Here is a 72,089-nt window from a genome sequence, read left to right as displayed (position 1 = left end):
ATGGGCATAGTAATCTGCTTTCCTGTATTCTTATCATGCATTATAGAGGATCTATAGCTTCAGACATTTATTTGGAAACGTATACATTGGAAATAAATTTTGTGTAATTTTGTGGACATCTTCTCCTTTTTTGGGCATGGGAGAGGAGATATGACTAGAGATGAGCGGACCCGTTCAGCCAGACTTTAGATAAAGTTCAATTTGGGACCTAGACTTGACCTGAACCCCAATTGAAATCACTAATTGGGCAGGTTGGATCTCCGCCCACATGTAGCCAGTCAAAATCACTCCCGGGAGCGGGTTTAGCGGGGTTTTTCCATTTTTTATTTGTTTTGTGCACACTACATCTGATCACACTGTTATTACCCCCAGTGCGAGCTGATCAAACACTGCAAGCGGTTCACACTGGTCTGAGCACTGAACGTACCCCAGCACAGTGATGCTCATGCAAGTGATTTGCATACGTAAATCACCCAAATTCTGTTTTTTTTTTGTAAAATCTGTGTTCGGTACGAACACTGAACACCGAACCTCAGGTTTGCTCATCTCTAGATATGACTAAACATTTGAGACCCATCTGCTGATCTCTGGTCACATGCACGCAGCCACTACACGTTTTTGCACATTTCAGACTCTAGAGCTGCGTTACAGGATACACACAAGTTCACAGGTCTTCATAGAATCCATGATCCTTACAATGTGTATCAGAATGTACAGTGTAAAAGCAAGAACACATGCACAGGCATTACAGTAAAAGTGAAAGGACAAGGTACTTCAAAAAAGAAAGAACTGTATAGTTTCTTTTCTCGTGCATAAGATGGAAAACACCAAACATTTGTCAAAAACCACAAAGCAGGGAATATCCCATGACCATACAAATGAAGAATTATATTACAAACACTGTAATTTAGATCAGTTTAAATGCTCTAAACTGAAACAAAATGTTACTAATGGCATAAGCTCATTTATCCATCAGATACAGAAGGCAACATGCATTGGGGCAGATTTACAGGCTGCCAAGCACCTTATGATGTGGCAATATGCATTTGGACATACAAACTCCTTACTTCCCGAGAGTCTCTGTGATCTTATATGGTGTTTATTGGTTGCACTGATGCCATTTATTGCTTGATGTTTGAATTTGTATTAATCCTGGTTTTGATATTTCAGCTTAAATACATTATATGCACCTGGTTTGTTATATAACACAATTGTGGCACTTTGATAGTTTCTTACGCTGGACAGGGACCATTGTGTACAGGATATAGGCTTAATTCTGGCTTCTTATATTGAGCAAGTTTCATATTTGTATGTAGCACAATGGTGCTTTCATTTCAAATTTCTTTAACCATATGTGTTGTTTCGTTGTATATTGCATTACAGCTTTAATTCAATTGTATTTTCCATGACACCCACTAGTGTATACTGTTATTAATCTTATAACCCTTGCTTTTTCTTTTGGTCTTTTGTAAAAAGAACATTTGTTACAAAGAACAATGATATTTTAAGCGCATATACTGAACAAAAATATAAACACAATACATTTGTTTTTGCTCCCATTTTTTATGAGCTGAGCTTTTTCTGTGTACATAAAAGGCCTTTTTCTCTCAAATGTTGTTCACAAATTTATCTAAATCTGTATCAGTGAGCTCTTCTCCTTTTCTGAAAAAATCCATTCACCTGTCAGGTGTGGCATATCAAGCTGGTGATTAAACAGCATGATTATTGCACAGGTGTGCCTTAGGTCAGTTTCACTATTGCGTTGTTTTGACGGAACGGGAATCCAGCACAGGTGCAGTACAGTTCATTTATTTACAGTGGAAGCGCGACACCACGTGGATACATGCAGTTGTGTATGAAGGACATGGTGTGCGCTTCCACTGTAAATAAATGAACTGTACTGCATCTGTGCTGGATTCCGTTTCCGTCAAAACGACGCAAATGTGAAACCGGCCTTAGGCTGACTACAATAAAAGTCCACTATAAAATATGCTCTTTTATCACACAGCACAATGCCACAGATGTTAGAAGTTTCGAGGAAGCGTGCAATTGACATGTTGACTGAAGGATGTCAATCAGAGCTGTTAATTGTGCATTAAACGTTCATTTCGCTACCATAAACTGTGTCCAAAGGTGTTTCAGAGAATTTGGCAGTAACATGTAGCTGCATACTACATGTTACTTCATGTTATTATATATGTAGACTATGATTCCCATCTTTTCTCCTGTTTAATATCACTGCAAATTGGGTTTACTCATCTATTATTAAGCAATGATCCTATATTCTGCCCTTTTTTGTTTTATTTATGTTACTTCACCAGCCTAGGACCTCCACATCCAGCATCTTCAGCTTCAAGATCTTCTGAGACAGCAATACCAACAGCTGCTGCAACAATTGGTTTTCATAGCCAAAGAGTTTCTGCCCAAAATGTTAGAAACAGTTTCAGGGAAGCTCATCTGCTTGCACGTGATTCTCATTGGGGTATTCACCAGACTGCAGTTCATCGTCATAACTGATTTGAGTGGGCAAATTCTCACATTCGATGGCATGTGGTATGTTGGAGAGATGTTCTCTTCACGGATGAATCCCAGTTTTCATTGTACAAGACAGATGGCAGATTGTGTGTATGGTGTTGTGTGGTTAGTGGTTTGCTGAAGTCAATGTTGTGAATCGAGCCCATGATGGTTTTGAGGTTATGGTATGGACAGGTATATTTTATAGACAATGAACACAGGTGCATTATGGATGCCATTTTGAATACACAGAGATACCATGATGAGATCCTGAGGTCCATTGTGCCATTCATCCACAACCATAACCTCATGTTGCAGTATGATAACGCACAGCCCCATGTTGGAAGGATCTGTACACATTTCCTGGAAGCTTAAAACATCCCAGTTCTTGTATGGCCAGCATACTCACCAGACATGTCACCCATTGAGCATGTTTGGGATGCTCTGAAACGGCATACACGACAGCATGTTCAAGATCCTGCCAATATCCAGCAACTTCACACACAGCTATTAAAGAGGAGTAGAGCAGCAGTACACAGGCCACAATTAACAACCTGATCAACTCTATCTACACAGTGGAGGGAGATGTGTTGCACTGCGTGAGGGAAATAGTGGCTATGATAGATACTGCCTTGTTTTCTGAACCCCCCCCCACCGCACACTCCAAATACTGTAAAACTGCACATTTTAGAGTGGCCTTTTATTGTGGCCAGCCTAAAGGCCACTTTACATGCTACAATAAATCTTACGATGTGTCGGCGGGGTCACGTCGTAAGTGGCGCACCTCCGGCATCGTAAGTATGATTGTAGCGTGTAAAACCTCCGTGCAATTGCGATTGAACGAAAATCCGTTCATCGCATGCACGTTGTTCATTCCTCAAAGATTGAACGTGCGGTTGTGCAATGTTCCCGAGGCGGCACACATCGCAGTGTGTGACACCCCGGGAACATTGAACGACAGCTTACCTCCGTCCGCGGCTCCTGCCGACAATGCGGAAGGGAGGAGGTGGGCGGGATGTTTACGTCCCGCTCATCTCCGCCCCTCTGCTTCTATTGGCCGGCTGCCGTGTGACGTTGATGTGACGCCGAACGTCCCTCCCACTCCAGGAAGTGGACGTTCGCCGCCCACATCGAGGTCGTATGGACAGGTAAGTACGTGTGACAGGCGTTAATCGTTTGTGCAGCACGTTCAACAAATTGAACATGCCACACATATGATGGGGGCGTTGCAAATCACATACGATATCGTATGCGAAATTGCAACGTGTAAAGCAGGATTAAGGCACACCCATGCAATAATCATGGGTGTGCCCATGATTATTGTACTTAGCATCTTGATATGCCAAATCTGTGAGGTGGTTGGATTATCTCGGCAAAGGTGAACTGCTCACTAACACAGATTTAGATAAATTTGTGAACAATATTTGAGAGAAAAAGGTCTTTTATGTATATGGAAAAAGTCTTAAATCTTTGAGTTCAGTTTATGAAAAATGGTAGCAAAAAATAAAGTGTTGCATTTATATTTTTGTTCAGTGTAATATGTTAATACACCTTTAATCAATGCAGGGGCATAGTTACCATATGAATGTGCCCCTGGGACGCCCAGGGGGCATTTAACACCCATATTGACACTGAGGCCAAATAGGCTTTTATTATCTAACTCTAAAGAATTCAATGCGGTCTAAAAACACATGCAAATAAAACAAGAAATAATGCTACAATAATGCAGCAAATACGCAATCATTTTTAAACCTGCAATTTTATAAAATTTTCAACGGACTTAATTAAAGTCAATGGGTGAAAAAACTTCAAAAACAGCAAAATAATTGACCAAATCTGCAAGTCGCACATAAGCAACGTGTGCATGACATGTCGGGATTTTCATTGACTTTGCTAACATCAGGATTCCCTTCAGGTTTTGTGACAAATCTGCACTCAAAAACGCATTAAAAAACAAGATAAAAAAGCAACATGTGCACGCAGCCTTAAGGGTGCTTTACACGCTGCAACATCGCTAGCGATTGCTAGCGACGTCAAGCGCGATAGCACCTGCCCCCGTTGTACATGCGACATTTGGTGATCGCTGCCGTAGCGAACATTATCGCTACGGCAGCGTCACAAGCACATACCTTGTCAGCACTGTCGCTGTGACCGCCGAACAATTCCTCCTTCAAGGGGGAGGTGTGATCGGCGTCATAGCGACGTCACTGCGGCGTCACTAAGCGGCCGGCCAATAGAAGCGAAGGGGTGCAGATGAGCGGGACGTAACATCCGCCCATCTCCTTCCTTCCGCATTGGCGGTGGACGCAGGTAAGGAGATGTTCGTCGTTCCTGCGGTGTCATACGTAGCGATGTGTGATGCCGCAGGAGCGACGAACAACATCGTACCTGTGGCAGCAGCGATATTAAGGAATGGAGCGACGTGTCAACGATCACCGTTTTTGAACGATTTTGCGATCGTTGATCGTCGCACCTTGGTGTCACATGATGCGATGTCGCTACCGGTGCCGGATGTGCGTCACTAACGATGTGACCCCGACGATATATCGTTAGCGATGTCACAGTGTGTAAAACACCCTTAAGGCCATGTGCGCACTAGAAAAAGGATTTTTCTCAAGAAATGTTTCAAGAAATTTCTTGAGAGTCTGAAAGATTAGCGCACTTGCGTTTTTTTTTCATAGGTTTTGCTGGGGAATGTCTCAGAATGGTTACAACCATTTTCTCAACAAATTTCTACAGCAAAAATGCAAAAAAAGCGGGTAAATACGCAGTGTGCGCACAGGGCCTTAGAAAGTTTAAAAGCCCAGTGAAGATGTGGATATCGTGGCATCAGCGTATAATCTGAGGAGACAGGAAGGTCAGTGCTATAGTCCCATGATATATAAGGTTTGACATACATTTCCTGGTCATAAATGCATAGACATGTACTGGCAAGTCTGAAACACATATGTCAAAAGTTATAATACTATATAAGAAATAATTTACACACAGAAAAATGTTTTAAACAGCACTGAAATAAGGAACCTGTGGGTAGAATGACACAACGTGTAGAAAACCAATGTATCAATGTAAACAATGTTCGTGTGTCTATTAACTTTCACCTCCATAATACTTCACTTTTTACTGCCCCCTCTGATCCCTAAACCCAGTAATGAACTTTTCATCTCTCCCTCCATCCTCCCCACCCATCTCACCTTCCCCTCAGACATTTTCCTCAATATTACACCCAGAGTCTCCAGACACTCACGGCCACCTCACTGCTTCTCCTCACTGCTGGGGATATTGCTCAAAATCCTGGTCATCCTCACCACATCCCTATTGTCACTTCAAACCCACATTCACAACCTAACACAAATTTCCGCACCCTCTCAAACCTCATACACATTCACCCGACCCCCGCTCCCCCAGTCCCACTAACAGGAGCTCTATGGAACGCTCGCTCTGTCTGCAACAAACTATCCTACATTCATGATCTTTTCATCTCTAATAAACTCTCTTTCCTCGCCATCACTGAAACCTGGCTCACTCCCTCTGACACTGCCTCTCCTGCTGCACTTTCTTATGGCGGTTTCCAACTCTCTCACACCACCCGCCCCAGTAACAAGCATGGTGGAGGAGTTGGTTTGCTCCTGTCCGACCAATGCTGCTTTACACCAATTCCACTACCACCCTCGGTTACTCTCCCATCTTTTGAGGTGCACTCCGTTCGCATCTACGCCCCCTCCAACCTTCAACTGGCTGTCATTTACCGCCCTCCAGGGCCAGCCACTGCCTTTTTTGATCATTTCACCACCTGGCTACTACACTTCCTTTCCAACGACATCCCCACCATCATTATGGGTGATTTCAATATCCCCATTGACACTTCGCACTCATCTGTCTCCAAACTTCTAACACTCGCTGCCTCCTTCGGCCTCACCCAATGGTCTTCTGCAGCCACTTACAAAGATGGCCACACGCTGGAACTCATCTTCACTCGCCTCTGTTCCCTATCTAACCTCTCTAACTCACCTCTCCCCCTGTCTGACCACAACCTACTCACATTCTCTTCCCACTCTTCTCCAACTACACAACCCCCCTCCACAAACTCTCACACCCTCGCAGAAATATCAAACACATTGATTTACACGCCCTTTCTCAGTCCCTTCTCCCTCTCACAGACATTGCATTTCTACACGATGCAGATGCTGCTGCAACTTTATACAACACTACAATCTCTGCAGCTCTCGAATCAGCCGCCCCCCTCACACACACCAAAACCCGCACAATCAACAGGCAACCCTGGCACACCAGTCAGACTAAAGAACTGAGACGGGCTTCCAGAATTGCTGAGCGCAGATGGAAGAGGTCTCATTCCACTGAGCACTTCATTGCATATAAAGAGTCCCTCACCACTTTCAAGTCCACACTCACTGCTGCAAAACAAACCTACTTCTCATCCCTCATATCCTCTCTCTCTCACAACCCTAAACAGCTATTCAACACTTTTAACTCTCTCCTCCGTCCTCCAGCACTACCTCCCTCTCCTCTCCTCTCAGCTGAAGACTTTGCCTCTTTCTTCAAGCAGAAGGTTCACAACATCAGAGCAAGCTTTGGCCCACAATCACCACAGCCCCTCATCATAGCTACTCAGCCCTCTTCCTCCAAATCCAGCTTCTCCACCATGACAGAAAACAATCTCTCCACTCTACTCTCAAGATCACATCTAACCACCTGTGCACTGGACCCCCTCCCATCCCACCTCATCCCCAACATCACCGCAGTCCTCATCCCAGCCCTAACCCATCTCTTCAATCTATCACTAACAACTGGTGTATTCCCTTCATGCTTTAAACATGCCTCCATTACACCCATCCTCAAAAAGCCCTCCCTTGACCCATCCTCTGTGTCAAACTATCGCCCCATATCCCTTCTCCCCTATGCCTCAAAACTACTAGAACAGCATGTCCATCTTGAACTGTCCTCATACCTCTCCTCCTGCTCTCTCTTTGACCAGCTACAATCTGGCTTCCGACCACATCATTCCACTGAAACTGCCCTAACTAAAGTCACTAACGACCTACTAACCGCCAAAGCCAAGCGACACTACTCTGTCCTCCTCCTCCTGGACCTGTCCTCTGCATTCGACACAGTAGACCATTCCCTCCTACTACAGATTCTCTCATCTCTGGGCATCACAGACTTGGCCCTATCTTGGATATCCTCATACCTAACCGACCGAACTTTCAGCGTCTCCCATTCTCACACCACTTCCTCATCTCACCCCCTATCTGTCGGTGTTCCCCAAGGCTCAGTTCTTGGACCCCTGCTGTTCTCCATCTACACCTTCGGCCTGGGACAGCTCATTGAGTCCTACGGCTTCAAGTATCATCTCTATGCCGATGACACACAGATCTACCTCTCTGGACCTGACATTACCTCTCTACTAACCAGAATCCCACAATGTCTGTCTGCTATTTCATCCTTCTTCTCTGTGCGATTCCTAAAACTTAACATGGACAAAACAGAATTCATTGTCTTTCCTCCTCCTCACTCATCTCCTCCAACAAGCCTTTCCATCAAACTCGATGGTTGCTCACTCTCCCCAGTCTCACAAGCTCGTTGCCTTGGAGTGACCCTCGACTCTGCTCTATCCTTCAAGCCACACATCCAAGCCCTCTTCACCTCATGCCGATTACAACTCAAAAACATCTCCCGGATCCGTGCTTTCCTTAACCAAGAAACAGCAAAAACATTAGTGCATGCCCTCTTCATCTCCCGCCTCGACTACTGCAACCTCCTGCTCTCTGGCCTCCCTTCCAACACTCTTGCACCCCTGCAATCTATCCTAAACTCTGCGGCCCGCTTAATCCACCTCTCCCCTCGCTACTATCCAGCCTCGCCACTCTGCCAATCCCTTCACTGGCTTCCCATCACCCAACGACTCCAGTTCAAAACACTAACCATGACATACAAAGCCATGCACAACCTGTCTCCTCCCTACATCTGTGACCTAGTCTCCCGGTACCTACCTGCACGCAACCTCAGATCCTCACAAGATCTCCTTCTCTGCTGCTCCCTTATCTCCTCTTCCCACAATCGCGTACAAGATTTCTCCCGTGCATCCCCCATACTCTGGAACGCTCTACCTCAGCACATCAGACTCTCCCCTACCGTGGAAAGCTTCAAGAGGAACCTCAAGACCCACCTCTTCCAACAAGCCTACAACCTACAATAGCCCTCAGTCCAGTAGACCACTGTGCAACCAGCTCTGTCCTCACCTATTGTACCATCACCCATTCCCTGTAGACTGTAAGCCCTCGCGGGCAGGGTCCTCTCTCCTCCTGTGCCAGTCTGTTATGTACTGTTAATGATTGTTGTACGTATAGCCTTTCACTTGTAAAGCGCCATGGAATAAATGGCGCTATAATAATAAATAATAATAATAATAAAACCACTAGTGGTGAATTAGTAGGAAACAGAAAGCAAGCGATTCTCACTATCCTTGATTATCATCTATCCCTAGTGTTGTTTTTCAGCACTCTTCTTTCCATACTACTTCACTGCTTCTGATTCCTTTCCTTCCATCATCAAGATTCCTGAGATGTAAACTGGCAATAATGACAGTTTTCACTAACTGCCTCTTGCCTCTGAGAATCCTTAAACAGTGGAGGAGAGACCCTCATATGTTGGCCCTTATAATGACTGCCATGTAATTACAGCTTTGCAATCCATTGTTTTACATGGTAAATATCCATTCTGTCAACGATGGTTTCGCTCCAAAGAAGGATCAAGTCGTTTTTGCCTCTGACTTTTGCTTTGCACTTACTATAACTGAGCATCTGTGTGTGTGGTCTGTGAAATTCAGTCAGAAGTCTTCAGTATTGCCTCAAGCAAATGGAAGAAGAAATGAAATAAACAATTCAGAGTGTGGCAAATGCCTCTAGTTAATGTATTATGCAAGTTGTATAACGCAATTCACAAGACTCATTATGTTCAATCACTTCTAATATTCATGGTGTTTTCAAGCACAAAGACTGGATTACTACAGAATAAATAGTTCTTCACTATTACCTTTCAATTTAATCAAAAAGTACTAAAGAATAAACATGTTTTCAATGAAGGGGTTCGGCATTAAGACCTAATTCACAAATGTGATATAAAATGAATTCAAAATTAATACAGCAGGTGAAATTAGTATTGAACATGTCATCAATTTAAGTAAATATATTTCTAAAGGTGCTATTGACTTGAATTTCTTACCAAATGTTGATAACAACCCATCTAATCCACACAGGCAAAGAAATCAAACCATATATGTCCATAAATTAAGTTATGTATAAAAATAAGAAAGGACACACGGAATAAGCATTAAACATATGCAGAAAGAAAAGTGAAAAAAGCCATGGAGAGTCATGACTCCAGCTGACATCTCTCAGTAATTAGAAAGCAATCCTGTCACTTAGTAAAAATGAATATCAGGTAGGTCAACTGATGTCCTATAAACAGGTGTCTTATTACTAAGGTGCCACACAAGAAACATCTCACATTGGATAAAACCAGTGAGCTGTCTCAAGAATTTCACAATCTTATTATGCCAAAACATATTGATGGCATTGGTACAGAAGAATTTTAAATTACAAAAGGCTTCAGTGAGCACTGTTGGGGCCATAATACAGAAGTGGAAAAAACATCATTTCACCATAAACTGGCCATGACTAGGTTCTTTACACAAGATTTCAAACAAAGGAGTAAAGAGAATTATCAGAAGAGTTGTCAAAGAGCCAAGGACCACCTGTGGAGAGCTACAGAAAGACCTGGAATCAGCAGGTACAATTGTCTCAAAGAAAACAATAAAGGTCCAGTCACACTAAGCAACTTACCAGTGATCCCAACAACGATAGGGATCGCTGGTAAGTTGCTAGGAGGTTGCTGGTGAGATGTCACACTGCGACGCTCCAGCGATCCCACCAGCAACCTGACCTGGCAGGGATCGCTGGAGCATTGCTACACGAGTTGCTGGTGAGCTCACCAGCAACCAGTGACCAGCCCCCAGCGCCGCGTGGAAGATGCTGCGCTTGGTAACTAAGGTAAATATCGGGTAACCAACCCGATATTTACCTTGGTTACCAGCGCACGCAGCTACACGTGCAGAGAGCAGGGAGCAGCGCACACTGAGCGCTGGCTCCCTGCTCTCCTAGTTACAGCACACATCGGGTTAATTACCCGATGTGTGCTGCAGCTAAATGTGCACAGAGCAGGGAGCAGCGCACACTGCTTAGCGCTGGCTCCCTGCTCTCCTAGCTACAGCACACATCGGGTTAATTAACCCGATGTGTCCTGCAGCTACATGTGCACAGAGCAGGAGCCGGCACTGACAGTGAGAGCGGCGGAGGCTGGTAACAAAGGTAAATATCGGGTAACCAAGGACAGGGCTTTTTGGTTACCCGATGTTTACATTGGTTACCAGCCTCCGCAGAAGCCGGCTCCTGCTGCCTGCACATTTAGTTGTTGCTGTCTCGCTGTCACACATAGCGATCTGTGCTTCACAGCGGGACAGCAACAACTAAAAAATGGCCCAGGACATTCAGCAACAACCAACGACCTCACAGCAGAGGCCAGGTTGTTGCTGGATGTCACACACAGCGACATCGCTAGCAACGTCACAAAAGTTGTTCGTTAGCAGCGATGTTGCTAGCGATGTTGCTAGCGATGTTGCTTAGTGTGACGGGGCCTTTAGTAATGCACTCAACCTCCATGGCCTGTATGCACACTCACTACTTAAGGCTCCATTGCTGAACAAAAAGCATGTTCAAGTGCATTTAAGGTTTGCTCAACAACATTTAGACAAGCCTGTGAAATATTGGGAAAGTATAGTCTTGACAGATGAGAGAAAAATTGAACATTTTGGATGACAAGGAGTTCCACCCCCAAAACACCATACCAACAGTGAAGTTTGGAGGTGGGAACATAATTGTGTTGGGCTGTTTTTGAGCATATAGCACTTGTAAACTTCATATAATTGAAGCAAGGATTAATGGACAAATATACATAGACATTCATGATAAAAATATGCTGCCATTTACCAGGATGATGAAGATGAAACAAGGGTACGAGCGTGGACATGTTAGCAAGACAATTATCCCAAATACATAGCTAAGCAAATTCTCAATTGGTTTCAGAGAAAGAAAATAAAGCTGCTAGAAATGCCAAGCCAATCACCTGATCTGAATCAAATAGAAATTTATGGAAGAAACTAAAGCTCAAAGTTTATAGAAGTAGCTCATATTTAGCCTGCACTTAGATTGGAGTTTCCATGTAAATCTCTAAAATACGTGATTCAGACAGAACCCTTAAAGAAACATTTACTATAATGAGGCAGATGAAGTCACTTTGGACTCTCTTTGGCTTATGATCCAGCAGTGCCCATCTTTTTAGACGTGCATAAAAGTGCAGACGACCACCTTTGTACGGGAACATCTTAAAAACTGGGCAACGCCGAACAAAAGCCCCACAGAGTACAGAGTATAGTGGGCTTTACACGCTGAAACATCGCTAGTGATGTCGCGAGTGATAGCACCCACCCACGTCGGTGGCGCGTCACGGGCTGATTGCTGCCGTAGCGAACAATATCGCTACGGCAGCGTCACACACAATTATTTCTTCACCGACGTCGCTGTGGCCGAAGAACAATCTCTCCTTTAAGGGGAGGTTCGTTCGGCGTCACAGTGGCGTCACTAAGCGGCCGCCCCATAGAAGTGGAGGGAAGGAGATGAGCGGCCGGAACATCCCGCCCACCTCCTTCCTTCCTCATTGCCGGCGGGCGCAGGTACGGTGTTGTTCCTCATTCCTGCGGTGTCACACAGAGCGATGTGTGCTGCCTCAGGAACGAGGAACAACCTGCGTCCTGCAACAGCAACGATATTTGGGATTAGAACGACGTGTCAACGATCAACGATTAGGTGAGTAATTTTGATCGTTAACGGTCGTTCGTGCGTTTCACACGCAACAACGTCGCTAATGAGGCCGGATGTGTGTCACGAATTCCGTGACCCCAACGACATCTTAATAGCGATGTCGTTGGGTGTAAAGCCCCCTTATCTCTCCTTCCTCGTTAGTAAAATGATCTCTTGAAGGTTTCACTGAATCACGTATTTTGTAGATTTAGATGGAAACTCAGATGTAAGTGCTGAGCAAAGAGCACAAGATGAATGTGAACTAATCTAAAATGTTCTGTACCCAAAATGCTCTAAAAAAAAAAGCTTCTAATCAACCAACAAAAAGCAAGTTACAACTCAGGATTGTCATCTGTTAACAGAAGTATAGGGGTTTCCACATTACTGGTAACACAAAGGCTCTGGAAATACACTATGAGTTCTCATCCCCTAAATGAAATCAATAAAAAGCTGTACTCCAAAATCCAAATGTTCCCCTCTTTTCTGAACCCTACAGCGTGCCAAAACCGGAGTTGGTATCCACATTTGGCATTTCTGTAGAGAGGGGAGCTTGCTAAATTTACAGGATGCAGGTCTAGAGGAGCTCAAGCTCGGCACTATGTATAAGCAGTACAATGTACTGGGCATTACAATGGCAGATATCCATTTTCACTCTGCAACATCCATTAGCACCTATGCTGCATTCTAAAAATGGGTATATTATGTCCTGATCCCCCTGATAATCCTCAAAAAAAACCTTTTGAGTAGCTTCCACGCTGTATGCAAATGCACCAGTCCGGTTTGATGGGTGTCTTTGTCGCAGCTCGTGTTCCTCCTCCCACTGGTAATTGCTGTTCTCCCGATGTGATTGGTGTGGATGCCTTGCCCTGCGTCATCCACATAGCCGGAAAAAATATTGCGCCTGCACAGGGAGATTGCAGTTCATGCAGGCACACTTTACTCTGCACTGCTGCGGGTTGCTGCCGACGCATGCGCAGTTAGCTTTAAGACACTGCCCACAGCAGGGCAAAGCAAAGCGCACTTGCGCAAACCACGATCTCCCTGCACAGGCACAAGATTTTGTTCAGCTATGTGGATGGCGCAAGGCGCATCATCCACATCAATCACATCAGGAGGACGGCGATTACAAGTGGGGAGGAGAGACAGGAATCACAGCAAAGACACCTGTGAAGCCCCGCCGGTGTTGTGTCGGTGCATTACCTTCAGGGACTTCACGTGGCGGGACGGTCTGGTCACAGGTAGGGAATCTTCTCTTAGGATTGTCGTGACGCCGCTCTCGGAATTGCGGTCAGTGGGGACCGCCACTGCAGATTAAGGGGTACCTGGGGCTGATGGTGGGTGCAGTCAGTTGAAGTGGCCTCCCGAGAGTGAGGCAAGCCCCAGGGCCCTGTGTAAGTGTGTGGAACCACAAGTCGCAGAATGACACGCACAAGCAGAATGTCTTTCAGGGGTTTTACTCACAGATGATGGCAGGGTGAGTAACCCGGGCGTAGCTGGGATGAACCAGGCTGGAACCAGGAATCCTTCCGGCTGGCTGATGAGGGTGACTACCAACTCGCCTTCCTTAGCCCTTTTGTGTTTGTGGTGACCCTGACTTGAAGTTCCTACGGGGGTCACCCAGGGAAGTTGCTGCTGCCTGTTCTCCCCTCGTTTTGGCCCGTTTGCTTGTAGCCTTGACCAGGTCACTCCAGCTGCTTGCCTACTGTGAACTATGGGCCCTCTGTTTGCTACGTGGCTGCGGACTCTGCGGTGGTATGGTGTGGGCTTTAAGGGCCCCACACCGGCAGGTTTGGCAGAAGAAAGGTAAATCTATCTCTGCACTGGGACCTGTTACCCCTGCAGACCTGGTACCTCCCTGGCAGTCCCCTTACTCTGCCACCCCTTTGCTCTCTCTAGCCTTGGGTGGATTTCGGGCGGCACTACCAGGTGACCGATCTCCCCCGTCGGTAGTCACTGCGCGTACGTTGCCAGCTTGTGACAGACTCCAGGGTCTGCTGCATGCGTTTGCTCTCCCTGAGCTGCACTCACTAACTGGCTCACTACTTCCTCCTCTCCTGTTCTTGCCTATGCAACCTAGCAACCAGGCTCTTTACCACACCCCTTGAGTGGACATGGAGGCCACGCCCTCTCCTGGAAGTTCTCAGGAGTCCTCCCAAAGGTACATGTGTGAGACCTGATTACTATGCGCCTGTGTAGTCACACCTCGGTCAGCCTTCTGGATTACCTGTATTGTCCTGCCCCCAGCATGGGTGCAGTACTCAGTGGTGCCTGACTAGGTCAGGGGCGCCACACACCCATCGGATCGGTTACATTTGCATACAGCGTGGGACCTATTCAAAAGGGTTTTCTTGTGGATATGCATGGGGGTCAGGGCATAATCTACCATTTTTTTAGAATGCAGCATAGGTGCTATGGAAGGTAGTGGGATTAGCTCATGCACTAAAAAACTAGTGACAAGTTCCCTTTAAGAGGCATTGGCATATTAGGATATGCAATCATTTCATAATTAATTAGTTCTAAAGCACAAATCATGGACATATAAACCTCATTAATGTGAATAGTAAATTTGTTATCTGTATAGTTTTATGAGTTGTCTGTACTATATCAACAAGAAAAAAAGTTTCTTTTTTTTATTTTTAACTCATGCTGAAAACTATTTTAAAAAAATCTGAAAAGTTGGTTTGGCTTTAAACTTCCAACAGAATAAGAATTGATTAAACATTCCTCCCTCTCGATGCCTGGCTGCAATTAATTACATTACTGTTTGGATTCGTTCACTTCCATTAATAAATAAAGAAGCTTTGGATCTTTGTGTACTCTAGTAGTAAACACATGATTTGTTTTTGGAGCTTATCCATACAAGAGTGAGAACAAATTTCTAAGATTGTGTATTGTTGAAAATTAACAATTGTGACAACCATTAAAAGACCTTTTTGTAAGGGCTGACAATTGATTCTGGTCCCATGTAAAGATGGTAGCAATCAACAGACAAACATGCAAACACACATTTTCTGAGTTTATCATATCCTTTATGAGGGCTTAAAAATCATTGCTGCTGGCAGCACATTTTCCTGTATAGATGGGGATGTGCTGCTGAAAATATGTAAAATATTTTTGGACCGAATGTCAAATTAATAATTGTTTTCAGCCATGTGGTCTGCATTGCCTTGTGTAAAGGGGCCTATAAATGAGCATCAAGCAACTTGTTATATTATTGATCAGCATGAGAGAGCAATTGCTCGGAGAGCAATTTTTCATTTCTCTGCTTTCGTTTTCTTCTACACTTACTCCAAGATCCATAATTATCCATGAAAGGGCTTGTTTTTTTTGGGAGACGAGTTGTACTTTTAAATTACACTATCAATTTTATCATATTGTAGCCCCCATCACGGTAACCAGGTGCCACAAATGTAACCTGTGGAAACCCAAACCTCAGAATATCCATGCCAGTAAGTACACCAGCATCTTCAGGCCACATACACAACCCCGACACTAACCTGGGAGACTGCCTAGTAACAGGTAAAAGGGGAGGGCACTGATTGGATGTAGCCACCCAGCCTGTAGGGAGAGACCTAGTGAGGGGGAGGGGCCAGTGATCAGTTGGGAAGCTGGCAGGAAAGGTGTAGTCAGTTTAGAAGGGAGGAGGGAGTCAGTGAGGAGAAGTGAGTGAGAAGAAGTGTGAGGAGAGGAGGAGAGGAGTAAGAGTAGAAAGAGTAAAGTACTGAAAGAGAGAGCTGCAGAGACAACGGAGGGCTGTAACAAGGCGTGAGAACTGTGGAATGCGGAACGGGATTCCAGGCACCGTGGGTTACCTGTGGAAGCAGCAGACTCCAGGAACCACGGAGGGTCTGTGGAAGTTCGGAACCAAGGCTCACAGAACTCAGCACAAGGCGGGGTGCAGACTCTAGGATAGTGGGACACTTTATGGTCAGCTGTTAACTCTGCCGGGCGAGAAGATCTCCAGGGTCAATCGACAACCTAAGAAAGCCGAAGCACAAGCAGCAAAGAGGGGACCGGGGACTGAACCCCCTTTTGTCCAGGCTGCCTGCATTAGGGCCCGGAGAGAAAAGACGGGACTTACAAGTAGCTCCAGGCCACGGGAGTCCAATCACAACAAGTGTGCATGGAGGACAGCCATCCCAGTTCTAGCTGGCACAGAGAACAAAGAGAGCGGGAACACCTGTAACCGGCACCCGCGGGTTCAGGTACCACCACAGCAAAGTAAAGAAAAGCAAGTTAAACTACAATATTGGTGTGGACTCCTTCCTTGATGGCGTGCACTCACATAGACTGTTCCCAACTACTACCCCCATCATACACTGCTGGGGCTTGTCCCTGCTTGTGGAGGGCTCTAACCATCCAGGCTGCATCATTCCATCATCCCCAGCAGAAACCTGCAGCAGCGGCCTCCCCTTATAAACTGGCCGCACACCACAAGTGGCATAGTCGACAAACATTTTTATTATTTTCTTTTATTTTTACCAAAAACACCCTTTTTCTTTCCTGGGGAACGGCACACAAGGGCCATGGTACTGGGCCGCGACCACTACTGACCCCACCGAGCACTACAGAGCCCGAGACCGAGTACCCCACAGCCCTGGGGCGTCACAATATCATGTAATGGAAAGCGGGAAAAAAATCCAAGGTTGGCAAAAGAGCAAAAAAAAGTGCAATTCGGCAAAAATGTATTTATTTATTTACAGCATTCATTTCACTGTAAAAATTACTGTCAAGTATGATTCTTCAGGTGAGTATGAGTATACAAATACCAAACATGTATAGTTTTTGTTTTATTCAAGTAGTAAAAAAAATTCAGAAACTTGTAAAATAGATTTTTTTGCCTATGTCACCATAACTCTTTAAATGTGCTAAATAAGGAGCTGTGTGAGGGCTTGTTTTTTCACCATGAGTGGTTTTTCTTGATATCATTTTGGGTAATATAGGATGTTTTGATAGCCTGTTCTTACATTACATTTTGTTTTACAGCATCCGAAAAACGCAATTCTGGCAACTAGATTTTTTTTGTTGTTATGCTGTTTATAGATTGGATTTATTTATTTTATATTTTGATAAATCTGACATTTTCTATTGCAACAATAGCTAATATTTGTATTTTTTTTTTACATATTTTTCATTTCTTAATGTTTAATGTGGTAAAAGGGGAAAAAAATTCTACTATTCACTGTATTTAATAGTCCCCTTAAGGGACTTGAACAGCCAATCATTCATATATGTCAGAAATCACAGTCCGTATATAGCAGAAATTACAGTCTGTTATGAACGCTGGCAACGGGCTGGTTTTTAAAGGAGTACTAGTTTTAACAGTACTGGAGTACTGTGATGACAGACACAGGAGTCTTCAGCCGACCCTTGGCTATCATGACAACACACCGGTGTCCCACGATCATGTTGTAGGCGTGCCAACGAGGGCACCTCCTCCCCCTGCCGACGCACATTGAAGGTCGGTGTCTAATAACTTGTTAGAGGCAGTTGATGGCTGAAAAATTTAGCCATCACATGCCAGCAAAAATGAGGCAGGGAGACAACTTATTACAGATATGGTACGTCATAAATCGATAATGGATTAACACAGATTTGTGCAATTGTGAAACTTCATATATGGCCAACAGTGAGGCTTGTTTAGTGGCAATACGAAAAATCAGTAGATTGACTACCTATTTATGGTTCTATGATTAATAATCAAATCCAATGTCCCAGGGCTTAGTACTACTATGAAATAGAATATAAGCTCTGTTAATTAGGAGGCGTTGGTATATATAACAATGGGAAAGGCTTAGGAGTCTTGAGGTTCCTTTGCCTGGTCAATGTGGTTAACAAGTCAATTGCAAAGATAGGAGAACTGCATAAATTCTCATGACCCATAGATATTTTGATGATAACCTGGGATGATTCTCTACTTCCAGTGCCCCCATTGTAGCTGGATGAGCATTAACATGTACCTATTCCACCATGGCCAGGAATTCCTATGTCTGGTTAAACAGCTACTGCAGTACAGTATTTCAGACAGCGACAAGCTCCAAAAACATTACTTTACTGACGGGCCTCCTGGCACATACACTTTGATCCCGGTAATAGTTTATTAGAATTGCACTTGTAATGCAGTAGAGCATAATGTAAATATAGAATATAACAATAGTCACCATATAAAAAAGACAAGGATTTCAATAATTTGATGAACATTGGATTCAGTTAATCTAAACTATTATTATTTTAAAAAGCAGCTTCAAAGCTGTTAACTTGCAGTACACGGTCAACATGTATACTGCATGCAGACCGTCTGGACAATCCTTAATTGGCTCACAAAGGAATTCTTTTCCCTAATACTTAAAACATGGCTGCAGAATGTGGAAATAGACAAGAGAATCCTACTATGATATTACATTGACATTGAATACACTGGATACCAAAATACAAATGAATGCACTATGTAAGAAGCATTTTCTTTAGTCTGGTTTGTGCCAAATGGCATTAATAAAACATTTGATCATATTCTATTTCCAATAATCTGCTCTCACAAATGTTACAAACATTTCTGTCACCTCTGGAAATAAGATAACCTGAATCTAATAAAGCAGAAACAAAACTAGAATGACAAAGGTTTACATTGTCACAACAGAACTGCCTAGACTGTGACATGACTGTCAGATACTATGCACCATGATCAGAAGTTATTATGCTATCAAAGTGGTTAAAAATTCTCTCAATTCCAAATATCTTTTTTACATAGAAAAGTATAATTACATTATTACCAGTATATACTCTCTTATTTAAACATATTGCCAAGCACAAGGTAACCGACTGCAAGGAATATGCATACTTCTTTAATTAAATAAGCCCCCCATGAATATTGTTTTCATTAAATCTATGTATATGTGTATGTAATGTACTGTGAGTGTATTACTATACTCCCCTACCGCCACTCTCTCCTGGATCCATCGCCATTCTGCTCATCTTCTCAGTGAAGTCATCACAATTCTAACTGACCGTTTCTCTCTGAGCTCTATGTATGAGCTGAACGTAATGTGCTGTATCCTTGTCCCTCTCCTGTAGTAATATGCCGATCCTGGTCCCCTTCTTGTAGTTATATGCACATCCCTGTCCCCATCCTGTAGTAATGTGCCCATCCTGGTCTCCTTCTTGTAGTTATATGCATATCCCTGTCCCCATCCTGTAGTAATGTGCCCATCCTGGTCTCCTTGTAGTAATGTCCCCATCCTGTAGTAATGTGCACATCCTGGTCTCCTTCTTGTAGTTATATGCATATCCCTGTCCCCATCCTGTAGTAATGTGCCCATCCTGGTCTCCTTGTAGTAATGTCCCCATCCAGTAGTATTGTGCCCATCCTGGTCTCCTTGTAGTAATGTCCCCATCCAGTAGTATTGTGCCCATCCTGGTCTCCTTGTAGTAATATGCCCATTCTGTAGTAATGTGCCCATCCTTATCCCCATCTTACAGTAATGTCTCATCCTGTAGTAATTTACCCTTATATGCCGTTCTTCATATACACAGTAAAAAAAAAAGATTCTTCTCACCTGTACTCCGTTCCCTTGGTGTCCTCTTTTCTGCTTCTTGCCTGTGGACTCCGTGACGATCATGGCCAATGCCCGCAGTAGTCAGTGGTTTATTTCTTTTGAATGAACTGCTGGTGACTCGCAGAGCTCTCTGCAGCCCAAACCAATGGCAGCCTCCAGCGCTTGACATCATATCACTACGTCAGCTGCTGGCCTGTGATTGGCTGGTGGCTGCCTTAGGTATAGCTGCAAAGAGCTCAACGCGGTACCAGCAGTTCATTCAAATGAGATAAAGCACTGACAACTGCAGCCCCGGAACCAATAGTCACAGAGTCTACGGACCTGTGGGCCGCAAGAAGAAGCCTGAGGGGCCACATGCGGGCCGCTGGTTGTGAGTTTGAGACCTCTGGTCTAAACTTACCCATAGGAAAATTAGATTGCCCACCAAATTAGAAATATGGGATGGGGCCCATAGCAAAATAGCATTGATCATTAGTGACTAAATAAATGTGGAAGGTCAAGAAAATTCATGTCCTTTTCTGCAACTGTCTAAAAGTTGCATGCAGCTATTTTATCGTAATGAAATATTGAGGACTTGTTAGAATTGTTGTGCCTTGTGGAAAGCACCATGTTGTTGAGGTGCAATACTTTCATAGGGCTATGCTGCAGCTCCCTGCACAGTCAAGTGGTTGGAGGAGCTGTGCAAGGAAAAACAGTGAAGGGGAGCCAGCACTATAACAATGCTCCATTCCTATTATTCTCATAAAGAGGTAGGGCTGCAAAAAGTGATGTCATTTCCAAGAGATATGTTATCAATTTATAAGATGGGAAACCTGCTAATTATTCTGATGCCTTGCTAGGTCCCTTGAATTAAGAGGATAATAATTATTTTTTATTTAATAGGGAATATACTGGTAGAATAGAAGTCTTTTGATAACAATTAGACATTTATTTAGAAGGGTACCAAAGGCTTAACATAAAATATCCAGATAAGCACAAGAAAACTAACGCTAAGGGAAAAACCATATTAAGAAAAACAATTTTCAAAGAACTCAAGAGAACTTTAGACTATGATGATATACGCCTTCCTACACAGACATGATGTGGGTCCTATTAAGTAGACAGAGCCGTCTGTCATCGAGTCCAGCGTTCATGTGCATTGTTGCCAGTGAAATAAACAAAAATGGAATCTATTTCTCCTCAATAATGTAGTGGGCTCTTAAGCTGACAGATTTATTAAGAAGTAGAGTCAAGCTGTCTGCATGTGCTCTGCTGTCTCCCAGGTCAAATTCATCTTCTCATTATTGCCAGCCCTTCAAGAAAAAGAGTCCATAATATACAAGACATATAAAGTATGAGCTCTGCTACATACCGTTCCTCGGGGTTAACAGAGAACCCAATAAACTGGACATATTACGCTTATTTCATGTTCTGCTATTTTAGGGTGCAGAAATGTATGCAATACAGCAGACACCCCACAAACCAAGTGATGAGAAGGCTAGATTATGTGTGCTATATTTATGGCTACCACAACTAGTGATGAGCACACTCGCAGATAACTGGGACCAGTGGATCCCGGTGATCTGGTTTTTAAAATCTGGTTCGAGGCCGGATTCCGGTCCCCATAAAAGTTTATGGGGAAAAGAATCCAATGATTAAAAATGGTGATAGAAAGGATAGCATTATTGCTCATGCATATGCATAGCTTTTTTCCCGTCCACTGGCGCCTGTGATTGGTTGCAGTCAGACATGCCCCTACCCTGAGTGAAAGCGTGGCTGATGCTTCCAATCACAGATGCTACGTGTATCTATCATGGTATAAAAATAAATAAATTAAATATGGCGTAGGGTCCCCCCATATGATGATACCTAGCACAGATAAAGCATACAGCTATAGGCTGCAGCTGCCAGCCGTGCGATTATCTTGGCTGTGTATCAAAATAGGAAGAACCACATGTGGCTTTTTTTTTTTTTAATTATTTATTTAAATAAATAATTTTAAAAAACGGCTTGCGGTCCCGCCATTTTTGATACCCAGCCAAGATAAAACCAGACAACTGAGGGCTGGTATTCTCATCCTGGGTAGGCCCATGGTTTTTGGGATGCCCCCCAGGCTAAGAATAGCAGCCTGCAGTCACGCCGGAATTGTCTGATCCATTAGATGCAACAAGCCCAGCACTATTATTATTATTATTTATTATTATAGCGCCATTAATTCCATGGCGCTTTACAAGTGAAAAAGGGTATGCATAAAAACTAGTACAACAATCATTAACAGTACAAAACAGACTAGTACAGGAGGAGAGAGGACCCTGCCCGCGAGGAGGTGTCTCATAGACTGTGACCCATCACTACTTCTGGGCTTGATAACAGTTGTGTGCTGTAATTAACCCCTTACTACCCCGATTGCCACTGCATCACGGCAATCAGGAAGAGCATGGTAAAGAGCCAGGATTGTCATATCTAATGAATGCGACAATTCTGGGACAGCTGCGGGCTACTATTCTTAGCCTGGGAGTGTCCCAATAATCATGGGCTTCACCAGCCTGAGAATACCAGACCCCATCTGTTGGCTTTATCTTGGCTGGGTATCAAAATTTGGGGGGACCGCACATCAGTTTTTTTAAAATTATTTATTTAAATAATTAAAAAAAAGAAGCCCCATGCGGTTCCTCTTATTTTGATACAAATCCAAGATAAGCCCACAGCTGCGGGTGGAAGCCTGTAGCTGTGGCTTTATCTGTGCTGGTATCACTGTAGGGAGACCCTACGCCATTTTTTTTTACTTCTTTATTTTACCCTCCACAATAGGCATGCAGACAGCGCCTGTGATTCCAACCAATCACAGACACTGTTAGGGGGTGAGGGCATGGTCTACCTGCCGCCAATCAGAGCCTCCGGTGGGTTGGGAAAGCAGTGAATATGTATGAGGAATGATGAGCAGACCCTGAAGTAACATTACAACCGTGAGGGAGGCTCGGTAAGTATATTCTCCTGCTTTAACCCTTTTATTTTACAGGTAATGTTCAGGTTCCCATAGACATATATGGGGTTTGGCATCCAGGCACATGTTTAGGTTCAAGTCTGGTCCCGAACTGGACTTTTTTTTTAAGTCGCTCATTTCTAGTCAATAATGGATAGTTTATAGAGTTGAGCGCGGTTCGTGGTTCGTGGTTCTCCAGTTCGCGGCTCGAGTGATTTTGGGGCATGTTCTAGATCGAACTAGAACTCGAGCTTTTTGCAAAAGCTCGATAGTTCTAGAAACGTTCGAGAACGGTTCTAGCAGCCAAAAAACAGCTAAATCCTAGCTTGGTTTCTGCTGTAATAGTGTAAGTCACTCTGTGAATCAAACTATTATCACATTTCAGTGTATAGTGTGCGTGAACAGCGCCTTCAGATCACTGCTGTTTCTATAATGGCGATCGCCATTTTTTTTTTTTTTTCCTTGTCTTCCTTCCCTAAGCGCGCGCGTCTTGTGGGGCGGGCCAGCATGTCAGCCAATCACAGACACACACACACCTAAGTTGACTTTGAGCCAGAGAAGCAACGGCATGTGTGATAGGATCTGCATGTCACATGTCCCTGCATTATAAAACCGGACATTTTCTTCACGAACGCCATTATCTGCCTTCTGCGTCTTTGGTGTCAGACATCAGTGTCGCAGCTCCGTCCTCCTGAGTCCTATAGCCGATACAGCTGTATGCGCTGCATACACAGCGTTAGACAGCTTAGGGAGAGCACATTCTAGCAGTCCTTTTAAGGGCTCAAAGCGGCAGGGTCAGAGAGCCATAAGTGACAGGTCCTGCAAACAGCAACAGCGTCTGTGTAGCCCAGGTCAGGGATTTCCTGCCTGCATTTCACCATTAGGAGGGAATAGAAAGGCAGGCTTCCATTCCTCTACCCAGAGCACCACAATCCTGCCACTGTACCCTCTTGTCCTCTGCACACTCCAACTCATTCTAAGTAAGCCATTATACTAGCAAACATTCAGTGTACCTAGTGGCATCCTATACGTGGCTATTGGACTTTGCTATAGTCCCACTAGTGCAAAGACATTTGCAGAGCACGTCTGCCTGCATTGCACACTACAACTTTTTTAAACTAAGCAATTTTACTAGCAAACACTCAGTGTACCTAGTGGCATCCTATACGTGGCTATTGGACTTTGCTATAGTCCCACTAGTGCCAAGACATTTGCAGAGCGCATCTGCCTGCGTTGCACACTCCAACGAATTATAACTAAGCCATTATACTAGCACACACTCAGTGTACCTAGTGGCATCCTATACGTGGCTATTGGACTTTGCTATAGTCCCACTAGTGCAAAGACATTAGCAGAGGACATCTGCCTGCATTGCACACTCCAAGTTTTTTAAACTAAGCAATTTTACTAGCAAACACTCAGTGTACCTAGTGGCATCCTATACGTGGCTATTGGACTTTGCTATAGTCCCACTAGTGCAAAGACATTTGCAGAGCATGTCTGCCTGCATTGCACACTACAACTTTTTTAAACTAAGCAATTTTACTAGCAAACACTCAGTGTACCTAGTGGCATCCTATACGTGGCTATTGGACTTTGCTATAGTCCCACTAGTGCCAAGACATTTGCAGAGCGCATCTGCCTGCGTTGCACACTCCAACTAATTATAACTAAGCCATTATACTTGCACACACTAAGTGTTTTTTAGTGGCATCCTATACGTGGCTATTGGACTTTGCTATAGTCCTACTAGTGCCAAGACATTTGCAGAGCGCATCTGCCTGCGTTGCACACTCCAACTAATTATAACTAAGCCATTATACTAGCACACACTCAGTGAACCTAGTGGCATCCTATACGTGGCTATTGGACTTTGCTATAGTCCCACTAGTGCCAAGACATTTGCAGCACGTCTGCCTGCGTTGCACACTCCAACTAATTATAACTAAGCCATTATACTAGCACACACTCAGTGTACCTAGTGGCATCCTATACGTGGCTATTGGACTTTGCTATAGTCCTACTAGTGCCAAGACATTTGCAGAGCGCATCTGCCTGCGTTGCACACTCCAACTAATTATAACTAAGCCATTATACTAGCACACACTCAGTGAACCTAGTGGCATCCTATACGTGGCTATTGGACTTTGCTATAGTCCCACTAGTGCCAAGACATTTGCAGCACGTCTGCCTGCGTTGCACACTCCAACTAATTATAACTAAGCCATTATACTAGCACACACTCAGTGTACCTAGTGGCATCCTATACGTGGCTATTGGACTTTGCTATAGTCCCACTAGTGCCAAGACATTTGCAGCACGTCTGCCTGCGTTGCACACTCCAACTAATTATAACTAAGCCATTATACTAGCACACACTCAGTGTACCTAGTGGCATCCTATACGTGGCTATTGGACTTTGCTATAGTCCCACTAGTGCCAAGACATTTGCAGCACGTCTGCCTGCATTGCACACTCCAACTCATTATAACTAAGCCATTATACTAGCAAACACTCAGTGTACCTAGTGGCATCCTATACGTGGCTATTGGACTTTGCTATAGTCCCACTAGTGCAAAGACATTTGCAGAGCACGTCTGCCTGCATTGCACACTACAACTTTTTTAAACTAAGCAATTTTACTAGCAAACACTCAGTGTACCTAGTGGCATCCTATACGTGGCTATTGGACTTTGCTATAGTCCCACTAGTGCCAAGACATTTGCAGAGCGCATCTGCCTGCGTTGCACACTCCAACGAATTATAACTAAGCCATTATACTAGCACACACTCAGTGTACCTAGTGGCATCCTATACGTGGCTATTGGACTTTGCTATAGTCCCACTAGTGCAAAGACATTAGCAGAGGACATCTGCCTGCATTGCACACTCCAAGTTTTTTAAACTAAGCAATTTTACTAGCAAACACTCAGTGTACCTAGTGGCATCCTATACGTGGCTATTGGACTTTGCTATAGTCCCACTAGTGCAAAGACATTTGCAGAGCATGTCTGCCTGCATTGCACACTACAACTTTTTTAAACTAAGCAATTTTACTAGCAAACACTCAGTGTACCTAGTGGCATCCTATACGTGGCTATTGGACTTTGCTATAGTCCCACTAGTGCCAAGACATTTGCAGAGCGCATCTGCCTGCGTTGCACACTCCAACTAATTATAACTAAGCCATTATACTTGCACACACTAAGTGTTTTTTAGTGGCATCCTATACGTGGCTATTGGACTTTGCTATAGTCCTACTAGTGCCAAGACATTTGCAGAGCGCATCTGCCTGCGTTGCACACTCCAACTAATTATAACTAAGCCATTATACTAGCACACACTCAGTGAACCTAGTGGCATCCTATACGTGGCTATTGGACTTTGCTATAGTCCCACTAGTGCCAAGACATTTGCAGCACGTCTGCCTGCGTTGCACACTCCAACTAATTATAACTAAGCCATTATACTAGCACACACTCAGTGTACCTAGTGGCATCCTATACGTGGCTATTGGACTTTGCTATAGTCCTACTAGTGCCAAGACATTTGCAGAGCGCATCTGCCTGCGTTGCACACTCCAACTAATTATAACTAAGCCATTATACTAGCACACACTCAGTGAACCTAGTGGCATCCTATACGTGGCTATTGGACTTTGCTATAGTCCCACTAGTGCCAAGACATTTGCAGCACGTCTGCCTGCGTTGCACACTCCAACTAATTATAACTAAGCCATTATACTAGCACACACTCAGTGTACCTAGTGGCATCCTATACGTGGCTATTGGACTTTGCTATAGTCCCACTAGTGCCAAGACATTTGCAGCACGTCTGCCTGCGTTGCACACTCCAACTAATTATAACTAAGCCATTATACTAGCACACACTCAGTGTACCTAGTGGCATCCTATACGTGGCTATTGGACTTTGCTATAGTCCCACTAGTGCCAAGACATTTGCAGCACGTCTGCCTGCGTTGCACACTCCAACTAATTATAACTAAGCCATTATACTAGCACACACTCAGTGTACCTAGTGGCATCCTATACGTGGCTATTGGACTTTGCTATAGTCCCACTAGTGCCAAGACATTTGCAGCACGTCTGCCTGCGTTGCACACTCCAACTAATTATAACTAAGCCATTATACTAGCACACACTCAGTGTACCTAGTGGCATCCTATACGTGGCTATTGGACTTTGCTATAGTCCTACTAGTGCCAAGACATTTGCAGAGCGCATCTGCCTGCGTTGCACACTCCGACTAATTATAACTAAGCCATTATACTAGCACACACTCAGTGAACCTAGTGGCATCCTATACGTGGCTATTGGACTTTGCTATAGTCCCACTAGTGCCAAGACATTTGCAGCACGTCTGCCTGCGTTGCACACTCCAACTAATTATAACTAAGCCATTATACTAGCACACACTCAGTGTACCTAGTGGCATCCTATACGTGGCTATTGGACTTTGCTATAGTCCCACTAGTGCCAAGACATTTGCAGCACGTCTGCCTGCGTTGCACACTCCAACTAATTATAACTAAGCCATTATACTAGCACACACTCAGTGTACCTAGTGGCATCCTATACGTGGCTATTGGACTTTGCTATAGTCCCACTAGTGCCAAGACATTTGCAGCACGTCTGCCTGCGTTGCACACTCCAACTAATTATAACTAAGCCATTATACTAGCACACACTCAGTGTACCTAGTGGCATCCTATACGTGGCTATTGGACTTTGCTATAGTCCCACTAGTGCCAAGACATTTGCAGCACGTCTGCCTGCGTTGCACACTCCAACTAATTATAACTAAGCCATTATACTAGCACACACTCAGTGTACCTAGTGGCATCCTATACGTGGCTATTGGACTTTGCTATAGTCCCACTAGTGCCAAGACATTTGCAGCACGTCTGCCTGCGTTGCACACTCCAACTAATTATAACTAAGCCATTATACTAGCACACACTCAGTGTACCTAGTGGCATCCTATACGTGGCTATTGGACTTTGCTATAGTCCCACTAGTGCCAAGACATTTGCAGCACGTCTGCCTGCGTTGCACACTCCAACTAATTATAACTAAGCCATTATACTAGCACACACTCAGTGTACCTAGTGGCATCCTATACGTGGCTATTGGACTTTGCTATAGTCCCACTAGTGCCAAGACATTTGCAGCACGTCTGCCTGCGTTGCACACTCCAACTAATTATAACTAAGCCATTATACTAGCACACACTCAGTGTACCTAGTGGCATCCTATACGTGGCTATTGGACTTTGCTATAGTCCCACTAGTGCCAAGACATTTGCAGCACGTCTGCCTGCGTTGCACACTCCAACTAATTATAACTAAGCCATTATACTAGCACACACTCAGTGTACCTAGTGGCATCCTATACGTGGCTATTGGACTTTGCTATAGTCCCACTAGTGCCAAGACATTTGCAGCACGTCTGCCTGCGTTGCACACTCCAACTAATTATAACTAAGCCATTATACTAGCACACACTCAGTGTACCTAGTGGCATCCTATACGTGGCTATTGGACTTTGCTATAGTCCTACTAGTGCCAAGACATTTGCAGAGCGCATCTGCCTGCGTTGCACACTCCAACTAATTATAACTAAGCCATTATACTAGCACACACTCAGTGAACCTAGTGGCATCCTATACGTGGCTATTGGACTTTGCTATAGTCCCACTAGTGCCAAGACATTTGCAGCACGTCTGCCTGCGTTGCACACTCCAACTAATTATAACTAAGCCATTATACTAGCACACACTCAGTGTACCTAGTGGCATCCTATACGTGGCTATTGGACTTTGCTATAGTCCTACTAGTGCCAAGACATTTGCAGAGCGCATCTGCCTGCGTTGCACACTCCAACTAATTATAACTAAGCCATTATACTAGCACACACTCAGTGAACCTAGTGGCATCCTATACGTGGCTATTGGACTTTGCTATAGTCCCACTAGTGCCAAGACATTTGCAGCACGTCTGCCTGCGTTGCACACTCCAACTAATTATAACTAAGCCATTATACTAGCACACACTCAGTGTACCTAGTGGCATCCTATACGTGGCTATTGGACTTTGCTATAGTCCCACTAGTGCCAAGACATTTGCAGCACGTCTGCCTGCGTTGCACACTCCAACTAATTATAACTAAGTTACATTGTCAGGGATATTTATTCTTTATTATTCTGCTGTTAATAAAGCTAGACCACCACTGCAATCTTCACCACCTCTCAATTTTTACTACCACATTTTCAGTCCACAATCTTGTCGCAATCAACATGAGTGGCAAAATGACAGATGCTGGTGGAAAGGGGAAGAGGCGTGGTGGAAAAGGCAAAAAAGGTTTTGTCAGTGGGGAAGGTGCCAAAGCTCCATTATCATCTGCTGAAGATAGACCATCTACTAGCAAAAGTAAGATGTCTACTACTTATTGTGGACAATCCGATGTGCTCCCTTTTTTACGGACACGAACAAGAGGAACAAAGGTAGATGATGGGCAAAAAAGGAAAATGCTTGAATGGATCTCAAGTGGTCCAACAAGTGCCCTCTCAGCCACTTCAAGTACCGCATCCAAAAAACACCATTCCTCTGAGTTGTCATCCCAATCACACTTGATTTCTCCCAGCTCTGAAGTCTCCATCAGCCCTGCACAGTATGGTGGAACTGAGATGGCTGAGTCTGCAGAGCTGTTCAGTCACACTATAGCCTGGGAATCAGAGGTCTGCTCCCAAGCTACAGTGAGTACAGAACAGGAAATGGTCTGCAGTGATGCCCAGAACCTTTGTGACTCAGATTCAGGCCGTGAGGACCAAGTTTCTGAGCATAATGTTGACCCTTTGTCACAAACTGTAACACCTGTGGTTATAGACAATGAGGAACATACTGATGAAGATGAGACGCAGATACCCGATTGGGATGACAACTTAAATATTCGGTCAGGGCAAGAAGAGGCTCGGTCTGAGGGGGAGGGGAGTGCGAACACAACAATTGATGATGACGTTCTAGATCCCACCTACTGTCAACCCCCAGTCAGGCACTCGAGGAGGTCAACAGAGGCGGTGGAGGAGGATGCAACCGACGACGAAGTTACCTTGCGCCTTCCTGGACAGAGTCGGAGCACTGGTAGCACGTCTACAACTGCATCCTCAGCCACCACTCTGCCTATGAGCATTATTCGGGGTGGATCAACAGGTCGCATGGCCTCTAAGCCTTGCCTAGCCTGGGCCTTTTTTCACATCGAAAAAGATCGCCCAACTCATGTGATATGTAACATTTGTCATGATTCTGTTAGTAGAGGTCAAAACCTCAGCAGTTTGACAACTTCTTCCATGAATCGTCACATGAATAAATATCATAAGTCCCGGTGGGAAGCTCACCGTGCTGCAATGCCGGCTAGCGGAGCGAACCATCCACCGCCCGCCCCTTCCAGTGCATCCGCGCGCTCTTCATCTTCTAGGACTGTGGGGACAGCTGTCACACCTGTTTTTCCACGCAAAACTTCCACCACTGTAACCGCAACAGGCAGTTTGCTTGTAAGGTCGTCAGTTGGTTTGGAAGGGGAAACAAGTGAGTGTGTACAGCTCTCTCAGACATCGATAGCACCAACGTTGGATGAAGGCAACATCATGTCTCCGCCTGCACTTTCCTCACAAACCTGCATTTTTCCAGGGACACCCTACTCAACACCGTCTACACACAGCAGCCAGATCTCTGTCCCTCAGATGTGGTCAAATAAAAGGCCACTTCCTCCGACCCATGACAAAGCTAAGAGGTTGACTCTATCCCTCTGTAAGCTGTTGGCTACCGAAATGCTGCCTTTCCGCCTAGTGGACACACAGGATTTTAGAGACCTTATGTCTGTCGCTGTGCCCCAGTACCAGATGCCTAGTCGCCACTACTTCTCTAAGAAAGGTGTGCCCGCGCTACACCAGCATGTCGCACACAACATCACCGCTTCCTTGAGAAACTCTGTGTGTGAACGGGTGCATTTCACCACCGATACTTGGACCAGTAAGCATGGACAGGGACGTTACATGTCGCTGACTGGGCACTGGGTAACTATGGTGATAGATGGTGAAGGGTCTGCTGCACAAGTCTTGCCGTCCCCACGACTTGTGTGTCAATCCTCTGTCTGTCCAAGTTCCGCCACAGCTTCTGCATCCTCCACCTCATCTGGGTCCTCCACCTCCGCCCCAAGCCTGCCTGGTCAGGCCACCAGCGTTCTCACTGCGCAGAAGGAATCACGCACGCCTCATTACTATGCTGGCAGCCGAGCGCAACGGCATCAGGCGGTCTTTAGCTTGACATGTCTTGGTAATAAGAGTCACACAGCTGAGGAGTTGTGGTCAGCTCTGCGGTCCGAGTTTAATAAATGGTTGTCTCCACTCAACCTGCAGCCTGGTAAGGCCGTGTGCGACAATGCTGCAAACCTGGGTGCGGCCCTTCGCCTGGGCAAGGTGACACACGTACCTTGTATGGCTCACGTGTTGAACCTTGTCGTGCAGCAATTTTTAACACACTATCCCGGCCTAGATGGCCTTCTGAACAGGGCACGAAAACTGTCTGCTCACTTCCGGCGTTCAAGCGCCGCAGCTGAGCGACTTGCATCGCTACAGAAGTCTTTCGGCCTGCCGGTTCATCGCCTGAAATGCGATGTGGCGACACGCTGGAATTCAACTCTCCACATGTTACAGCGACTGTGGCAGCACCGCAGAGCCCTGGTGCAATACGTCATGACGTATAGCCTGGGCCAACGAGATGCAGAGGTGGGGCAGATCACCCTGATGGAGTGGTCTCAGATCAAGGACCTATGCACCCTTCTGCACAGTTTCGACATGGCGACGAATATGTTTAGCTCTGACAATGCCATTATCAGCATGACGATTCCAGTTATTTACATGCTGGAGCACACGTTAAACACTATTCGGAGTCAGGGGGTGGGACAACATGAAGGGGAGGAACTACAGGAGGATTCATATGTGCAAGGGACAACAACATCACCAAGGTCCAGACGTTCATCATCACCAACGCAGCAGGCATGGGACCATGGGGAACAGGGATCGACAAGGGCGCATAGTAGCAGGCGAAATGTTGAGCAAGGTGCAGGAGAACATGAAGAAATGGAGGACGAACTGTCCATGGACATGGAAGACTCAGCGGATGAGGGAGACCTTGGTCAAATTTCAGTTGAAAGAGGTTGGGGGGAGATGTCAGAGGAAGAAAGAACGGGTAGCACCTCTATGCCACAAACACAGCGTGGACTTGGTCCGCATGGCTGCGCAAGACACATGAGTGCCTTTTTGTTGCACTACCTCCAACATGACAGTCGTATTGTCAAAATTAGAAGTGATGATGACTACTGGATTGCCACACTATTAGATCCCCGGTACAAGTCCAAATTTTGTGACATAATTCCAGCCATAGAAAGGGACGCACGTATGCAGGAGTATCAGCAGAAGCTGTTACTCGATCTTAGCTCGGCTTTTCCACCAAACAACCGTGCAGGTGCAGGGAGGGAATCTCACAGTTGTAACTTGACAAACATGGGACGGTCTCGTCATCTTCACCAGTCTACCCGTACCAGTAGGACCGTATCTGGTGCCGGTAACAGCAATTTTATGGAATCTTTTCATAATTTTTTTAGACCCTCTTTTGCAAGGCCACCAGAGACAACAAGTCTGACACATACTCAACGGCTGGAGAGGATGATACAGGAGTATCTCCAAATGAACATCGATGCCATGACTGTGCAACTGGAGCCTTGCTCCTTTTGGGCTTCAAACATAGAAAAATGGCCAGAGCTCTCCAGTTACGCCTTGGAGATTTTGTCGTGTCCAGCTGCCAGCGTTGTCTCTGAACGTGTATTCAGTGCTGCTGGGTGTGTGCTGACAGATAAGCGCACGCGTCTGTCCAGTGACAATGTGGACAGACTGACGTTCATCAAAATGAACAAGTCATGGATCCAGAAGGAATTTACTACCCCTGTGTCATCCTGGGGAGAGTAAATGCTTGTGGATTTGGAATGTGCTTGATGCAAATCAAAACATCCTGTTTGCAACTAGGGCCCAAGTGCTGCCACTGATGGGGTGGGTGTCTGTGTGGCCCAATTTTTGGAAAAAAGGGAGACTCCGCTTGGAGTAACCCTTGCTTACATTGTTTTTAAAAGAAGCCAAGATGAACAAGTCATGGGTCAGCAAAGACTTTGCTACCTACCCCGGTGTCATCCTGGGGACGGTTAATTATGGGGTATTTTTGAATGTGATTGATGCAAATGTAGCTGTGAAGTGTACAACTAGGGCCCAAGTGCTGCCACTGATGGGGTGGGTGTCTGTGTGGCCCAATTTTTGGAAAAAAAGGGAGACTCCGCTTGGAGTAACCCTTGCTTGATGTGTTTTTAAAAGAAGCCAAGATGAACAGAGCTGGGATCAGCAAAGACTTTGCTACCTACCCCGGTGTCATCCTGGGGACGGATAAGAATGGCGTATTTTTGAATGTGCTTGATGCAAATCAAAACATCCTGTTTGCAACTAGGGCCCAAGTGCTGCCACTGATGGGGTGGGTGTCTGTGTGGCCCAATTTTTGGAAAAAAAGGGAGACTCCGCTTGGAGTAACCCTTGCTTGATGTGTTTTTAAAAGAAGCCAAGATGAACAGAGCTGGGATCAGCAAAGACTTTGCTACCTACCCCGGTGTCATCCTGGGGACGGATAAGAATGGCGTATTTTTGAATGTGCTTGATGCAAATCAAAACATCCTGTTTGCAACTAGGGCCCAAGTGCTGCCACTGATGGGGTGGGTGTCTGTGTGGCCCAATTTTTGGAAAAAAAGGGAGACTCCGCTTGGAGTAACCCTTGCTTGATGTGTTTTTAAAAGAAGCCAAGATGAACAGAGCTGGGATCAGCAAAGACTTTGCTACCTACCCCGGTGTCATCCTGGGGACGGATAAGAATGGCGTATTTTTGAATGTGCTTGATGCAAATCAAAACATCCTGTTTGCAACTAGGGCCCAAGTGCTGCCACTGATGGGGTGGGTGTCTGTGTGGCCCAATTTTTGGAAAAAAGGGAGACTCCGCTTGGAGTAACCCTTGCTTGATGTGTTTTTAAAAGAAGCCAAGATGAACAGAGCTGGGATCAGGAAATACTTTGCTACCTACCCCGGTGTCATCCTGGGGACGGATAAGAATGGCGTATTTTTGAATGTGCTTGATGCAAATCAAAACATCCTGTTTGCAACTAGGGCCCAAGTGCTGCCACTGATGGGGTGGGTGTCTGTGTGGCCCAATTTTTGGAAAAAAAGGGAGACTCCGCTTGGAGTAACCCTTGCTTGATGTGTTTTTAAAAGAAGCCAAGATGAACAGAGCTGGGATCAGCAAAGACTTTGCTACCTACCCCGGTGTCATCCTGGGGACGGATAAGAATGGCGTATTTTTGAATGTGCTTGATGCAAATCAAAACATCCTGTTTGCAACTAGGGCCCAAGTGCTGCCACTGATGGGGTGGGTGTCTGTGTGGCCCAATTTTTGGAAAAAAAGGGAGACTCCGCTTGGAGTAACCCTTGCTTGATGTGTTTTTAAAAGAAGCCAAGATGAACAGAGCTGGGATCAGGAAAGACTTTGCTACCTACCCCGGTGTCATCCTGGGGACGGATAAGAATGGCGTATTTTTGAATGTGCTTGATGCAAATGTAGCTGTGAAGTGTACAACTAGGGCACAACTGCTGCCACTGAAGGGGTGGGTGTGTGTGGGGCCCAATTTTTGGAAAAAAGGGAGACTCCGCTTGGAGTAACCCTTGATTGCTGTGTTTTTTATAAATGATCCAAGCTGCACAGAGCTGGGATCAGGAAAGACTTAGCTACTTACCCTGGTGTCATCCTGGGGACGGTTAATTATGGCGTATTTTTGAATGTGCTTGATGCAAATCTAGCTGTGAAGTGTGCAACTGGGGCACAAGTGCTACCACTGAAGGGGTGGGTGTGTGTGTGGCCCAATTTTTGGAAAAAAGGGAGACTCCGCTTGGAGTCACCTTGCGGTGTTTTACATGATTTTAGAAGGGCGTGCCATGCCTATATCTGTGTGTCCTCCTCTTTTTCCTTGTCCAGCTGTTTTGTTTTCGCATGAGTATATGTCCTTGTCACTTTCCAATGTGTTTGAGTTGTTTGTCACCTTTAGGACACCTTTGAGGCTGTTTTCTAGGTGTTTTTCTGTGTTTGTGATTGCCTGCCATTGTTTCCTATGCAGTTCGAGTTCGGTTCGTCGAACGTTCGACGAACCGAACTCGAACGGGAGGTCCGTTCGGCGAACCAACCTCGAGCCGAACCGCGACCGGTTCGCTCATCTCTAATAGTTTATGAGACCAAGCAAATACTGTGCAATCGCAGAATCCTGTATCTCTGCAGATTCCCCCATACACACGACAGCTTAGTTTGTCTGACTGCTCTGATGTTCTCTATTGGGAGAATGCCCTCACACTTCTGTCAGCAGCTTAACTAGCTGTACAGGAAAGGATTGGATTTTTACATTCAAACAGCTTAATCCTTATATCTCCTCCCCACCCCTGGCAACGTCTATAAGTGTAGAGTTGTGAGGCCAACATATACATAAGATCGTCAGTCAATTTTAGTCTAATGTGTCCAGGGGCCTTCGGAATATTGGTCAACTCAAAGAGAAAAATTAAAAAAAACATCTAAAAGCGGGACTCCTAATTTTAAAGGTAAAGAGTTAATTTTTCCAAGTGTGCTGCAAGTTTTAGGAAATCTGTCACCAGGTTTTTGCTACCTAATGTAAAGACAGATACCCTGATTCCAGCGATGTTTTATTTAGTTAGTTGTTTGCTGAACGTTTGATAAAATCACAGTTTTATCAGCAGATTATCAGTAGAGGACTAGCAGAAAACCTGCTGTCATATAGCCTGTCTGCATAGTCATGAGATCTGTATAACCCCACCCCCATTACAAATTGCCAGATTTCTTCCTATGCACGCTGTAATCAGAACGTTTCCAATCAGTGGTGTGGGTAGGTTGTACAGATCTCAGCATTCAGATAACTGGTAGAGCGTCACCAAATAAACAGTGATTTTATCAAAACTGCAGCAAACAGTCAAGTAAGTGATCCATCAATGGAATCAGGGTCTCTTTACTTACATCCTGGTGCTCTCAGATGGTGTAGCAAAAACCTCATGACAGATTCCAGTCTGCCTTCATACTAGTACTAGTGCTACCTTTAAAATGCTCTGATTTTAAACATTTGACAATTTTTATTGGAACATATTTTACTGCTCTTAGAAGTATGTTGTAATCTTTACTGTACAACATAATGAACAATCTTGAGGCCGAGTCAAACTTACCGACATGAGTAACAATGATCAGTTTAGCAATATGGTTTTAATGAACTTACAGAATACATTTTTCCAATGGCACAGTTAGATGTATTGTTCTTGGCAGAGCACTAAGACAAAGCACAAAATAGAGTACACCAGTGATAGGGTATTTTGATAAGCTCCTCTTCATTATACTGACTGTTATATGAATGGAGTGACATTCATCACTGCTACAGTAATAGGTCGGTAGACAAAGGAGCAAGACATCTAACTTTTTCTACAACACCATCTGCTAGGAGGAGAACAGAAAACTGACTGGAACTGTAGGGAACAATGCCATCTGTTTCTGTCAACAAAGGGCCACGTGTATCTGCACTAGGGATTGCCATGTCTGCTAAACTTACAGCAGCAGTCTTATATGCACAACTCAGTGCAGACTATTAGATGTTCCAACATAAAAGGCTACTAGAAATCGGGACATACTAAAAAGAATGATGAAAAGGAATAAATAAAAAGAATGAAGATAATAACTTATTAGGTGTATATTATATAGATGTATAAAAGGTTTCTTAGGCAAGTTAGACATGGAATGAACATGAAATATCTGTAGATAATAGGAGAATGAACACATATCCCATATAACCAGGTGTATATTATGTTACCTGAGCATTATAGGTGTGGAATGATCATGAAATATCTGTAGATAATAGGAGAATGAACACATATCCCATATAACCAGGTGTATATTATGTTACCTGAGCATTATAGGTGTGGAATGATCATGAAATATCTGTAGATAATAGGAGAATGAATACATATGCCATATAACCAGGTGTATATTATGTTACCTGAGCATTATAGGTGTGGAATGATTATGAAATATCTGTAGATAATAGGAGAATGAATGCATATGGCATATAACCAGGTGTATATTATGTTACCTGAGCATTATAGGTGTGGAATGATCATGAAATATCTGTAGATAATAGGAGAATGAATGCATATGGCATATAACCAGGTGTATATTATGTTACCTGAGCATTATAGGTGTGGAATGATTATGAAATATCTGTAGATAATAGGAGAATGAATACATATGCCATATAACCAGGTGTATATTATGTTACCTGAGCATTATAGGTGTGGAATGATTATGAAATATCTGTAGATAATAGGAGAATGAATGCATATGGCATATAACCAGGGGTATATTATGTTACCTGAGCATTATAGGTGTGGAATGATCATGAAATACCTATAGATAATAGGAGAATGAATGCATATGGCATATAACCAGGGGTATATTATGTTACCTGAGCATTATAGGTGTGGAATGATTATGAAATATATGTAGATAATAGGAGAATGAATGCATATGGCATATAACCAGGTGTATATTATGTTACCTGAGCATTATAGGTGTGGAATGATCATGAAATACCTACAGATAATAGGAGAATGAATGCATATGGCATATAACCAGGTGTATATTATGTTACCTGAGCATTATAGGTGTGGAATGATCATGAAATATATGTAGATAATAGGAGAATGAATGCATATGGCATATAACCAGGTGTATATTATGTTACCTGAGCATTATAGGTGTGGAATGATCATGAAATACCTATAGATAATAGGAGAATGAATGCATATGGCATATAACCAGGTGTATATTATGTTACCTGAGCATTATAGGTGTGGAATGATCATGAAATATCTGTAGATAATAGGAGAATGAATGCATATGGCATATAACCAGGTGTATATTATGTTACCTGAGCATTATAGGTGTGGAATGATCATGAAATATCTGTAGATAATAGGAGAATGAATGCATATGCCATATAACCAGGTGTATATTATGTTACCTGAGCATTATAGGTGTGGAATGATCATGAAATATCTGTAGATAATAGGAGAATGAACACATATCCCATATAACCTGGTGTATATTATGTTACCTGAGCATTATAGGTGTGGAATGATTATGAAATATATGTAGATAATAGGAGAATGAAGGCATATGGCATATAACCAGGTGTATATTATGTTACCTGAGCATTATAGGTGTGGAATGATCATGAAATATCTGTAGATAATAGGAGAATGAACACATATGGCATATAACCAGGTGTATATTATGTTACCTGAGCATTATAGGTGTGGAATGATCATGAAATACCTATAGATAATAGGAGAATGAATGCATATGGCATATAACCAGGTGTATATTATGTTACCTGAGCATTATAGGTGTGGAATGATCAGGAAATATATGTAGATAATAGGAAAATGAACGCATATGGCATATAACCAGGTGTATATTATGTTACCTGAGCATTATAGGTGTGGAATGATTATGAAATATCTGTAGATAATACAAAAATGAATGCATATGGCATATAACCAGGTGTATATTATGTTACCTGAGCATTATAGGTGTGGAATGATCATGAAATATCTGTAGATAATAGGAGAATGAATGCATATGCCATATAACCAGGTGTATATTATGTTACCTGAGCATTATAGGTGTGGAATGATTATGAAATATCTGTAGATAATAGGAGAATGAACACATATCCCATATAACCTGGTGTATATTATGTTACCTGAGCATTATAGGTGTGGAATGATTATGAAATGCCTATAGATAATAGGAGAATGAAGGCATATAACCAGGTGTATATTATGTTACCTGAGCATTATAGGTGTGGAATGATTATGAAATATCTGTAGATAATAGGAGAATGAAGGCATATGGCATATAACCAGGGGTATATTATGTTACCTGAGCATTATAGGTGTGGAATGATCATGAAATACCTATAGATAATAGGAGAATGAAGGCATATAACCAGGTGTATATTATGTTACCTGAGCATTATAGGTGTGGAATGATTATGAAATATATGTAGATAATAGGAGAATGAAGGCATATGGCATATAACCAGGGGTATATTATGTTACCTGAGCATTATAGGTGTGGAATGATTATGAAATATCTGTAGATAATAGGAGAATGAATGCATATGGCATATAACCAGGTGTATATTATGTTACCTGAGCATTATAGGTGTGGAATGATTATGAAATATATGTAGATAATAGGAGAATGAATGCATATGTCATATAACCAGGTGTATATTATGTTACCTGAGCATTATAGGTGTGGAATGATCATGAAATACCTATAGATAATAGGAGAATGATTGCATATGGCATATAACCAGGTGTATATTATGTTACCTGAGCATTATAGGTGTGGAATGATCATGAAATACCTATAGATAATTGGAGAATTAATGCATATGGCATATAACCAGGTGTATATTATGTTACCTGAGCATTATAGGTGTGGAATGACCATGAAATATCTGTAGATAATAGGAGAATGAAGGCATATGGCATATAACCAGGTGTATATTATGTTACCTGAGCATTATAGGTGTGGAATGATTATGAAATATCTGTAGATAATAGGAGAATGAATGCATATCGCATATAACCAGGTGTATATTATGTTACCTGAGCATTATAGGTGTGGAATGATTATGAAATATCTGTAGATAATAGGAGAATGAATGCATATGGCATATAACCAGGTGTATATTACATTACCTGAGCATTATAGGTGTGGAATGATCATGAAATATCTGTAGATAATAGGAGAATGAGCGCATATGGCATATAACCAGGTGTATATTGTTACCTGAGCATTATAGGTGTGGAATGATTATGAAATATCTGTAGATAATACGAAAATGAATGCATATGGCATATAACCAGGTGTATATTATGTTACCTGAGCATTATAGGTGTGGAATGATCATGAAATATCTGTAGATAATAGGAGAATGAAGGCATATAACCAGGTGTATATAATGTTACCTGAGCATTATAGGTGTGGAATGATTATGAAATATCTGTAGATAATAGGAGAATGAATGCATATGGCATATAACCAGGTGTATATTATGTTACCTGAGCATTATAGGTGTGGAATGATCATTCTCCTATTATCTACAGATATTTCATGATCATTCCACACCTATAATGCTCAGGTAACATAATATACACCTGGTTATATGCCATATGCATTCATTCTCCTATTATCTACAGATATTTCATAATCATTCCACACCTATAATGCTCAGGTAACATAATATACACCTGGTTATATGCCATATGCATTCATTCTCCTATTATCTACAGATATTTCATAATCATTCCACACCTATAATGCTCAGGTAACATAATACACACCTGGTTATATGCCATATGCATTCATTCTATTATCTATAGGTATTTCATGATCATTCCACACCTATAATGCTCAGGTAACATAATATACACCTGGTTATATGGCATATGCGCTCATTCTCCTATTATCTACAGATATTTCATGATCAATCCACACCTATAATGCTCAGGTAACATAATATACTCCTGGTTATATGCCATATGTGTTCATTTTCCAATTATCTACAGATATTTCATAATCATTCCACACCTATAATGCTCAGGTAACATAATATACACCTGGTTATATGGGATATGTGTTCATTCTCCTATTATCTACAGATATTTCATAATCATTCCACACCTATAATGCTCAGGTAACATAATATACACCTGGTTATATGGCATATGCGCTCATTCTCCTATTATCTACAGATATTTCATGATCATTCTACACCTATAATGCTCAGGTAACATAATATACACCTGGTTATATGCCATATGCATTCATTCTCCTATTATCTACAGATATTTCATAATCATTCCACACCTATAATGCTCAGGTAACATAATATACACCTGGTTATATGCCATATGTGTTCATTCTCCTATTATCTACAGATATTTCATGATCATTCCACACCTATAATGCTCAGGTAACATAATATACACCTGGTTATATGCCATATGTGTTCATTCTCCTATTATCTACAGATATTTCATGATCATTCCACACCTATAATGCTCAGGTAACATAATATACACCTGGTTATATGTCATATGTGTTCATTCTCCTATTATCTACAGATATTTCATGATCATTCCACACCTATAATGCTCAGGTAACATAATATACACCTGGTTATATGCCATATGTGTTCATTCTCCTATTATCTACAGATATTTCATGATCATTCCACACCTATAATGCTCAGGTAACATAATATACACCTGGTTATATGTCATATGCGTTCATTCTCCTATTATCTACAGATATTTCATGATCATTCCACACCTATAATGCTCAGGTAACATAATATACACCTGGTTATATGCCATATGCATTCATTCTCCTATTATCTACAGATATTTCATGATCATTCCACACCTATAATGCTCAGGTAACATAATATGCACCTGGTTATATGCCATATGCATTCATTCTCCTATTATCTACAGATATTTCATGATCATTCCACACCTATAATGCTCAGGTAACATTATATACACCTGGTTATATGCCATATGCATTCATTCTCCTATTATCTACAGATATTTCATGATCATTCCACACCTATAATGCTCAGGTAACATAATATACACCTGGTTATATGCCATATGCGTTCATTCTCCTATTATCTACAGATATTTCATGATCATTCCACACCTATAATGCTCAGGTAACATAATATACACCTGGTTATATGGGATATGTGTTCATTTTCCTATTATCTACAGATATTTCATGATCATTCCACACCTATAATGCTCAGGTAACATAATATACACCTGGTTATATGCCATATGTGTTCATTCTCCTATTATCTACATATATTTCATGTTCATTCCACACCTATAATGCTCAGGTAACATAATATACACCTGGTTATATGCCATATGTGTTCATTCTCCTATTATCTACAGATATTTCATGATCATTCCACACCTATAATGCTCAGGTAACATAATATACACCTGGTTATATGGGATATGTGTTCATTTTCCTATTATCTACAGATATTTCATGATCATTCCACACCTATAATGCTCAGGTAACATAATATACACCTGGTTATATGCCATATGCATTCATTCTCCTATTATCTACAGATATTTTATGTTCATTCCACACCTATAATGCTCAGGTAACATAATATACACCTGGTTATATGCCATATGCGTTCATTCTCCTATTATCTACAGATATTTCATGATCATTCCACACCTATAATGCTCAGGTAACATAATATACACCTGGTTATATGCCATATGCATTCATTCTCCTATTATCTACAGATATTTCATGATCATTCCACACCTATAATGCTCAGGTAACATAATATGCACCTGGTTATATGCCATATGCATTCATTCTCCTATTATCTACAGATATTTCATGATCATTCCACACCTATAATGCTCAGGTAACATAATATACACCTGGTTATATGGGATATGTGTTCATTCTCCTATTATCTACAGATATTTCATGATCATTCCACACCTATAATGCTCAGGTAACATAATATGCACCTGGTTATATGCCATATGCATTCATTCTCCTATTATCTACAGATATTTCATGATCATTCCACACCTATAATGCTCAGGTAACATTATATACACCTGGTTATATGCCATATGCATTCATTCTCCTATTATCTACAGATATTTCATGATCATTCCACACCTATAATGCTCAGGTAACATAATATACACCTGGTTATATGCCATATGCGTTCATTCTCCTATTATCTACAGATATTTCATGATCATTCCACACCTATAATGCTCAGGTAACATAATATACACCTGGTTATATGGGATATGTGTTCATTTTCCTATTATCTACAGATATTTCATGATCATTCCACACCTATAATGCTCAGGTAACATAATATACACCTGGTTATATGCCATATGTGTTCATTCTCCTATTATCTACATATATTTCATGTTCATTCCACACCTATAATGCTCAGGTAACATAATATACACCTGGTTATATGCCATATGTGTTCATTCTCCTATTATCTACAGATATTTCATGATCATTCCACACCTATAATGCTCAGGTAACATAATATACACCTGGTTATATGGGATATGTGTTCATTTTCCTATTATCTACAGATATTTCATGATCATTCCACACCTATAATGCTCAGGTAACATAATATACACCTGGTTATATGCCATATGCGTTCATTCTCCTATTATCTACAGATATTTCATGATCATTCCACACCTATAATGCTCAGGTAACATAATATACACCTGGTTATATGGGATATGTGTTCATTTTCCTATTATCTACAGATATTTTATGTTCATTCCACACCTATAATGCTCAGGTAACATAATATACACCTGGTTATATGGGATATGTGTTCATTTTCCTATTATCTACAGATATTTTATGTTCATTCCACACCTATAATGCTCAGGTAACATAATATACACCTGGTTATATGGGATATGTGTTCATTTTCCTATTATCTACAGATATTTTATGTTCATTCCACACCTATAATGCTCAGGTAACATAATATACACCTGGTTATATGCCATATGCGTTCATTCTCCTATTATCTACAGATATTTCATGATCATTCCACACCTATAATGCTCAGGTAACATAATATACACCTGGTTATATGCCATATGCGTTCATTCTCCTATTATCTACAGATATTTCATGATCATTCCACACCTATAATGCTCAGGTAACATAATATACACCTGGTTATATGGGATATGTGTTCATTTTCCTATTATCTACAGATATTTTATGTTCATTCCACACCTATAATGCTCAGGTAACATAATATACACCTGGTTATATGGGATATGTGTTCATTTTCCTATTATCTACAGATATTTCATGATCATTCCACACCTATAATGCTCAGGTAACATAATATACACCTGGTTATATGCCATATGTGTTCATTCTCCTATTATCTACATATATTTCATGTTCATTCCACACCTATAATGCTCAGGTAACATAATATACACCTGGTTATATGCCATATGTGTTCATTCTCCTATTATCTACAGATATTTCATGATCATTCCACACCTATAATGCTCAGGTAACATAATATACACCTGGTTATATGGGATATGTGTTCATTTTCCTATTATCTACAGATATTTCATGATCATTCCACACCTATAATGCTCAGGTAACATAATATACACCTGGTTATATGCCATATGCGTTCATTCTCCTATTATCTACAGATATTTCATGATCATTCCACACCTATAATGCTCAGGTAACATAATATACACCTGGTTATATGGGATATGTGTTCATTTTCCTATTATCTACAGATATTTTATGTTCATTCCACACCTATAATGCTCAGGTAACATAATATACACCTGGTTATATGGGATATGTGTTCATTTTCCTATTATCTACAGATATTTTATGTTCATTCCACACCTATAATGCTCAGGTAACATAATATACACCTGGTTATATGGGATATGTGTTCATTTTCCTATTATCTACAGATATTTTATGTTCATTCCACACCTATAATGCTCAGGTAACATAATATACACCTGGTTATATGCCATATGCGTTCATTCTCCTATTATCTACAGATATTTCATGATCATTCCACACCTATAATGCTCAGGTAACATAATATACACCTGGTTATATGCCATATGCGTTCATTCTCCTATTATCTACAGATATTTCATGATCATTCCACACCTATAATGCTCAGGTAACATAATATACACCTGGTTATATGGGATATGTGTTCATTTTCCTATTATCTACAGATATTTTATGTTCATTCCACACCTATAATGCTCAGGTAACATAATATACACCTGGTTATATGGGATATGTGTTCATTTTCCTATTATCTACAGATATTTTATGTTCATTCCACACCTATAATGCTCAGGTAACATAATATACACCTGGTTATATGGCATATGCGCTCATTCTCCTATTATCTACAGATATTTCATGTTCATTCCATGTCTAACTTGCCCAAGAAACCTTTTATACATCTACATAATATACACCTAATAAGTTATTACCCTCATTCTTTTTAGTTATTCCTTTTCATCATTCTTTTTAGTATGTCCCCTAGAAATCGCAATAAACTTCCATAAATTTGTATTACATGTTAAAATGGCTCCCCAGATGAAAGTCTTGATATTGAATGTTAGGACATGTCCTGTTAATATTACAGTATATATGAAGATGTAGAGCTATTCGCGATATTCCCCATAACAATAATAATAATTTTATTTATATAGACCAACTTGTTCTGCTGCAATTTACAATTGAGGGAGACAAGTACGGACAATAAAAATATTACAAAGTAACAGATAGATCAACAGTTACAGGAGTGAGGGCTTTGTTTGCAGGCTTACAATCTGCAAGGAAAGAGGGGGAAACAAAATACAGAACGTGCTTGTCATGTGTGGTGTGACTATCATTACAATAAAAAGGAGTTATGATATTAAGCTGGATGAGCCGTTTTCAGCCACTACCTGTCTAAGTACAGTTATCAAGTGCTATTGGGTGCATGAAGGCTGTGGAGACAGATGAATAAGGGACCAGATTCTGAGGATAAATTAGAATGGAGAATAGGGAAGACTTAGATAAGTGAAATGATAAGCCTGTCTAAAGAGATGTGATTTTTAAAGCACACTTCAAAATGTGGGGGCTAAGTATTAATTATATGGGGTAATGCATTCCAGAAAACTGGCACTGCTTGAGAGAAGTCTTGGAGATGAAGATGAGAGGTTCAAATTAGGGAGGATTTTAGTGTTAAGGGTGCTTTACACGCTGTGACATCGCTAACAATATATCGTCGGGGTCACGTCGTTAGTGACGCACATCCGGCGCCGTTAGCGACATCGCAGCATGTGACACCAAGAAGCGACGTTCAACGATCGCAAAAACGTCAAAAAATCGTTGATCGTTGACACGTTGCTCCTTTCCTTAATATCGTTGCTGCTGCAGGTACGATGTTGTTCGTCATTCCTGAGGCAGCACACATCACTATGTGTGACACCGCAGGAACGACGAACATCTCCTACCTGCGTCCACTGGAAAAGAAGGAAGGAAGGAGGTGGGCGGGATCTTCCGCCGCTCATCTCCACCCCTCCGCTTCTATTGGACGGCTGCCATGTGACGTCGCTGTGATGTCTATTGGAAGGTAAGTCCGTGTGACGGGTGTAAGCGATGTTGTGCACAACCGACAGCGATTTGCCTGTGTCGCACAACCGACGGGGGCGAGTAAGCTCGCTAGCGATATCGGTACCGATATCGCAGCGTGTAAAGTACCCTTTAGGATAGGGTGGCTGACAGAGATGAGGTAGGAGACATATGATGATATTGAACTGTGGAGAGTTTTGTGGGTGAGAGCGATAAGTTTATTTTGTACTCTGTAACAGATGGTTAACCAGTGCAATGACTGGCACAAGGTGGAGACATCAGTTTAGCAGCTGGACAGAAATGTGAGCCTGGCTACCGTATTCTTAGCAGATTGGAAAGATGCGGATTAAAAAGGAGAACATTTGGTAAGAAGGAGACCAATTAGTAGAGAGTTGCAGTAGTCCAGACAAGAAGGAAGTAGTCCAAAGAAGAATGAATAACAGTGCCAGTAAGGTTACATGCACACGTTGCTGATTTGATTGCAGACATTATGCAACCAAATCCGCATCTCCTGTAAGGGAAAAGCCTCAGCAAAAAAGTGCATTTTTGCCGCAATCTGACACATTTTTTATGCATTTTTTTATGTCTTTTTTTTCATTCCTTTCAATAGTGAAAACGCAGCCAAAAAAGCAGAAACAATTGACATGCTGCAGATATTTTCTGCAACCAAATCTGCAAGAAAGAAATCCAGAACGTGTGCACAACATTTCAGGATTCTCATAGACTTTGCTAGCGTAAGGATTTCCTTGCAGATTTGTGAAAATCTGCGGGTAAAAATGTGGGGAAAACGCAATGTGTGCACACAGCCTGAGGGTTTTTCAGTTTAAAAAATGAGAAAAGGTCAGATTCCGGAGATTTTTTTTTTTTATTCAGGTGAGATAAGTGAGTGAGTGAGTGATTGGATATAAGGAATAAAGGGACGTTCTATATCAAATATGACCTCACAAAGTGAGTGTGCTGCTTGGTAGCATCGATTGAACCACCCACAGCAATTGCTATATTGGGTGTAGTTAGGTTAGTAGAGGGTGGAAACACAAGAAGTTCAGTTTTGGAGAGATTCAGTTTAAGATGAAAGGAGGACATGATGTTAGAGACAGCGGACAGACATTCACTGATATTTTGTAAAAAAGCGGACACCCCCTAAAAGAATCACACTTACCAGACCCCAAACAATTAGAGTTGGCAAGTGAATGGGCTCTCACATACAAATCTGTGTCGCTGTCTGGTCCCCCTGCATTCTATAGTGGTTGGCTCCCTCTGATGACTGGAAGCAGTATCATTTGCAAAAAGTAATACTGGTACCCAATCTATTTGCAAGAGCTGCATTGCAATGCAGCTGGAACAGTGAGGGACCTGACAGCGAGGCAGATCTCTGTGTGAGAGCCCATCCATCATCGGCACTAGCCGACTGTAATTGTCATTATTACTTACTTTCCTAAACATAGTTTAAAATTAGACCTGGTATACAGAAGATGAGTTAAATGTATCAAATTTGTGTTTCTTGTGTAATTGTCAGACATATTAGACACTTTCCCTATGCCACCTTTTGGTTGGTTTACTTTAAAACCAGCATTTTATGATTTGGCACATTTTAAGCCATGTCCCTTTCTATAAATAACACCTTCTTTTAGGCACTTTTCATAGCTAATTAGTGAAAAACAAAAGTTTTTAAAGCAGAGTATATAGCAAATATGCCAGCATTTTAGGTACAGATTGAGCCAGAATTATTTAGCTTCGTAAATGTCCATCTCTCATGATCTGGGGTTTTGTCATAAATGTCAATACAGCCAATTCTCTGCTTGAGGACAGAATATGTGATACTGGGTAGAACTATAGAACTCTAGGGGCCACAGTCCTTCATTTTGTGGGTATCAGGAGTCTACCCCCATGGATCATTTAGCTACAATATATCACAAAAGTAAATTCACCCCTCACATTTTTGTAAATTTTGTGTGCCCTCTAAAAACCTTAACAAACAGCCAGTAATGTCAAAACCGCTGGCATCAAAAGTGAATACACCTCTAAGTGAAATTGACTAAACTGTGCTCAGGTTGCCACTGGAATCCTTGTCCACTCCTCCATGACAACATCAAAGAGCTGGTGGATGTTAGAGACCTTGCACTCCTCCACCTTCCATTTGAGGATGCTCCACACATGCTCAATAGGGTTTAGGTCTGAAGACATGCTTGACCAGTCCAGCACCTTTACCCTCAGTTTCTTTAGAAAGTCAGTGGTCATCTTGAACATGTGTTTGAGGTCGGTATCATGATAGGATACGAAAGGAAAGGATCATGCACTGCTTGAGTATGTCAGAGTACCTGTTGGCATTCAGGATTCCCTAAATGACCTGTAGCTCCCCATGGCTGGCAGCACTCATCCAGCCAAGAACTATGACACTCCCACCACCACTTAATGCCCCTCTCCTGGTTGCCTCCACACACATTTGACACCATCTGAATCAAATAAGTTTATCTTGGTCTCATCAGACCACAGGACATGGTTTCAGTAATCTATGTTCTCAGTCTGATTGTTTTCAGCAAACTTTTGTGTGCTTTCTTGTGGATCATCTTTAGAAGGAGCTTCCTTCTGGGCCCACTGCCATGAAGACCAATTTAATGCAGTGTGCGGCATATGGCCTGAGCATTGAGAGGCTGACCTTCCACTCCTGTAACCACTCTGCAGCATTGCTGGCAGCACTCATACATCTATTTTGAAAAGATAACCTCAGGATTTGACGCTGAACACATGCATTCAACTTCCTTGGTCGAGCATGGTGAGGTGTGTTCTGAGTCGAAACTTTAGTAAAACCACTGTATGGTCTTGACCATCATGCTGCTCAGTTTCAGGGTGTGGGCAATCTACTTATAGCTTAGTCCATCCTTATGTAGAGCAACAATTTATTTTTTCAGATACTCATAGAATTCTTTGCCATGAGGTGCGAAGTTGAACTTCCAGTGACCACTATAAGAGAGTGTGAGAGCGATAACACCAAGTTTACCACACCTGCTCCCCATTCACACCTGAAACCTTGTAACACATGACACCGAGAGGGAAAATGGCTAATTGGGTACAATTTGCCCATTTTCACCTAGGGGTATACTCACTTTTGTTGCCAGCGGTATAGACATTAATGGCTGTGTGTTGAGTTATTTAGAGGGCACACCAAATTGACACTGTTATACAAGTTGTTCATTGACTACTTTACATTGTATCAATGTGAGTGACGTATCTTCAGTGTGAAAAGATATAATAAAATATTTACAAAAATGTAAGGGGTTTATTCACTTTTGTGATATACGATATACAGAATGCCTAATTTTGGTGGGGAAAGTAAAACCTTCTATATGTGGCTATGCAGTAATATATACAGTCTGATACATTTTAAATGTGGCTGCTGCTTTACACATAATATTAACATTAATATTTTAGTATATATATTTGTACTCATAAATGATTCATCATTTCTAGGACTGCTTGATATAAAGACAACTGACCTAGGGATCAAGGCAGAATAATATGTTTATTAGTTTAAGTTTTATTGCTATGCTATGTAATGTATATGTAGGCAAAGAAGGAGAAGAAGCAACACATTGGAAAATGCAAAACAGGATTAACTTTGAAAACACCAGATTTCTCCTATTTCTTTCATTTTAGTTTTGTATTATGTCATTAGATCAGAACACACTGCCTTGCTTTGTGCCTTTTCAGCCATGTTTATCGAGGGAGGGGTACAAAAGTAACCCTGGTTCACTCTTTTTCCCCATCTCCCCCCTATGCGCCACCTGACCAAAAGCATTCTCTAGAATGGAGCTTCATTACAAAGATCGCTTGTACTAAGTGTGCGTCTGGGCAATATACATGCCAGTAATCCCCATCCTTTTCAATGCTTTTATACTTTTTTTACAATGGAGCACAGTGCATTTCTACAATATTATCATTGACTGCCTTGGGGCATATGACATACATCTATCAAAAGAGTGTTTGTGTGACTCTAAGGATGGGTGCTGTATTTAACATATCACTGACTGAAATATAAACCCGCAATGTCTGCTGTCCTGAGAATGTTGAAGAGTTCAGTGATAAAGTCGATGCATCATGAACAGTTCCCTTGTTAAGTGTTTTGCCTTAGAGCTAATGAGACTTAACACATTACAAGTTGATCACTAAAGGGTTTACATTGTGCCTAGAAAGAGAAAAGTGAATTTACATAAGGATATGTACTTTTCACAATGTGCTACTAATATCAATTTTATGTAATCAGTTTGAAATGCATATGCCTACAGATACATATGTTAGGCTGAAATATGTTTGCCTGAAATTGAAATTAGATTTTTTAGTTCACCATCAATAGGTGGTAACAGAGTGAAATCCAAAGGTTTAATGTCCAGGGAAGTAAAGTTCAGAAAGTCTTGGCGGTGTTCAACAGTAATGCATCTCTAATCGTGATGGGCAGATTTGGATGGTAAAAGTCTGGATCCACGCTGATTCAAAAGTATCCGAGCACTGACCCCGGAGTTCTCAGTGAACTCTGTGGATCCGATGTGGATACGGCAACTCGAGTAATTAAAAAAAATAAAGGAAAAACAAACAAAAAAGGGGAAATCAGGCGCGTTATACTTACCAAGTCTCCCGTGTTCTTGTAACACTGCTTACGGGCCACTCACACTACTTCCAAAGCATCTGATTAACTTTCTAAGTCTCTGATTGGTTGCAGTCAGACAGCGCCCCCCACCCTGGGTGACAGCGTGTCTGACTGCCTTCAATTACAGATGCTGTGTGTCCCTATCGTGTTTCTCGTGTTTATCGAGTAAAAATAAATAAATAAACAAATTGGCGTGGGGTCCCCCAGTATTATGAAACCCAGCACAGATAAAGCATACAGCTACAGGCTACAGCTCCCAGCCATGTGATTATCTTGGCTGTGAATCAAAATAAGCAGGACAGCATGTGGCTTTTTAAAAAAATGTAATTATTAAAATAAATCATTTTTAAAAACGGTGTGCAGTCCCCCCTAATTTTGATACCCAGCCATGATAAAGCCAACAGCTGGGGGCTGGTATTCTCAGGCTAGGGAGGACCAATGGTTATTGGGTCTCCCAGCCTAAAAATAGCAGCCTGCAGCCACCCAGAATTATCACATCCATTAGATATGGCAATCCAGGAATTTTACCAAGCTCTTCCTGATTGCCCTGGTGCGGTGGCAATTGGAGTAATAAGGGGTTAATGACAGCTCACAGCTGCCACTAAGCACCAAATTAGTAATAAGAGGCATCTATGAGACCCCTTCCTTACTAATCTGTAAGTGAAAAGAAATAAACACAAATATTGAAAAAAATCTGTTATTTGAAAAAAAAATACAAAAAACCCACCATCTTTCACCCGTTTATTAACCCCCAAAACACCTCTGCAGGTCTTATGTAATCCTAATGAGGTCTCACGACGATTCCAGCTCTGCTACATACATGCTGAAGGCCTTTGGCTTTGGGCTGTGGGCTTTCATATGTCTTGCACTGAGGAGAGGCTTTCGTTGGGCCACTCTGCCATAAAGGCCCGACTGGTGGAGGGCTTCAGTGATAGTTGACTTTGTGCAACTTTCTCCCATCTCCCTACAGCATCTCTGGAGCTTAGCCACAGTGATCTTGGGGTTATTCTTTACCTCTCTCACCAAGGCTCTTCTCCCACAACTGCTCAGTTTGGCTGGACGGCCAGGTCTAGGAAGAGTTCTAGTGGTCCCAAACTTCTTCCATTAAAGGATTATGGAGGCCACTGTGCTCTTAGGGACCTTGAGTACTGCAGAAATTATTTTGTAACCTTGACCAGATCTGTACCTTGCCACAATTGTCTCTGAGCTCCTTGGGCAGTTCCTTTGACCTCATGATTCTCATTTGGTCTGACATGCACTGTGAGCTGTGAGGTCTTATATAGACAGGTGTGCCTTTCCAAATCAAGTCCTATCAGTTTAATTAATAGCTGGACTCCAATGAAAGAGTAGAATCATCTCAAGGAGGCTCACAAGGAAATGGACAGCATGTGACTTAAATATGAGTGTCTGAGCAAAGGGCCCGAATACTTATGACCATGTGATATTTCAGTTTTCTTGTTTAATAAATTTGCAAAAAATTCTTCATTTCTGTTTTTTTTCCTGTCAAGATAGGGTGCAGAGTGTAAAAAATGAACTTTTTTGAATTTACCAAATGGCTGCAATTAAACAAAGAGTGAAAAATTTAAAGGGGTCTGAATACTTTCCATACCCACTGAAATTCTGCAACATTGACTTCATTTCACTCCATAGGTGTTCTCCAGAGACAAAATCATCACTACACCTGCAGATGAATTTTCAGAGCAGTGTAATTTCGAAAATTTGTTCACTTGAGGAGGTTTCTGCTATTTTGGCACTTTGGGGCTCTAGAAATGGAGTTTGCAAATTAATCTAGGAAAATCTGTGCTCCAAAAGTCGAATGGCGTTCCTTCCCTCCCGAGCCCTGTAATATGGCCAAAAAATACTGTACAATCCCAGACACATAAGTGAATATCGCCCTCCAGGCCAAACCAGTCAGTTCTTGGATCATTTCGCCACCTGGCTTCCATATTTCCTAGCCTGTGACCTCCCCACTCTTGTCATGGGGGACTTTAACATCCCTGTTGATGATCCCCTCTCCCCAGCTGCCACTCATCTTTTATCTCTAACCTCCTCTCTTGGCCTTTCACAACTAACTAACTCTCCTACACATGAAGGTGGGAATATGCTGGACCTGGTCTTCTCCCGTCTCTGCTCAGTGCATGATTTCACTAACTCCCCTCTCCCACTCTCTGACCACAACCTTCTTTCATTCTTGGTCAAGAGCTGTCAACCCACTCAGGACACCCCCATTTACCTCCCATATAGGAATATACATGCCATTAACAACTGCAACTTCTTCAGAAATTTCTGGTTATCACTGGCCCCAATATCCTCCCTCTCATGTCCTGACTCTGCTGTAAAACATTATAAAGACACCCTACAGAGTGCCCTAGATGAAGTTGCACCTGCTACATGCAGAGGAACTCGGCGCAAACAGCAACAGGCCTGGCACACGTTGCAAACATGCTTTCTCCAGCGGTGTTCCAGGTGCACTGAACGTCTGTGGAGAAAATCCAATCTAGCCGAAGATTTCATCCATTATAAGTTTATGCTCAAAATATACAATGGTGCCCTTCACCTCTCCAAACAAGCATACTTTAACACCCTCATCACCTCTCTAGCCAACAAACCTAAACGACTCTTTGATACTTTCCATTCCCTGCTAGGACCAAGAGTTCTGGCCCCAACCACCAACCTCAGCGCAGATGACCTGGCCAATTATTTTAAAGAAAAAATTGACCATATACACCAGGAAATTTCCTCCCAGCCTCATAACACCACACATTGTCTGCCCTCCTACACTTCATCTAGCTCACTTTCACTCTTTGATCTGGTCACAGAAGAAGAAGTCACCAGGCTCCTCGCATCTTCTTGCCCTACTACCTGCACCAGTGACCCTATTCCCTCACATCTCCTTAAATCTGTCACCCCAGCTGTCACCACTCACTTAACTAAAATATTCAATCTCTCTCTCTCCTCTGGTGTCTTTCTCTCCTCCTTCAAACATGCCAGCATACACCCATTACTTAAAAAACCATCCCTGGACCAAAATTGTGCCGCTAACTACAGACCTGACTCTAATCTCCCATTCATCTCCAAACTCCTGGAACGTCTGGTCCACTCCCGTTTAATCCGCTATCTGTCAGATAATTCTCTCCTCGACCCTCTAGAATCCGGTTTCCGCTCCTTACATTCTACTGAAACTGCTCTTATTAAAGTCTCTAATGATTTACTAACAGCTAAATCTAATAGTCACTACTCCCTGCTGATCCTCCTGGATCTCTCTGCTGCATTCGATACTGTGGATCACCAGCTCCTACTCACTATGCTCCGCTCTATCGGGCTCAAGGACACCGTTCTTTCCTGGTTCTCCTCTTACCTCTCTGACCGCTCATTCACTGTATCCTTTGCCGGCTCCTCTTCCTCTCCTCTTCCCCTTACGGTCGGGGTTCCTCAGGGTTCAGTCCTAGGCCCCCTCCTGTTCTCTCTATACACAGCCCCTATTGGACAAACAATCAGATTTGGTTTCCAGTACCATCTCTATGCTGACGACACCCAACTGTACACATCTTCTCCTGACATCACCCCTGTACTAATACAAAATACTATCGATTGTCTGTCCGCTGTCTCCAACATCATGTCCTCCCTCTATCTAAAACTGAACCTGTCAAAAACTGAACTTCTCCTGTTTCCTCCCTCTCCTAACCTTCCGAAACCCAATATTACCATATCTGTGTGTGGCTCTACCAGTAAGCCCCAGCAGCACGCCCGCTGTCTTGGGGTTATATTCGACTCCGATCTTTCCTTCACTCCCCACATTCGTTCACTTGCTCGTTCTTGTCACTTCCACCTCAAAAACATCTCAAGAATTCGACCTTTTTTTACCGTTGACTCTGCAAAAACTCTTACTGTCGCTCTCATTCATTCTCGCCTGGATTATTGTAATTCTTTACTAATTGGCCTCCCTGTTACTAAACTCTCCCCTCTCCAATCCATTCTTAATGCCGCAGTCAGGATCATTTTCCTCTGCAACCGCTTCACTGATGCCTCTGCTCTTTGCCAGTCATTGCACTGGTTGCCTATCCGTTACAGAATCCAATATAAACTTATCACTCTCACTTACAAAGCTCTCCACGGTTCCACACCACCCTACATCTCCTCCCTCATCTCTGTCTATCACCCCACCCGTGCCCTCCGCTCTGCTAATGACTTAAGACTGACATCCTCAACAATTCGAACCTCCCACTCCCGTCTTCAAGATTTCTCACGAGCTGCGCCTATGCTCTGGAACACACTACCAAGAGAAATCTGATTAATTCCCAACATCCACACCTTTAAGGGGCCCAAAAAACGCATTTCTTTAGACTAGCCTATCACCTCACTGCCCTGATCTAATCTAGACCCTTTCTGCCCTTCAAAAAAAAAAAATTACTTCCAGTTCTCGTCTCCTGTACCGGTATAAATTCTCACCGACGGGTTCATGCAGCTGGTTTTGAATCCCCTATTAAATCGATGGCTGCACCATATATAACAAGCTTATCTCCCCCCCATTCACCTTTTGTGTCTCCCCTATTTCCTCATAGACTGTAAGCTTACGAGCAGGGCCCTCACTCCTCCTGGTATCTTAATTTTGTTATTTTGTATTGTCTCATATTGTCTGTACATGTCCCCTCTTAATTGTAAAGCGCTGCGGAATATGTTGGCGCTATAGAAATAAAACTTATTATTATTATTATTATTATTATTATTATTAAATAAAACGCAATTAAAAAGGCACATGTAAATAAAAATGGACATCTTGTTCCACAAAAAACCACCTGCCATACAAATCCGTCAGTGAAAAAATAAAAAAGCTATAGCTCTCAGAATACAGCAATGCAAAAACATTTTTTTTTCTATAAAATTGTTGTTATTGTGTAAAAGTGGCAAAACATAAAAGAAGGGAATTTTGTTACTTACCGTAAATTCCTTTTCTTCTAGCTCTTATTGGGAGACCCAGACGATTGGGGTATAGCTACTGCCCTCCGGAGGCCACACAAAGCACTACACCAAAAGTGCAAGGCCCCTCCCCTTCTGGCTATACCCCCCCGTGGTATCACGGGTACTCCAGTTTTAGTGCCAAAGCAAGAAGGAGGAAGCCAACAACTGGTTTAAACAAATTAACTCCGATTAACATCGGAGAACTGAAAAACCGTTCAACATGAACAACATGTGTACCCGCAAACAGCAAAAACAATCCCGAAGGACAACAGGGCGGGTGCTGGGTCTCCCAATAAGAGCTAGAAGAAAAGGAATTTACGGTAAGTAACAAAATTCCCTTCTTCTTCAGCGCTCTATTGGGAGACCCAGACGATTGGGACGTCCAAAAGCTGTCCCTGGGTGGGGAACGAAATACCTCATGTTAGAGCTGCAAAACAGCCCTCCCCTACGGGGATGTCACTGCCGCCTGCAGGACTCTTCTACCTAAGCTGGCATCCGCCGAAGCATAGGTATGCACCTGATAATGTTTGGTGAAAGTGTGCAGACTCGACCAGGTAGCTGCCTGACACACCTGTTGAGCCGAAGCCTGGTGCCGTAATGCCCAGGACGCACCCACGGCTCTGGTTGAGTGGGCTTTTAGCCCTGAAGGAACCGGAAGCCCAGCAGAACGGTAGGCCTCTATAATTGGTTCTTTGATCCATCGAGCCAAGGTGGCTTTAGAAGCCTGCAACCCCTTGCACGGACCGGCGACAAGGACAAAAAGTGCATCGGAACGGCGCATGGGCGCCGTGCGGGAAATGTAGATCCTGAGAGCTCTCACCAGATCTAGCAAACGCAAGTCCTTTTCATACCGGTGAACCGGATGAGGATAAAAGGAAGGCAAGGATATATCCTGATTAAGATGAAACGAGGATACGACCTTAGGGAGAAACTCCGGAATGGGGCGCAGCACTACTTTGTCCTGGTGGAACACCAAGAAGGGAGCCTTGGATGACAGAGCTGCCAGCTCAGACACTCGCCGAAGCGATGTGATCGCAACAAGAAACGCCACTTTCTGTGACAGGCGAGAAAAAGAAACTTCTTTGAGAGGCTCGAAAGGCGGCTTCTGGAGAGCAACTAGTACTCTGTTCAGATCCCATGGATCCAACGGCCGCTTGTACGGGGGCACAATATGACAGACCCCCTGCAGGAACGTGCGCACCTTAGGAAGACGTGCTAGACGCTTCTGAAAAAACACGGATAGTGCCGAGACTTGCCCTTTAAGGGAGCTGAGCGACAAGCCCTTTTCCAACCCTGATTGCAGGAAAGACAGAAAAGTGGGCAATGCAAATGGCCAGGGAGACACTCCCTGAGCAGAGCACCAGGTTAAGAAAATCTTCCACGTTCTGTGGTAGATCTTAGCAGAAGTTGACTTCCTAGCTTGTCTCATTGTGGCTACCACTCCCTGGGATAAGCCTGTTGACGATAGGATCCAGGACTCAATGGCCACACAGTCAGGTTCAGGGCCGCAGAATTCTGATGGAAAAACGGCCCTTGAGACAGCAGGTCTGGACGGTCTGGAAGTGACCACGGTCGGCCGACCGTGAGATGCCACAGATCCGGATACCACGATCTCCTCGGCCAGTCTGGGGCGACGAGTATGATGCGGCTGCAATCGGATCTGATCTTGCGTAATACTCTGGGCAAGAGTGCCAGAGGCGGGAATACATATGGGAGGCGGAACTGCGACCAATCTTGCACCAAGGCGTCTGCCGCCAGAGCTCTTTGATCGCGCGACCGCGCCATGAATGCCGGGACCTTGTTGTTGTGCCGAGACGCCATTAGGTCGACGTCCGGCACCCCCCAGCGGCGACAGATTTCTTGAAACACGTCCGGGTGAAGGGACCATTCCCCTGCGTCCATGCCCTGGCGACTGAGGAAGTCTGCTTCCCAGTTTTCTACGCCTGGGATGTGAACCGCGGAGATGGTGGATGCTGTGTCCTCCACCCAATTCAGAATGCGCCGGACTTCCTGAAAGGCTTGCCGGCTGCGCGTCCCTCCTTGGTGGTTGATGTATGCCACCGCTGTGGAGTTGTCCGACTGGATTCGGATCTGCTTTCCTTCCAGCCACTGTTGAAAGGCTAGTAGGGCAAGATACACTGCCCTGATTTCCAGAACATTGATCTGAAGGGTGGACTCTTGCGGAGTCCACGTCCCCTGAGCCCTGTGGTGTAGAAACACTGCTCCCCACCCTGACAGACTCGCATCTGTCATGACCACTGCCCAGGATGGGGGCAGGAAGGATCTTCCCTGAGACAATGAGGTGGGAAGGAGCCACCATTGTAGAGAGTCCTTGGCCGTCTGGGAAAGAGAGACCTTCCGGTCTAGGGAAGTTGTCTTCCCGTCCCATTGGCGGAGAATGTCCCATTGAAGTGGACGCAGATGAAACTGCGCAAAGGGAACTGCTTCCATGGCTGCCACCATCTTCCCTAGGAAGTGCATGAGGCGCCGCAAGGGGTGCGACTGGCCCTGAAGGAGAGATTGCACCCCTGTCTGTAAGGACCGCTGCTTGTTTAGCGGAAGCTTCACTCTCGCTGCTCGAGTATGGAACTCCATGCCAAGATACGTTAGTGACTGTGTCGGTGACAGATTTGACTTTGGAAAGTTGATGATCCATCCAAAAGTCTGGAGAGTCTCCAGCGTAGCATGTAGACTGAGTTGGCATGCCTCTTGAGAGGGCGCCTTGACAAGTAGATCGTCTAGGTAAGGGATCACCGAGTGTCCCTGAGAGTGCAAGACTGCTACCACCGCCGCCATGACCTTGGTGAAGACCCGGGGGGCTGTCGCCAGACCGAATGGCAGAGCTACGAACTGAAGATGGTCGTCTCCTATCACAAAACGTAGAAAACGTTGATGTTCTGTAGCAATTGGCACGTGGAGATAAGCATCTTTGATGTCTATTGAGGCAAGGAAGTCTCCTTGAGACATTGAGGCAATGACAGAACGGAGGGTTTCCATCCGGAACCGTCTGGCGTGCACATGTTTGTTGAGCAGTTTTAGGTCCAGAACAGGACGGAACGAGCCGTCCTTTTTTGGCACCACAAAGAGATTGGAGTAAAACCCTCTCCCTTGTTCCTGAGACGGTACAGGAACCACTACTCCTTCCGCTCTTAGGGAGTCCACCGCCTGCCGCAGGACATCTACACGGTCTGGATGTGGGGAGGTTCTGAAGAACCGAGCTGGAGGACGAGAACTGAACTCGATTCTGTACCCGCGAGACAAAATGTCTGTCACCCACCGGTCTTTGACCTGTGACATCCAAGTGTCGTAAAAGCGGGAGAGCCTGCCCCCGACCGGAGATGCGGAGGGAGGGGACTGGAAGTCATGAGGTAGCCGCTTTGGAAGCGGTTCCTCCATTTGCTTTCTTGGGGCGTGAGTGAGCCCGCCAGGAATCTGAGTTTCTTTGCGTCCTCTGAGTCCCTTTGGACGAGGAGAATTGTGTTTTGCCCGAACCTCGAAAGGACTGAAACTTCTGCTGCCACTTTCTCTGCTGAGGTTTGCTTGATCTGGGCTGGGGTAAAGAGGAGTCTTTACCCTTGGACTGTTTAATGATGTCAGCCAATGGCTCGCCAAACAGTCTATCTCTAGATAAAGGCAAGCTGGTTAAACATTTTTTGGAACCAGCATCTGCTTTCCAGTCCTTTAACCACAATGCCCTGCGCAAAACTACCGAATTGGCAGACGCCATTGAGGTGCGGCTGGTAGATTCTAGGACCGCATTGATAGCGTAAGAGGCAAACGCAGACATCTGCGAGGTAAGGTGCGCCACTTGCGGCACCGCTGGATGTATGATAGCATCCACTTTTGCTAAACCAGCTGAAATAGCTTGGAGTGCCCATACGGCTGCGAATGCTGGAGCAAACGACGCGCCGATAGCTTCATAGACAGATTTTAACCAAAGGTCCATCTGTCTGTCATTGGCATCCTTAAGTGAAGCGCCATCCTCCACTGCAACTATGGATCTAGCTGCAAGCTTGGAAATCGGGGGGTCCACCTTTGGACACTGGGTCCAGCGCTTGACCACATCAGGTGGGAAAGGATAACGTGTATCCTTAGAACGTTTAAAGAAACGCTTTTCTGGATGAGCGTCGTGTTTCTGGATTGATTCTCTGAAGTCAGAGTGATCCAACAGAGCACTTAATTTACGCTTGGGATAGAGGAAACGAAACTTCTCCTGCTCTGCCGCTGCCTCTTCTGCTGAAGGGGCTGGGGGAGAAATATCTAACAGCCTATTGATGGCTGAGATAAGATCGTTTACCATGGCGTCCCCATCCGGGGTATCCAGATTGAGAGGGGTTCCAGGATTAGACTCCTGATCACTCTCTTCAGACACATCACAGGGAGACTGATTGCGCTGAGACCCTGAGCAGTGTGATGACGTTGAGGGTCTTTCCCAGCGAGCCCGCTTGGGGTGGCTGGGGCAATCATCTGAGTCATTATACTCATCCTGAGAAGCCGGGGACCCCCTTGCAGTCTGGATTAAATCCAACTGCGGAGGATTAGAGGACATAGACCTCGCCGTGTCCATAGACTGAGCCCCAGGCATGGATTGCAAAGTTTCCAGGATTTTTGCCATAGCCACAGACATATTATCCGCAAAAACTGCAAAGTCTGTCCCTGACACCGGGGCAGGACTTACAAGCGTCTCAGCCTGGGTCACTACCTCTCCGGACTCCGGCTGGCGAAGCAGCACCGGGTCTGAGCATTGCACACAATGGGGGTCATTGGAGCCTGCTGGTAGAGCAGCCCCACATGCAGCACACGCAGTGCACACAGCCCTAGCCTTGGCAGCCTTGCGTCTTGTGGATGACATGTTGCTGCCTCCTCAGAGCGATCTGGGGTATTCAGCCAGGAAGCGACCTCACAGTGCAAGAAATCAATAAATATCTATGTCCAGTGACACAGTACACTAATACACAGTAAGGCACTAGAGGGGCCAGCTGAAAAGCCGCTTACCGCCCGCTTAAGAGCGGGTGTGTGGTCCCCCAAAGCCCCTCAGTCTAGGTCTCCCAGAGCCTTGCGTCCTTCCTCCAGCCAGACATGCATGTAATGGCTGCCGGCGTCCTGAGAGAGGAAGGGGGGCGGGCCCTGGGCGTTCCTGACCAAGAGCGGGAAGCCTGCTTCCCTCTGTGCCTAGTGAGAGGGCTGGAGCATGTAAATCAGGCTCCAGCCCTCGTCGCTGCCGTGAAACAGCGTCTCTCCCCTACCCTGATTGACAGGGTGGGGGCGGGAACGATCGGAGCTGCCGGCGTCCTAGGCCCAAAAGCCGGGGACTAGAGTTATAAACGCCCCCGCCGTAAAAGCGCGGTCGGCGTATCCCCGGCGCACCACAAGTCACAGCAGCGCCGCCGGTCCAGTGAGGGTCGGCGCTGCGTTCCCAGAACACAAAGTCCCCCAGATAACTGTAGGAACACCAGCTCAGTGTACGGTCCCCGGCGCACTACAACGCCCAGCCAGCCCGGAGTGCGTCTGTGCCTGCCGGGGACACAGAGTACCTGTATGATGCAGGGCCCGGTCCCTGATGGTACTCCTGCTCGGCATCCACCAGGTGCTATGGGTCTGTGGATGGAGCCCGGCGTCAGAGCTTTGAGGCCGGCAGGATCCCACTTCCACAGAGCCCCCAAGGGGATGTGGAAGGAAAACAGCATGTGAGGCTCCAGCCCTGTACCAGCAATAGGTACCTCAACCTTACAACACCATCCAGGGGTGAGAAGGGAGCATGCTGGGGGCCCTATATGGGCCCTCTTTTCTTCCATCCGAAATAGTCAGCAGCTACTGCTGACTAAAATCTGTGGAGCTATGCATGGAATGTCTGACCTCCTTCGCACACAAAGCTAAAACTGGAGTACCCGTGATACCACGGGGGGGTATAGCCAGAAGGGGAGGGGCCTTGCACTTTTGGTGTAGTGCTTTGTGTGGCCTCCGGAGGGCAGTAGCTATACCCCAATCGTCTGGGTCTCCCAATAGAGCGCTGAAGAAAAAACTATATAAATGTGGTATCGCTGTAATCATACTGACCTTAACAATATAGCAGTCTAAAGCCTGCTTTACATCTTACGATTCTGTATACGATATCGTATGCGATCATAACCGCCCCCATCGTATGTGCGGCACGTTCAATTTTGTTGAATGTGCCGTACAAACGATTAACCCCCGTCACACGTACTTACCCGTCCATACGACCTCGATGTGGGCGGCGAACGTCCACTTCCTGGAGTGGGAGGGATGTTCGGCGTCACATCGACGTCACGCGGCAGTCGGCCAATAGAAGTGGAGGGGCGGAGATGAGCAGGACGTAAACATCCTGCCCATCTCCTTCCTTCCACATTGCTGGCTGGGAGCCGCAGGACGCAGGTAAGCTGTGTTCATCGTTCCCGGGGTGTCACACACTGCGATGTGTGCTATCCCGGGTACGATGAACAACCTGACGTTCAATTCAAGAGGAATGAACGACGTGCGTGCGATGAATGTTTTACCGTTCATTCGCAATCACACGTAGCTGTTACACACTACAATGTACCTTACGATGCCGAATGTGCGTCACTTATGACGTGACCCCGCCGACACATCGTAAGATATATTGTAGTGTGTAAAGCGGGCCTTATAATTTTTACGACATTTAAGGCATTAAAAAAAACTCAGGAGAAATTGAACAACAAATTGTATGGTAAATTTTCATCTGTCACCCTTGCGAAAAGGAAAGATTTGGGGCTAAAGCAACATTTTTGTGGTAAAAATGTATTTTTTCATTTTCACGGCTCAATGTTATAAAATTCTGTGAAGCATCTGGGGTATCAATGTGCTCACCACACATCTAGATAAGTTACTTGAGGGGTGTAGTTTCCAAGCTGGGGTCACCCGTGGTGGGTTTCTACTATTTAGGCACATCAGGGGCTCTCCAAACGCAATTTGATATCCGCTAATGATTCCAGCCAATTTTGAGTTAAAAAGTTAAACAGGGATCCTTCCCGTCCTAACCCTGCTATGTGCCCAAACAGTAGTTTTCCAACACATATGGAGTATTGGCATACCCAGGAGAAATTTCACAACACATTGTGAGGTCCATTTTCTCATGTTACTATTGTGAAAATGAAAGATTTGGGATCAAAGCAACATTTTTATTGCAAAAATATATTCATTCATTTTCATGGCTCAACAATATGAAATCCTGTGACATACCTAAGGGTTCAAGGTGCTCACCAAACATCTAGATAAATTCCTTGAGGGGTCTTGTTTCCAAAATCCACTTGAGGGGTTCCACTGTTTAGGCAAATCAGGAGCTCTGAAAACAAGACATCTACTAGGTATTCCAGACAATTTTGCTTCTTCCCTTCCAAGCCCTGCCATTCTCCCATTCAGTATATTTCCACCACATATGGGGAATCCACATAATCAAGAGAAATTGCATAACAAATTGTATGGTGCATTTTAAGCCTGTTTTACACGCTGCAATGTATCTTACAATGTGTCGGCGGGGTCACGTCGTAAGTGACGCACATCCGGCATTGTAAGTTACATTGCAGTGTGTGATAGGTACGTGCGATTGCGATTGAACGTTAAAACGTTCATCGCATACATATCGTACCTTTCTCTAGAATTGCACGTTAGATTGTTCATCGTACCTGGGGTAGCACACATTGCAGTGTGTGACACCCCGGGAACGATGAATAGATCTTACCTGCGTCCTGCGGCTCCCGGCTCACAATGCGGAAGGGATGAGGTGGGCGGGATGTTTACGTCCCGCTCAGCTCCACCCCTCCGCTTCTATTGGCCGACCGCCGCGTGACATCGATGTGACGCCGAACGTCCCTCCCACTCCAGGAAGTGGACGTTCGCCGCCCACATCGAAGTCGTATGGAAGGTAAGTACGTGTGACGAGGGTTAATCGTTTGTGCGGCACTTTCAACTAATTGAACGTGCCACACATACGATGGGGGCGTTGCAAATCGCATACGATATTGTATGCAAAATTGCAACGTGTAAAGCAGGCTTTAGGCCCCGTCACACACAGAGATAAATCTTTGGCAGATCTGTGGTTGCAGTGAAATCATGGATATATTGTTCCATTTGTACACAGCCACAAACCTGGCACTGATTGTCCACAATTTCACTGCAACCACAGATCTGCCGCATATTTATCTCTGTGTGTGACAGGGCCTTAACTCTTGTTATCCTTGTGAAAATTTGGGATTAAAAATAACATTTTTGTGGGAAAAAGTAATATTTTTATTTTTTCCTTGTACATTGCTTTAGTTCCTGTGAAGCACCTAAAGGCTTAACCCCTTCACCCTCGGGCGATTTTCCGTTTTTTTTTATTTTTTTTCTCCCCTTCTTCCGAGAGTTGTAACTTTTTAATTTTTCAATGAATCTTGCCATATGATGGCTTGTTTTTTGTGGGACGAGTTGTACTTTTAAATGAAACCATGAGTTTTATCATATAGTATACTGGAAAACGGTAAACAAAATTCCATGTGCGGAAAAATTGCAAAAAAAACCCCACACAATTGTTTTGGGGGTATTTTACTCATTGTGTTCGCTATATGGTAAAACTGATGTGTCGGTGGATTGCCTCAGGTCGGTTTTAGTTTGTAGATACCAAAGATGTATAGGTTTACTTTTATCTAAGGGGTCAAAAAAAATTCAGAAGTTTGTCCAAAAAAAGTGGCAAACTTCTTACTCCATGTTCTGCGACCTGTAGCGTTCTCATTTTTCGGGATATGAGGCTGTGATGGCTTAATTTTTATGTCTTGAGCTGACTTAGTTAATGGTACTATTTTTATGCAGATGCCATGTTTTGATTGCCTGTTATTGCATTTTGCGCAAAATTTGCAACAACCGAAGAATGTGATTTTGGCGTTTGGAATTTCTTTTCTGCTATGCTGTTTACCGATAAGGTTAATTTATTTTATATTTTGATAGATCGGGCATTTCTGAACACAGTGATACCAGATGTGTGTATATTTTTTATTTCTTTATTTCTTTAACCGTATCATTTTCAATGGGGCGAATAGGGGTGATTTGCAGTTGTAGGTTTTTTTTAGTTTTATAAAACTTATTTTTTATTATTATTATTACTGCATTCCTGTTATAGCCGCTGCCCTGCTGGCTGTAACAGGACCTATGTCATGATAGGGATGTGAGTCATCACATGACCCATCACTACCATGGCAACCATCAGCTCTATGTCAGATTTGTAATGGAGGGGTCTCATAGATGCCCTGTATTACTAATCTAGGGCTCAGTGGTAGCTGTGAGCTGTAAGTAACCCCTTATTACCCTGATTTCCACCATACCAGGGCAATCGGGATGAGCAGGGTAAAGTGTCGGGATTGTCATATCTAATGGATGCGACAATCCTGGGAGGCTGCAGACTGCTATTTTTAGGCTGGCGGAGGCCAATAAGCATGGATCGCCCCAGTCTGAAAATACCAGCTCCCAGCTGTCGGCTTTATCATTCCTGGGTATTAATATTGGGGGTGCCGCACGCCAGTTTTTTAAATTATTTATTTCAATAATTTAAAAAAAAGAAAAAAAAAAGCCACATGATGTCCTTATTTTGATAAACAGCCTGGATAAGCACAAGGCTGGGGACTGCAGCCTGTAGCCGTGTGTTTTATTTTTGCTGGGTATCATAATATGGGGGACCCTATGCCAATTTTGTTATTTATTTATTTTTACACCAATAGAGATGCACAGACAGTGTCTCTGATTGCATACAGTCAGACATGCTGTCACATAGAGTGGAGGCATGTTTGACTGCAACCAATCAGAAATGCATGGACTGCTGGTGGGTGGGGGAAGCAGTGCATATGAATGAAGGATAATGAGCAGCTATGGAAGTAGCATTAGAGCTGCGTGGGAGACTCAGTAAGTATAACCACCATTTTAAAGAGCAAAATTCTGGTCCCAATTGACTTATATGGGGACCAGCATCCAGCAAGATATCCGAGATCAATTCCGTTCCCGAACTGTTTTTTTTTTTATAAATGGACTCACATTTTCAAGTATTTTCAAGTCCGCCCATCACTAGTGCTAAATTTGTGTTTTGGTCTATCTGTATGAGCAGTTGTGCCTGGTACTTAGGCTGGCAATACAGTATGGTTGACTGTCGGGAGACTAATGCTTTAGCTGATTTTTTGGCCGACAGTCAACTCAGCCAACACTCCCATACACATTACTGCGGGATGCTGGGGGCCTGGGGGATATGTACATTACTGGGGGATACTGGGGGGCCTGTGGGATATACACATTACTAGGGGCCTGTGGGATATACACTTTACTGGGACACAATGAGAGCCTGGGGGGAATACACATTACTGGGGACGCTGGGGGTCTGTGGGATATATACAATACTGGGGGACAATGGGTAACTGGGAGGCACACACATTACGGTACTGGGGGACACGGGGGCCTGTGAGATATACACATTACTGGGAGACGCTGGGGGCCTGTGAGATATATATACACATTATTGGAGGACACTGGGGACCTTTTCGGGGCATACACATAGTGGACCTGGGGATGCTGGGGGCTCAAGAGGCATATACATACTGGCCCTGAGGGCCTGTATGGCATACACATGCTGGCACTGAGAGCCTCTGGGGCATACACATTCTAGCCCTGAGGGTCCATGGGGCATACACATACTGGCCCTGAGGGTCCATGGGGCATACACATACTGGCCCTGGGGGTCTGTGGGGCGCACACATACTAGCTCTGAGGCTATATGCAGGCAGGCAGCAGCACTGCAGGATGCTGTGGGCTGGAGTCTCTCCTCTTCCTCTGTGGGACAGGAAAGCATTGCATGCTAGCTCCACCCACCGATGAATCCCGGCCCCTGGGCGTGTGCTTGGCTGATTTGTAAGTTTCAGCAGACAGCAATGAGGCTGCCGGCCAGAGCACTGTCTGCGGGCCCTGGTACTGTTCCCGGTGGCCGCAGGAAAGCTATTGACGACTTGCTCCTAGCGACCACAAGTGGGCCCCCGGCTGTCCAGGGGCCCGACACTTGCCCGGGTGTGCCAGGTGCTGACGCCGGGCCGGACTATAAACATTAAAGAAGAGTGAAGTTAGAAAAATATCTATAAGCATTGGTAATATGCAATGACGTGTGGCAGAGCCGTCTGTCAGTCAATGCGCCAAGGAATGCTTAATGTGTACTGCACCTCAATGATATGGGAGTCTGCCAGGAGGAATAAAGTTAATTTCTTCCTGGTAGCCATACTTTCAGTGTGGCCAGGCAGCTTTAGAACGCTATTAACCTGCAGATTAGCTTCATACCTGTAGGTTAATAGCATTTGGGGACATGACAGGTTCACTTTAAGGTCACCATACACATTGCAAAAAATTTGTCTGAACCCGCTGATATCAATGGGATTGGCCAACATTCTAATGTGTATGTCGACCTCCCGACTCACTATTAATTAATATATATGGAGGTGCTTACCTCTTGAGAACACTGTCTTTGAGAATCTTTATTCAATACTTGCTTGCCACATTCACAGATTTTCAGGGAATGTCTTGTTAACAGACATTAGAGCCGATAGATTCATTTAACCTTAGATTAATTAAATATAATTATATTTAGATCTAGATTTTCTGGAGGTGTTAAGGGGGATTGCAAGTAAAAAGGTCTGGAGTCAAAAAGACAATATGAAGTTCTCTACAAGATGAGGCACATTTATCAATGTTTTGAGATATTGTATTACTAATTCTTCCCCAATGTGTTTTTGGCTATTATTTTTAAGTGTTTTTTGAGTTGCCAAAGTGACTTGATTTTAAGTGCAATTTTAAAGCAGTTTTTGTCCATTTTTGCATATGTGAAAAATGGAAAATATTTATTTTAAAGTATTGCAGATGTTTGCATAATGAATGTCTAAGTACATTTGTAATTCATCCATCTTCAAGACCTCTGATTGTAATCATTGAATGGGAACCTTGCTCATTTCCAAGTCATGTTCTGCTCGCACAGATGCTCAGCTACAGTACTGTTCTCCGAGCTCTCACTATACACATTCATGATCATCAAATGACTATACAGATTTTCCTTTTGGGTACATAAAACAATGAAGGTTCCCATTCACTAACAGCATGCTGAGATCTTGAAACTGATAAAAAATAGATTATATGGCAACATTTTTATTACATCGTAAATAAGCTTTGTTTGAAGAAAAAGGAATAGCTCTTTAAAGATCCAGATATTTTATCTTCTTGGTAATATGTGAGCAAGCCACAAGTATGAGCAACTTCCTGTACTTGGAGCTGCGACAACTGTAGATGCACCCTCTGCTGACTATCTCTAGGTAGAAAAAAACAACATTTACGGCATATTAGATACAGGTAAAATATATCTTTGTACCGTGTTAGCCAGTAGAGATAAAAAATTGTTTAAAAGAACAGAAGTCCTCAGCGGTATATTAGAGTCACGTATATTCCATTTTGGAATGCAAAGCCGGGACTGCAGACAGAAGAAAGAAAAGATAAACCAGAGCAATTCTCCGTGTGAGCAGACATGTTATATTAAGGAGCTTGCTAATGTTCTGTACTGTGAGGCAGCTGTGACATCCTCAGGCTGGTGTCAGAGTGGCTTTCTCTGATCCACCCCAGGTCAGGATTAATGACTTTCCTGCCCTCTGTCCTGACAGTATGGTAGGTGATGTGTGGCTTCTGTGGCAATCTGCCCTGATCTGTGAGGTCAGCCGCAGGTAACAAATAACAATGGGATCTAGCACTGTGTAACAAGTGGTCAGACAACACTGGCTTTGTCTTCCTGGGAAACACAGGACTGTCCATGCTGGTCACACGATGAGCTAGAAATGAGCGGACGATATGAAAAAAACACCACTTTGCTGAAGACTGTGTACTGAACTGCCTCTATTCTACCAAAAGTGACAGTGACACACAAAAATCAATGGATCTCCCTGCAATGCTCATCCTATAAGCAGCGGTAATGGTGCCTAGCTATGAGTGACAAATCCCAATTCGCGGATAGCATGACCCATCTCTACCATCAGACTGGACTCGCTCCATCCTTTCCCCTGCGAGCGTGAATTTATATGCACACAGACATGAATACATCCCATCCCCCTCCAGTAGACACCCTCTCTGCAGCACCCACTCTTTCTATAATACACCTCCCAGCAGACAGCCCACACAGGAGTGGGGAGGAGGGGACACATTGCTGTACTCTCAACACAAGCTTTTCTCTCTTCTTTCTACCCAGCAACACAAAACCAAGACTATCCTTACTCCTCCACGTTGCTTTAGGGCTGTGCCCTATTGTCCTCCTCTTTTTTCCCCTTAACCTACCATCCCTCCTCCTTGCACCCTCTGCCCCTCCTTTTCTATTCCCTCCCTTCACCCCCGAGCTCCATCTGCTCTCCCCCCCTTCTTTTGGTGTCAGAAAAAAAAAATGCACACATTTGGAATCTTTGCCCCGCTGTTGCCATGGAAACGAGCCCAGCATACAGCCTTGTGAAAAAAAAAAGAGAGAAGAAGCTGTGGGCACCTCTGTGAGTCTACGTCGCAGTTCTCCGCCCAGGAGACGTGTAATATTAGAGCTCTTTTCACTTTGTAAATAGGAAACAGCAACAAATGGATGATTCTATCTCCATTCTGTATCCATACAGGCTTTTATCAGTGTGACAATAAAAGACGTGGCAGGTGAAGACACAGCAACCAGTTGGAGGCACCAGGTGAAATACCAGTGACCCGCCAGCCTGTAATGGATGATTATCGTCACTACATCTGCCGCCATTTAGGCTACACTGACACACAGCAGATGTCTTGTAGAAATGTCTGTGACTAAAAATCACTTCCATTCCTAACTTCAGGAGCAAGCACATGGATTTCTGCAAGTCCCATTCAGATAATTAAGACAGTCGCATGTGTATATAGTGTAAGGCTGAGTATACAGAGCGCCTCGATTCTGGCAGCAAATCCATAGTGATTGGAAAATGCACATTTCTTCCATACAGACACAGAAGAGGTCAGACCTACAGAGGGAATCAGGGCAATTCTGTTACATAATGGGGGAGATTTATAAAACTATCTAAAAAAAGCTCTTTGTTGCCTATAGCAACCAAATCACAGGAAAATAAAAAGCTGTGCTGTGATAGTTTGTCATGGGCAAAAAGGCCATTTTCATAAATCTGTCTCAATGAGCATCCTGCAAACTCTAAACTATTCATTTGTAAAGCAGACCTTACCGCTATGCCTGTCCACTTTATTAAAAATAAGTTCTGAGCCGTTACATGTAAGCAGGCATTCCCTTATATGGGAGTATGACGTTTACGTGAATAGCGGGGTGCAGCTGACCAGGCATTATGGCACACTTTGCTTTCATCCCTTGTCTTCCCACTTGAGAAGATTAGGTCGGATCTTAGAAATCTGTTCAGGCAGTATCAAGCAAAACTGCAGTCTAGCACAAAAACATGGTTCATGTGCGGGTACATATCTAACAGCTGAAGTAAGGTCACTAAATGTGAGTTCACATTAGCCCATTTTCCAGTGTTAAGCCACCAACAATGAGTATATATGTACTGATCAGATATACAGATGTACACTGAGCAATCTGTATTAGATTCAGTGCAAATAGCCCACCAAACAATGCACTGCCGAGAAGGATGATCTTTCGGGCAAACCAAAATATCATCCCACCGACGAACGTGAGTTTTCTTATCCATCAGGCGATCAGTGGTCTGTATACTGACTGATTTTTGGGAAATGAGCATTCCATGTAATGTACATGCACCTTAAATGTACGTCTGAGGGCAAATCTATGGTATCAGGCGGAACTGTTGTCACATGATGAAAACATGGTAGATTTGTGGCAAGATATATACAGTATGTGTATGGTATTAGATGAAATGGCAATTATACATATAACAGAATTATCACACATATGCAGACAGATTTTTATCTCACAACCACCATACACATTAGAGAGTTGTCGTCCGAATTGTTCAGCCGGCTCTCCCATACACCGGGGCACTCATTCAGCCGAGCCTCCGGTGTCCTCTATGAAAGAGCTCTCTCTAGACATGTCTGGGGAAGCTTAGGAGACAAAGCTAGAGACAGTCCGAAATTGGACGTTTTGGATCGATATTTGTTCCAAAGGGTGTGCAACTAAATATTAAGTTGAAGGTACCCAGAATTTTGTCCGGCCTATTCTTGGGGTTTTGTGTAAAATTACATCAAATTTGCCTTTTTTGTGTGTGTGTTGTTCCAATACATACAAATGAAATAAATGTGTATAACACAACATGTGTAATTGAAATCATTTTAAGTAATTAATTTTCTGGAACAATTTCAAGGGTGCCAATACTTTCGGCCATGACTGTAGGTCCTGGAGTGTACAAGTCCTATAAGAGTTGAGCAGAATTATCTAAACACAGACTAAAGACACCATACTCATTAGACTACAATCGTCCGAACTGTGTACAGAGAAAGCAAGGAATCCGTACGACTAAATGTTATATGGCAGTTACTTATTATGACACCCTGAAGTACATCTTATAGGGGTATCAAGTTCTTCCCATGACATCCATTCATGTGTAAGAAGATGATCTATCTGTAGACGTCTGCCACACACAACACTGAAAGCATGTTAATATTTTCTGCAGATTTTCCCTGTGACATTCATTCTGTGCAATGCGCAGGATGAAAGCTGCAAGTTATATATGCAGATCTTGTTGCGGATTAGAGACAAAGTCCACAGCTGACATTTTTACCTTTCTTTTTTGGACCTATCTTTAGTGCATCAGTACGAATTTGAAGCCCTCAGGCAGTCCAGTAATGATCTATAGACGTCTATGTGTGCCGTATTATGGCTCCATACAACTAAGTTGTATGAAGCTGCAGTACAGTGTCGTAATCGTATCATCGGTGTAGTGTCCGTCATTTTCATAATTTCGCTGCAGCGACGGTACGATGTTGTTCCTCGTTTCTGCGGCAGCACACATCGCTGTGT

The sequence above is a fragment of the Anomaloglossus baeobatrachus genome, chromosome 3 (assembly GCF_048569485.1).
Source record: "Anomaloglossus baeobatrachus isolate aAnoBae1 chromosome 3, aAnoBae1.hap1, whole genome shotgun sequence".
NCBI lineage: Eukaryota > Metazoa > Chordata > Amphibia > Anura > Aromobatidae > Anomaloglossus > Anomaloglossus baeobatrachus.
The sequence above is the reverse complement of the archived record's forward strand: the minus strand, read 5'-3'. Positions refer to the sequence as shown.